Here is a 68,254-nt window from a genome sequence, read left to right as displayed (position 1 = left end):
AAACTCTTTGTACTTCAAATAGATGCCTTTATTCTTAGTTTTTTCTTATTGGTATTCTCAAGGTACTTAATACCCTGTCTACAGTTATTTATTTTGGCTTCTCTTTTTTATTTGTTACAGAGTTGATGTGACTGACTTCTTTTTGAAATGCAGCAGTGCTCTCAAGGATATTTCCCCCCCACTCCTGGGCTTGTGCAGGGCTGTTGAGTCCGTGTGTGCCACTGTTCTTGGCCCAGGGGGACCGAGTGACATTTGGAACCAAACCTGGGGACTTGAACTCTAGGAATGTTTCTGTGTCTTTGAATTTTAAATTGCACATGAAGCAGAAATATGTTTGTGTTTTCCAGGTTATATTGTCATGAAAATAGAAATGCATCATTGGATCTTACTCCTCTGAGGGCAAACCACCAGACTGATCATTTCTTAGTCCATCAGACCCAGTGCCAGGAACTCAGAGGGCTGTTTGTGTGCAAATGTGCTGAGTGGTGGTGGCCCCCGTGAGACTGTGACCAGCTGGAAATGTGTGTGTGTGTGTGCAGAGCTGGGCTGGATCCCTTGGGATTTGGCTCCCAGATCCCCCCCAGCCTTCAGGAAAACCAGAGGCCACCGAACCCTGAGGGAAGGGAGTCCCATTTGCAGAAGGGTTTGTAGATTGGGGAAAAGCTCTCCAGAACAAAGCCTGTGTTCCAAACCCCTTCAGGCCAAAGTCAAGGAGCACAAACCCTGGAGTCATCAAGTTATGAAGTTTGGTTCAAACCATTTCCTAATAAGTCAGTTTTAATGAAGTGTTAAAAGGAGAACTTAAATAAGGGTAATTTCTGATGGAGAATAATGGGAAGAAGTGGTTTAAGTTCCCTAAACATGTTTTATATCAGTCCATGGTTATTTAATTGAGCATTGTTTGGAATTTTTCTTTTTGCATTGTTCCTGGTGTACTTTTCTCTATCTAAGGGATGTTTGGAGGTCTTTTTGATTGCTTGAAGGTTTTTAATGTCAGTGCTGGATTGGGGTGGACAGTCATTGTAACATGATTTAGAGTTGGATGCATTTTATTCTGTGTGCCCTGTTTGATGTCTCGTGTTCAGCGAGTGACTGGTCAGAGTTTGGCCCAAGCCTTTGTTTTTCAGGTGAAAAACCCGAAGGGGGAATTGTAGTTGCAGCTTTGCCCTTGAGCTGCAGCTGGAGCCTGGCCAAAGAACAAGGCAAAGCTCCCTGGGGAAGGAAGGGGGAGCCATAGAAGAAAAGCAGCTGCAGCCAGAAAGGTGGGTTTGGGCGGGAGAAGAGGGGCTGTGACCCAGCAAGGGGCTCTGGAGGGCTCTGGGGTCCCTATAGGGGCTCTGGGGTCCCTATAGGGGCTCTGGGATCCCTATAGGGGCTCTGGGGTCCCTATAGGGGCTCTGGGGTCCCTATAGGGGCTCTGGGGTCTCTATAGGGGCTCTGGGGTCTCTATAGGGTCCCTGTAGGGGCTCTGGGGTCCCTGTAGGGGCTCTGGGGTCTCTATAGGGTCCCTGTAGGGGCTCTGGGGTCTCTATAATGGCTCTGGGGTCCCTATAATGGCTCTGGGGTCTCTGTAGGGGCTCTGGGGTCCCTCTCCTGGCTCGGGGTCCCTCTCCTGGCTCGGGGTCCCTCTCCCTGCCGGCACAGGAGCTGCTGCCGCCCCAGCAAGAGGCAGAGGAGTCGCTGCCCAGAAGCAAGAACTCACTGAGAGCTGAACTGGGGCCGTGTGGGCAGGGCCAGAGGGGAGCAAAGGAAGGGATTTGTTGCTAAGAAAAGAAATAAAGTTTGGGTCATTTGTTGGGGAGATTTGTGTCAGTTTCTGATCATTTTTGGGGGTTATTTTTAGTGAGTTTCTGGTCATTTTTGGGGGAGATTTGCCTGACGGATCATTTTTTAGGAGAGATTTGGGTCAGTTTTGGGTCATTTTTTGGGGTTGTTTTTGGTAAGTTTCTGGTCATTCTTTGGGGAGATTTGGGTGAGTTCGGGGCATTTTTGGGGGTGATTTGGGTCAGTTTCTGGTCATTTTTTGGGGAGATTTGGCTGACTTGTGGGTGATTTATTGGGGAGATTTGGGTGAGTTTCTGGCCATTTTTTTGGGGAGATTTGGGTGAGTTTCTGGCCATTTTTTTGGGGAGATTTGGGAGAGTTTCTGACCATTTTTTTGGGGAGATTTGGGTGAGTTTCTGGCCATTTTTAGGGGGAGATTTGGGTGAGTTTCTGACCATTTTTTTGGGGAGATTTGGGTGAGTTTCTGGCCATTTTTTGGGGAGATTTGGGTGAGTTTCTGACCATTTTTTTGGGGAGATTTGGGTGAGTTTCTGACCATTTTTGGGGGGAGATTTGGGTGAGTTTCTGGCCATTTTTGGGGGGAGATTTGGGTGAGTTTCTGGACATTTTTTGGGGAGATTTGGGTGAGTTTCTGGCCATGTTTTTGGGGAGATTTGGGTGAGTTTCTGGCCATTTTTGGGGGGAGATTTGGGTGAGTTTCTGGCCATGTTTTTGGGGGGATTTGGGTGAGTTTCTGGCCATTTTTGGGGGGAGATTTGGGTGAGTTTCTGGCTATATTTTTGGGGAGATTTGGGTGAGTTTCTGACCATTTTTGGGGGGGAGATTTGGGTGAGTTTCTGGCCATGTTTTTGGGGAGATTTGGGTGAGTTTCTGACCATTTTTTTGGCGAGATTTCAGTGAGTTTCTGACCATTTTTTTGGGGAGATTTCAGTGAGTTTCTGGCCATTTTTTGGGGAGATTTGGGTGAGTTTCTGGCCATGTTTTTGGGGAGATTTTGGTGAGTTTCTGGCCATTTTTTGGGGAGATTTGGGTGAGTTTCTGGCCATTTTTGGGGGGAGATTTGGGAGAGTTTCTGGCCATTTTTTTGGGGAGATTTGGGTGAGATTCTGGCCATGTTTTTGGGGAGATTTGGGTGAGTTTCTTTCCATGTTTTTGGGGAGATTTGGGTGAGTTTTGGGTCATTATTTTGGAGAGATTTGGGTGAGATTCTGGCCATGTTTTTGGGGAGATTTGGGTGAGTTTCTGGCCATTTTTTTGGGGGAGGTTTTGGTGAGTTTCTTTCCATGTTTTTGGGGAGATTTTGGTTAGTTTCTGGCCATGTTTTTGGGGAGATCTGGCTGAGTTTCTGACCATGTTTTTGGGGAGATTTGGGTGAGTTTCTGTCCATGTTTTTGGGGAGATTTGGGTGAGTTTCTGGCCATGTTTTTGGGGAGATTTGGGTGAGTTTCTGGCCATTTTTGGGGGGAGATTTGGGTGAGTTTCTGGCCATGTTTTTGGGAGATTTGGGTGAGTTTCTGGCCATTTTTTGGGGGAGATTTGGGTGAGATTCTGGCTATATTTTTGGGGAGATTTGGGTGAGTTTCTGACCATTTTTGGGGGGAGATTTGGGTGAGTTTCTGACCATTTTTTGGGGAGATTTGGGTGAGTTTCTGGCTTTATTTTTGGGGAGATTTGGGTGAGTTTCTGACCATATTTTTGGGGAGATTTGGGTGAGTTTCTGGCCATTTTTGGGGGGAGATTTGGGTGAGTTTCTGGTCATTTTTGGGGGGAGATTTGGGTGAGTTTCTGGCCATGTTTTTGGGGAGATTTGGGTGAGTTTCTGGCCATGTTTTTGGGGAGATTTGGGTCAGTTTCTGGCCATGTTTTTGGGGAGATTTGGGTGAGTTTCTGACCATGTTTTTGGGGAGATTTGGGTGAGTTTCTGGTCATTTTTGGGGGGAGATTTGGGTGAGTTTCTGGCCATGTTTTTGGGGAGATTTGGGTGAGTTTCTGGCCATTTTTGGGGGGAGATTTGGGTGAGTTTCTGGCTATATTTTTGGGGAGATTTGGGTGAGTTTCTGACCATTTTTGGGGGGAGATTTGGGTGAGTTTCTGACCATTTTTGGGGGGGAGATTTGGGTGAGTTTCTGACCATTTTTTTGGGGAGATTTTGTTGAGTTTCTGGCCATGTTTTTGGGGAGATTTGGGTGAGTTTCTGACCATTTTTTTGGGGAGATTTCAGTGAGTTTCTTGCCATTTTTTGGGGAGATTTGGGTGAGTTTCTGTCCATGTTTTTGGAGAGATTTTGGTGAGTTTCTGGCCATTTTTTTGGGGAGATTTGGGTGCGTTTCTGGCCATTTTTGGGGAGAGATTTTGGAGAGTTTCTTTCCTTTTTTGGGGGGGAGATTTGGGTGAGATTCTGTCCATGTTTTTGGGGAGATTTGGGTGAGTTTCTGACCATTTTTTTGGGGGAGGTTTTGGTGACTTTCTGTCCATGTTTTTGGGGAGATTTTGGTGAGTTTCTGGCCATTTTTGGGGGGGGATTTGGGTGAATTTCTGGCCATGTTTTTGGGGAGATTTGGGTGAGTTTCTGTCCATGTTTTTGGGGAGATTTGGGTGAGTTTCTGGCCATTTTTGGGGAGAGATTTGGGTGAGTTTCTGTCCATGTTTTTGGGGAGATTTGGGTGAGTTTCTGTCCATGTTTTTGGGAGATTTGGGTGAGTTTCTGAAAATTTTTTTGGGGAGATTTTGGTGAGTTTCTGACCATTTTTTTGGGGAGATTTTTGTGAGTTTCTGTCCATGTTTTTGGGGAGATTTGGGTGAGTTTCTGGCCATGTTTTTGGGGAGATTTGGGTGAGTTTCTGGCCATGTTTTTGGGGAGATTTGGGTGAGATTCTGGCCATGTTTTTGGGGAGATTTGGGTGAGTTTCTGGCCATTTTTGGGGGGAGATTTGGGTGAGTTTCTGACCATTTTTGGGGGGAGATTTGGGTGAGTTTCTGGCCATTTTTGGGGGGAGATTTGGGTGAGATTCTTGCTATATTTTTGGGGAGATTTGGGTGAGTTTCTGACCATTTTTTTGGGGAGATTTCAGTGAGTTTCTGGCCATTTTTTGGAGAGATTTGGGTGAGTTTCTGGCCATGTTTTTGGGGAGATTTGGGTGAGTTTCTGGCTATATTTTTGGGGAGATTTGGGTGACTTTCTGGCCATTTTTTGGGGAGATTTTGTTGAGTTTCTGACCATGTTTTTGGAGAGATTTTGGTGAGTTTCTGGCCATTTTTTTGGGGAGATTTGGGTGAGTTTCTGGCCATTTTTGGGGGGAGATTTTGGAGAGTTTCTGGCCATTTTTTTGGGGAGATTTGGGTGAGATTCTGTCCATGTTTTTGGGGAGATTTTGGAGATTTTCTGTCCATGTTTTTGGGGAGATTTGGGTGAGTTTCTGTCCATGTTTTTGGGGAGATTTGGGTGAGTTTCTGACCATGTTTTTGGGGAGATTTGGGTGAGTTTCTGGCCATTTTTTGGGGAGATTTTGGTGAGTTTCTGACCATGTTTTTGGGGAGATTTGGGTGAGTTTCTGGCTATATTTTTGGGGAGATTTGGGTGAGTTTCTGGCCATGTTTTTAGGGAGATTTGGGTGAGTTTCTGGTCATTTTTGGGGGGGGATTTGGGTGACTTTCTGGCCATGTTTTTGGGGAGATTTGGGTGAGTTTCTGGCCATGTTTTTGGGGAGATTTGGGTGAGTTTCTGGCCATGTTTTTGGGGAGATTTGGGTGAGTTTCTGGCCATTTTTGGGGGGAGATTTGGGTGAGTTTCTGACCATTTTTTTGGGGAGATTTCAGTGAGTTTCTTGCCATTTTTTGGGGAGATTTGGGTGAGTTTCTGGCCATGTTTTTGGAGAGATTTTGGTGAGTTTCTGACCATTTTTTTGGGGAGATTTGGGTGCGTTTCTGGCCATTTTTGGGGAGAGATTTTGGAGAGTTTCTTTCCTTTTTTGGGGAGATTTGGCTGAGATTCTGTCCATGTTTTTGGGGAGATTTGGGTGAGTTTCTGGCCATTTTTGGGGAGATTTGGGTGAGTTTCTGTCCATGTTTTTGGGGAGATTTGGGTGAGTTTCTGGCCATTTTTGGGGAGAGATTTGGGTGAGTTTCTGGCCATGTTTTTGGGGAGATTTGGGTGAGTTTCTGTCCATGTTTTTGGGAGATTTGGGTGAGTTTCTGAAAATTTTTTTGGGGAGATTTTGGTGAGTTTCTGACCATTTTTTTGGGGAGATTTTTGTGAGTTTCTGTCCATGTTTTTGGGGAGATTTGGGTGAGTTTCTGGCCATGTTTTTGGGGAGATTTGGGTGAGTTTCTGGCCATGTTTTTGGGGAGATTTGGGTGAGTTTCTGGCCATGTTTTTGGGGAGATTTGGGTGAGTTTCTGGCCATTTTTGGGGGGAGATTTGGGTGAGTTTCTGACCATTTTTGGGGGGAGATTTCGGTGAGTTTCTGGCCATTTTTTGGGGAGATTTGGGTGAGTTTCTGGCTATATTTTTGGGGGGAGATTTGGGTGAGATTCTTGCTATATTTTTGGGGAGATTTGGGTGAGTTTCTGACCATTTTTTTGGGGAGATTTCAGTGAGTTTCTGGCCATTTTTTGGAGATGTTTGGGTGAGTTTCTGGCCATATTTTGGGGAGATTTTGTTGAGTTTCTGACCATGTTTTTGGGGAGATTTGGGTGACTTTCTGGCCATTTTTTGGGGAGATTTTGTTGAGTTTCTGACCATGTTTTTGGAGAGATTTTGGTGAGTTTCTGGCCATTTTTTTGGGGAGATTTGGGTGAGTTTCTGGCCATTTTTTGGGGAGATTTGGGTGAGTTTCTGGCTATATTTTTGGGGAGATTTGGGTGAGTTTCTGGCCATGTTTTTAGGGAGATTTGGGTGAGTTTCTGGTCATTTTTGGGGGGGGATTTGGGTGACTTTCTGGCCATGTTTTTGGGGAGATTTGGGTGAGTTTCTGGCCATGTTTTTGGGGAGATTTGGGTGAGTTTCTGGCTATATTTTTGGGGAGATTTGGGTGAGTTTCTGGCCATGTTTTTAGGGAGATTTGGGTGAGTTTCTGGTCATTTTTGGGGGGGGATTTGGGTGAGTTTCTGGCCATGTTTTTGGGGAGATTTGGGTGAGTTTCTGGCCATGTTTTTGGGGAGATTTGGGTGAGTTTCTGGCCATTTTTGGGGGGAGATTTGGGTGAGTTTCTGGCCATTTTTGGGGTGAGATTTTGGTGAGTTTCTGGCCATGTTTTTGGGGAGATTTGGGTGAGTTTCTGGCCATTTTTTGGGGAGATTTGGGTGAGTTTCTGGCCATTTTTTTGGGGTGATTTGGGAGAGTTTCTGGCCATTTTTTGGGGAGATTTGGGTGAGTTTCTGGCCATTTTTGGGGGGAGATTTGGGTGAGTTTCTGACCATTTTTTTGGGGAGATTTTTGTGAGTTTCTGACCATTTTTTTGGGGAGATTTTGGAGATTTTCTGTCCATGTTTTTGGGGAGATTTGGGTGAGTTTCTGTCCTAGTTTTTGGGGAGATTTGGGTGAGTTTCTGACCATGTTTTTGGGGAGATTTGGGTGAGTTTCTGGCCATGTTTTTGGGGAGATTTGGGTGAGTTTCTGGCCATTTTTGGGGGGAGATTTGGGTGAGTTTCTGGCCATTTTTTGGGGAGATTTGGGTGAGTTTCTGGCCATGTTTTTGGGGAGATTTGGGTGAGTTTCTGGCCATTTTTGGGGGGAGATTTGGGTGAGTTTCTGGCCATGTTTTTGGGGAGATTTGGGTGAGTTTCTGGCCATTTTTGGGGGGAGATTTTGGAGAGTTTCTGGCCATGTTTTTGGGGAGATTTTGGTGAGTTTCTGACCATTTTTTTGGCGAGATTTTGGTGAGTTTCTGGCCATGTTTTTGAGAGATTTTGTTGAGTTTCTGTCCATGTTTTTGGTGAGATTTGGGTATGTTTTGGGTCATTATTTTGGAGAGATTTGGGTGAGTTTCTGGCCATGTTTTTGGGGAGATTTGGGCGAGTTTCTGGCCATTTTTGGGGGGAGATTTGGGTGAGTTTCTGGCCATTTTTTGGGGGAGGTTTTGGTGAGTTTCTTTCCATGTTTTTGGGGAGATTTGGGTGAGTTTCTGGCCATGTTTTTGGGGAGATCTGGCTGAGATTCTGTCCATGTTTTTGGGGAGATTTGGGTGAGTTTCTGTCCATGTTTTTGGGGAGATTTGGGTGAGTTTCTGGCCATTTTTGGGGGGAGATTTGGGTGAGTTTCTGACCATTTTTTTGGGGAGATTTGGGTGAGTTTCTGGCCATGTTTTTGGGGAGATTTGGGTGAGTTTCTGGCCATGTTTTTGGGGAGATTTGGGTGAGTTTCTGGCCATGTTTTTGGGGAGATTTGGGTGAGTTTTGGGTCATTATTTTGGAGAGATTTGGGTGAGTTTCTGGCCATGTTTTTGGGGAGATTTGGGCGAGTTTCTGGCCATTTTTGGGGGGAGATTTGGTTGAGTTTCTGGCCATTTTTTTGGGGGAGGTTTTGGTGAGTTTCTTTCCATGTTTTTGGGGAGATTTGGGTTAGTTTCTGGCCATGTTTTTGGGGAGATCTGGCTGAGATTCTGTCCATGTTTTTGGGGAGATTTGGGTGAGTTTCTGGCCATGTTTTTGGGGAGATTTGGGTGAGTTTCTAGCCATTTTTGGGGGGAGATTTGGGTGAGTTTCTGACCATTTTTGGGGGGAGATTTGGGTGAGTTTCTGGCTATATTTTTGGGGAGATTTGGGTGAGTTTCTGACCATTTTTGGGGGGAGATTTGGGTGAGTTTCTGGCCATGTTTTTGGGGAGATTTGGGTGAGTTTCTGACCATTTTTTTTGGGAGATTTGGGTGAGTTTCTGACCATTTTTTTAGGGAGATTTTGGTGAGTTTTGGGTCATTATTTTGGAGAGATTTGGGTGAGTTTCTGGCCATGTTTTTGGGGAGATTTTGTTGAGTTTCTGGCCATGTTTTTGGGGAGATTTTGTTGAGTTTCTGGGCATGTTTTTGGGGAGATTTGGGTGAGTTTCTGACCATTTTTTTGGGTAGATTTTAGTGAGTTTTGGGTCATTATTTTGGAGAGATTTGGGTGTGTTTCTGGCCATGTTTTTGGGGAGATTTGGGTGAGTTTCTGACCATGTTTTTGGGGAGATTTGGGTGAGTTTCTGACCAGGTTTTTGGGGAGATTTGGGTGAGTTTCTGGCCATGTTTTTGGGGAGATTTGGGTGAGTTTCTGGCTATTTTTTTGGGGAGATTTGGGTGAGTTTCTGGCCATGTTTTTGGGGAGATTTGGGTGAGTTTCTGACTATTTTTTGGGGGAGATTTGGGTGAGTTTCTGACTATTTTTTTGGGGAGATTTGGGTGAGTTTCTTGCCATTTTTGGGGGGAGATTTGGGTGAGTTTCTGGCCATTTTTTTGGGGAGATTTGGGTGAGTTTCTGACCATGTTTTTGGGGAGATTTGGGTGAGTTTCTGACTATTTTTTGGGGGAGATTTGGGTGAGTTTCTGGCCATTTTTGAGGGTATATTTGGATGAGTTTCTGACCATTTTTGGGGGGCGATTTGGGTGAGTTTCTGCTTATTTTTTTGGGGAGATTTTGGTGAGTTTCTGGCCATGGTTTTGGGGAGATTTTTTTGAGTTTCTGGCCATGTTTTTGGGGAGATTTGGGTGAGTTTCTGGCCATTTTTTTGGGGAGATTTGGGTGAGTTTCTGGCCATATTTTGGGGAGATTTCGGTGAGTTTCTGGCTATTTTTTTGGGGAGATTTGGGTGAGTTTCTGGCCATGTTTTTGGGGAGATTTGGGTGAGTTTCTGGCCATGTTTTTGGCGAAATTTGGGTGAGTTTCTGGCCATTTTTGGGGGGAGATTTGGGTGAGTTTCTGACCATTTTTTTGGGGGAGGTTTTGGTGAGTTTCTGTCCATGTTTTTGGGGAGATTTGGGTGAGTTTCTGACCATTTTTGGGGAGATTTGGGTGAGTTTCTGGCTATATTTTTGGGGAGATTTGGGTGAGTTTCTGGCCATTTTTGGGGGGAGATTTGGGTGAGTTTCTGGCCATTTTTGGGGGGAGATTTGGGTGAGTTTCTGGCCATTTTTGGGGGGAGATTTGGGTGAGTTTCTGGCCATATTTTGGGGAGATTTGGGTGAGTTTCTGACCATATTTTTGGGGAGATTTGGGTGAGTTTCTGGCCATTTTTTTGGGGACATTTAGGTGAGTTTCTGGCTGTTTTTTTGGGGAGATTTGGGTGAGTTTCTGACCATATTTTTGGGGAGATTTGGGTGAGTTTCTGGCCATTTTTGGGGGGAGATTTGAGTGAGTTTCTGGCCATTTTTTTGGGGAGATTTGGGTGAGTTTCTGACAATTTTTGGGGGGAGATTTGGGTGAGTTTCTGGCCATGTTTTTGGGGAGATTTGGGAGAGTTTCTGGCCATTTTTGGGGGGAGATTTGGGTGAGTTTCTGGCTTTATTTTTGGGGAGATTTGGGTGAGTTTCTGACCATATTTTTGGGGAGATTTGGGTGAGTTTCTGACCATTTTTTTGGGGAGGTTTTGGTGAGTTTCTCTCCATGTTTTTGGGGAGATTTGGGTGAGTTTCTGGCCATTTTTTTGGGGAGATTTGGGTGAGTTTCTGGCCATGTTTTTGGGGAGATTTGGGTGAGTTTCTGGCCATATTTTGGGGAGATTTCGGTGAGTTTCTGGCTATTTTTTTGGGGAGATTTGGGTGAGTTTCTGGCCATGTTTTTGGGGAGGTTTTGGTGAGTTTCTGTCCATGTTTTTGGCGAGATTTGGGTGAGTTTCTGGCCATTTTTGGGGGGAGATTTGGGTGAGTTTCTGACCATTTTTTTGGGGGAGGTTTTGGTGAGTTTCTGTCCATGTTTTTGGGGAGATTTGGGTGAGTTTCTGGCTATATTTTTGGGGAGATTTGGGTGAGTTTCTGTCCATTTTTGGGGGAGATTTGGGTGAGTTTCTGGCCATTTTTTTGGGAGATTTGGGTGAGTTTCTGGCCATTTTTGGGGGGAGATTTGGGTGAGTTTCTGGCCATTTTTTTGGGGAGATTTGGGTGAGTTTCTGGCCATTTTTGGGGGGAGATTTGGGTGAGTTTCTGCCTTTATTTTTGGGGAGATTTGGGTGAGTTTCTGGCCATGTTTTTGGGGAGATTTGGGTGAGTTTCTGGCCATTTTTGGGGGGAGATTTGGGTGAGTTTCTGACAATTTTTGGGGGGAGATTTGGGTGAGTTTCTGACTATGTTTTTGGGGAGATTTGGGTGAGTTTCTGGCCATGTTTTTGGGGAGATTTGGGTGAGTTTCTGGCCATGTTTTTGGGGAGATTTGGGTGAGTTTCTGGCCATGTTTTTGGGGAGATTTGGGTGAGTTTCTGGCCATGTTTTTGGGGAGATTTGGGAGAGTTTCTGGCCATTTTTTGGGGAGATTTGGGTGAGTTTCTGGCCATTTTTGGGGCGAGATTTGGGTGAGTTTCTGGCCATGTTTTTGGGGAGATTTGGGTGAGTTTCTGGCCATGTTTTTGGGGAGATTTGGGTGAGTTTCTGGCTATATTTTAGGGGAGATTTGGGTGAGTTTCTGACCATTTTTGGGGAGAGATTTGGGTGAGTTTCTGGCCATTTTTTTGGGAGATTTGGGTGAGTTTCTGGCCATTTTTGGGGGGAGATTTGGGTGAGTTTCTGACCATGTTTTTGGGGGATTTGGGTGAGTTTCTGTCCATGTTTTTGGGGAGATTTGGGAGAGTTTCTGGCCATTTTTGGGGGGAGATTTGGGTGAGATTCTGACCATGTTTTTGGGGAGATTTGGGTGAGTTTCTGGCCATGTTTTTGGGGAGATTTGGGTGAGTTTCTGGCTTTATTTTTGGGGAGATTTGGGTGAGTTTCTGACCATGTTTTTGGGGAGATTTGGATGCGTTTCTGACCATTTTTGGAGGGAGATTTGGGTGAGTTTCTGTCCATGTTTTTGGGGAGATTTGGGTGAGGTTCTGGCTATATTTTTGGGGGAGATTTGGGTGAGTTTCTGACCATTTTTGGGGGGAGATTTGGGTGAGTTTCTGACCAATTTTTGGGGAGATTTGGGTGAGTTTCTGGCCATTTTTGGGGGGAGATTTGGGTGAGTTTCTGGCTATATTTTTGGGGAGATTTGGGTGAGTTTCTGACCATTTTTTTGGGGAGATTTGGGTGACTTTCTGGCTATACTTTTGGGGCAATTTGGGTGACTTTCTGACCATTTTTGGGGGGAGATTTGGGTGAGTTTCTGGCTTTATTGTTGGGGAGATTTGGGTGAGTTTCTGACCATATATTTGGGGAGATTTGGGTGAGTTTCTGACCATTTTTTTGGGGAGGTTTTACTGAGTTTCTCTCCATGTTTTTGGGGAGATTTGGGTGAGTTTCTGGCCATTTTTTTGGGGAGATTTGGGTGAGTTTCTGGCCATGTTTTTGGGGAGATTTGGGTGAGTTTCTGGCCATGTTTTTGGGGAGGTTTTGGTGAGTTTCTGTCCATGTTTTTGGGGAGATTTGGGTGAGTTTCTGACCATTTTTGGGGGGAGATTTGGGTGAGTTTCTGACCATGTTTTTGGGGAGATTTGGGTGAGTTTCTGGCTATATTTTTGGGGAGATTTGGGTGAGTTTCTGGCCATTTTTGGGGGGAGATTTGGGTGAGTTTCTGGCCATTTTTTTGGGAGATTTGGGTGAGTTTCTGGCCATTTTTGGCGGGAGATTTGGGTGAGTTTCTGGCCATATTTTGGGGAGATTTGGGTGAGTTTCTGACCATATTTTTGGGGAGATTTGGGTGAGTTTCTGGCCATGTTTTTGGGGAGATTTGGGTGAGTTTCTGGCCATTTTTGGGGGGAGATTTGGGTGAGTTTCTGACCATATTTTTGGGGAGATTTGGGTGAGTTTCTGGCCATTTTTGGGGGGAGATTTGAGTGAGTTTCTGGCCATTTTTTTGGGGAGATTTGGGTGAGTTTCTGACAATTTTTGGGGGGAGATTTGGGTGAGTTTCTGGCCATGTTTTTGGGGAGATTTGGGAGAGTTTCTGGCCATTTTTGGGGGGAGATTTGGGTGAGTTTCTGGCTTTATTTTTGGGGAGATTTGGGTGAGTTTCTGACCATATTTTTGGGGAGATTTGGGTGAGTTTCTGGCCATTTTTGGGGGGAGATTTGGGTGAGTTTCTGACAATTTTTGGGGGGAGATTTGGGTGAGTTTCTGGCCATGTTTTTGGGGAGATTTGGGTGAGTTTCTGGCCATGTTTTTGGGGAGATTTGGGTGAGTTTCTGGCTATATTTTAGGGGAGATTTGGGTGAGTTTCTGACCATTTTTGGGGAGAGATTTGGGTGAGTTTCTGGCCATTTTTTTGGGAGATTTGGGTGAGTTTCTGGCCATTTTTGGGGGGAGATTTGGGTGAGTTTCTGACCATGTTTTTGGGGGATTTGGGTGAGTTTCTGGCCATGTTTTTGGGGAGATTTGGGAGAGTTTCTGGCCATTTTTGGGGGGAGATTTGGGTGAGATTCTGACCATGTTTTTGGGGAGATTTGGGTGAGTTTCTGGCCATGTTTTTGGGGAGATTTGGGTGAGTTTCTGGCTTTATTTTTGGGGAGATTTGGGTGAGTTTCTGACCATGTTTTTGGGGAGATTTGGATGCGTTTCTGACCATTTTTGGAGGGAGATTTGGGTGAGTTTCTGTCCATGGTTTTTGGGGAGATTTGGGTGAGTTTCTGGCTATATTTTTGGGGGAGATTTGGGTGAGTTTCTGACCATTTTTGGGGGGAGATTTGGGTGAGTTTCTGTCCATGTTTTTGGGGAGATTTGGGTGAGTTTCTGGCCATTTTTGGGGGGAGATTTGGGTGAGTTTCTGGCTATATTTTTGGGGAGATTTGGGTGAGTTTCTGACCATTTTTTTTGGGGAGATTTGGGTGACTTTCTGGCTATACTTTTGGGGCAATTTGGGTGACTTTCTGACCATTTTTGGGGGGAGATTTGGGTGAGTTTCTGACCATGTTTTTGGGGGATTTGGGTGAGTTTCTGGCCATTTTTGGGGGGAGATTTGGGTGAGTTTCTGGCTTTATTGTTGGGGAGATTTGGGTGAGTTTCTGACCATATTTTTGGGGAGATTTGGGTGAGTTTCTGACCATTTTTTTGGGGAGGTTTTACTGAGTTTCTCTCCATGATTTGGAGAGATTTGGGTGAGTTTCTGGCCATTTTTTTGGGGAGATTTGGGTGAGTTTCTGGCCATGTTTTTTGGGGAGATTTGGGTGAGTTTCTGGCCATATTTTTGGGGAGATTTTGGTGAGTTTTCTGGCTATTTTTTTGGGGAGATTTGGGTGAGTTTCTGGCCATGTTTTTGGGGAGATTTGGGTGAGTTTCTGGCCATGTTTTTGGGGAGGTTTTGGTGAGTTTCTGTCCATGTTTTTGGGGAGATTTGGGTGAGTTTCTGACCATTTTTGGGGGGAGATTTGGGTGAGTTTCTGACCATGTTTTTGGGGAGATTTGGGTGAGTTTCTGGCTATATTTTTGGGGAGATTTGGGTGAGTTTCTGGCCATTTTTGGGGGGAGATTTGGGTGAGTTTCTGGCCATTTTTTTGGGAGATTTGGGTGAGTTTCTGGCCATATTTTGGGGAGATTTGGGTGAGTTTCTGACCATATTTTTGGGGAGATTTGGGTGAGTTTCTGGCCATTTTTTTTGGGGACATTTAGGTGAGTTTCTGGCTGTTTTTTTTGGGGAGATTTGGGTGAGTTTCTGACCATATTTTTGGGGAGATTTGGGTGAGTTTCTGGCCATTTTTGGGGGGAGATTTGAGTGAGTTTCTGGCCATTTTTTTGGGGAGATTTGGGTGAGTTTCTGACAATTTTTGGGGGGAGATTTGGGTGAGTTTCTGGCCATGTTTTTGGGGAGATTTGGGAGAGTTTCTGGCCATTTTTGGGGGGAGATTTGGGTGAGTTTCTGGCTTTATTTTTGGGGAGATTTGGGTGAGTTTCTGACCATATTTTTGGGGAGATTTGGGTGAGTTTCTGGCCATTTTTGGGGGGAGATTTGGGTGAGTTTCTGACAATTTTTGGGGGGAGATTTGGGTGACTTTCTGGCCATGTTTTTGGGGAGATTTGGGTGAGTTTCTGACTATGTTTTTGGGGAGATTTGGGTGAGTTTCTGGCCATGTTTTTGGGGAGATTTGGGTGAGTTTCTGGCCATGTTTTTGGGGAGATTTGGGTGAGTTTCTGGCCATGTTTTTGGGGAGATTTGGGTGAGTTTCAGGCCATGTTTTTGGGGAGATTTGGGTGAGTTTCTGGCTTTATTTTTGGGGGAGATATGGATGATTTTCTGACCCATTTTGGGGGGCGATTTGGGTTAGTTTCTGACCATTTTTTTGGGGAGATTTGAGTGAGTTTCTGTCCATGTTTTTGGGGAGATTTGGGTGAGTTTCTGACCATGTTTTTGGGGAGATTTGGGTGAGTTTCTGACCAGGTTTTTGGGGAGATTTGGGTGAGTTTCTGACTATTTTTTGGGGGAGATTTGGGTGAGTTTCTGGCCATTTTTGGAGGTATATTTGGATGAGTTTCTGACCATTTTTGGGGGGCGATTTGGGTGAGTTTCTGCCCATTTTTTTGGGGAGATTTTGGTGAGTTTCTGGCCATGTTTTTGGGGAGATTTTGGTGAGTTTCTGGCCATGTTTTTGGGGAGATTTTTTTGAGTTTCTGGCCATTTTTGGGGGGAGATTTTGGAGAGTTTCTGGCCATTTTTTGGGGTAGATTTGGGTGAGTTTCTGGCCATTTTTTTTGGGGAGATTTGGGTGAGTTTCTGGCTATATTTTTGGGGAGATTTGGGTGAGTTTCTGACTATATTTGGGGAGAGATTTGGGTGAGTTTCTGACCATTTTTGGGGGGAGATTTGGGTGAGTTTCTGACCATTTTTGGAAAGATTTTGGTGAGTTTCTGGCTATTTTTTTGGGGAGATTTGGGTGAGTTTCTGGCCATGTTTTTGGGGAGATTTGGGTGAGTTTCTGGCCATGTTTTTGGGGAGATTTGGGTGAGTTACTGGCCATTTTTGGGGGGAGATTTGGGTGAGTTTCTGGCCATTTTTTTGGGGAGATTTGGGTGAGTTTCTGGCCATTTTTGGGGGGAGATTTGGGTGAGTTTCTGGCTGTTTTTTTGAGGAGATTTGGGTGAGTTTCTGACCATTTTTGGGGGGAGATTTGGGTGAGTTTCTGTCCATTTTTGGGGGGAGATTTGGTTGAGTTTCTGGCTATATTTTAGGGGAGATTTGGGTGAGTTTCTGACCATTTTTGGGGGAGATTTGGGAGAGTTTCTGGCCATTTTTTTGGGGAGATTTGGGTGAGTTTCTGACCATGTTTTTGGGGAGATTTGGGTGAGTTTCTGGCCATTTTTGGGGGGTGATTTGGGTGAGTTTCTGGCCATTTTTTTGGGGAGATTTGGGTGAGTTTCTGGCCACGTTTTTGGGGAGATTTTGGTGAGTTTCTGACCATGTTTTTGGGGAGATTTGGGTGAGTTTCTGGCCATTTTTGGGGGGAGATTTGGGTGAGTTTCTGGCCATTTTTGGGGGGAGATTTGGGTGAGTTTCTGACCATTTTTTTGGGGAGATTTGGATGAGTTTCTGAATATTTTTGGGGGGCGATTTGGGTTAGTTTCTGACCATTTTTTTGGGGAGATTTTGCTGAGTTTCTGACCATTTTTTTGGGGAGATTTTGGTGAGTTTCTGACCATGTTTTTGGGGAGATTTGGGTTAGTTTCTGCCCTATTTTTTGGGGAGATTTGGGTGAGTTTCTGACCATTTTTGGGGGGAGATTTGGGTGAGTTTCTGACCATTTTTGGGGAGATTTGGGTGAGTTTCTGGCCATTTTTGGGGGGAGATTTGGATGAGTTTCTGACCATTTTTTTGGGGAGATTTGGGTGAGTTTCTGACCAGGTTTTTGGGGAGATTTGGGTGAGTTTCTGGCAATTTTTTTGGGGAGGTTTGGGTGAGTTTCTGGCCATTTTTGGGGGATATTTGGAGGAGTTTCTGGCCATTTTTTTGGGGCGATTTGGGTGAGTTTCTGGCCATGTTTTTGGGGAGATTTGGGTGAGTTTCTGGCCATTTTTGGGGGGAGATTTGGGTGAGTTTCTGACCATTTTTTTGGGGAGATTTCAGTGAGTTTCTTGCCATTTTTTGGGGAGATTTGGGTGAGTTTCTGGCCATGTTTTTGGAGAGATTTTGATTAGTTTCTGACCATTTTTTTGGGGGAGGTTTTGGTGACTTTCTGTCCATGTTTTTGGGGAGATTTTGGTGAGTTTCTGGCCATTTTTGGGGGGGGATTTCGGTGACTTTCTGGCCATGTTTTTGGGGAGATTTGGGTGAGTTTCTGGCCATTTTTGGGGAGAGATTTGGGTGAGTTTCTGTCCATGTTTTTGGGGAGATTTGGGTGAGTTTCTGTCCATGTTTTTGGGAGATTTGGGTGAGTTTCTGAAAATTTTTTTGGGGAGATTTTTGTGAGTTTCTGTCCATGTTTTTGGGGAGATTTGGGTGAGTTTCTGGCCATGTTTTTGGGGAGATTTGGGTGAGTTTCTGGCCATGTTTTTGGGGAGATTTGGGTGAGTTTCTGGCCATGTTTTTGGGGAGATTTGGGTGAGTTTCTGGCCATTTTTGGGGGGAGATTTGGGTGAGTTTCTGACCATTTTTGGGGGGAGATTTGGGTGAGTTTCTGGCCATTTTTTGTGGAGATTTGGGTGAGTTTCTGGCCATTTTTGGGGGAAGATTTGGGTGAGTTTCTGGCTATATTTTTGGGGAGATTTGGGTGACTTTCTGGCCATTTTTTGGGGAGATTTTGTTGAGTTTCTGACCATGTTTTTGGAGAGATTTTGGTGAGTTTCTGGCCATTTTTTTGGGGAGATTTGGGTGAGTTTCTGGCCATTTTTGGGGGGAGATTTTGGAGAGTTTCTGGCCATTTTTTTGGGGAGATTTGGGTGAGATTCTGTCCATGTTTTTGGGGAGATTTGGGTGAGTTTCTGGCCATTTTTTGGGGAGATTTGGGTGAGTTTCTGGCCATTTTTGGGGGGAGATTTGGGTTAGTTTCTGACCATGTTTTTGGGGAGATTTGGATGAGTTTCTGACCATTTTTGGGGGGAGATTTGGGTGAGTTTCTGACCAATTTTTGGGGAGATTTGGGTGAGTTTCTGGCCATTTTTGGGGGGAGATTTGGGTGAGTTTCTGGCCATTTTTTGGGGAGATTTGGGTGAGTTTCTGACCATATTTTGGGGGATTTGGGTGAGTTTCTGGCCATGTTTTTGGGGAGATTTGGGAGAGTTTCTGGCCATTTTTGGGGGGAGATTTGGTTTAGTTTCTGGCTTTATTTTTGGGGAGATTTGGGTGAGTTTCTGACCATATTTTTGGGGAGATTTGGGTGAGTTTCTGACCATTTTTTTGGGGAGGTTTTGGTGAGTTTCTCTCCATGTTTTTGGGGAGATTTGGGTGAGTTTCTGGCCATTTTTTTGGGGAGATTTGGGTGAGTTTCTGGCCATGATTTTGGGGAGATTTGGGTGAGTTTCTGGCCATATTTTGGGGAGATTTGGGTGAGTTTCTGACCATGTTTTTGGGGAGATTTGGGTGAGTTTCTGGCCATGTTTTTGGGGAGATTTGGGTGAGTTTCTGGCCATTTTTTGGGGGAGGTTTTGGTGAGTTTCTGTCCATGTTTTTGGCGAGATTTGGGTGAGTTTCTGGCCATTTTTGGGGGGAGATTTGGGTGAGTTTCTTACCATTTTTTTGGGGGAGGTTTTGGTGAGTTTCTGTCCATGTTTTTGGGGAGATTTGGGTGAGTTTCTGACCATTTTTGGGGGGAGATTTGGGTGAGTTTCTGACCATGTTTTTGGGGAGATTTGGGTGAGTTTCTGGCTATATTTTTGGGGAGATTTGGGTGAGTTTCTGGCCATTTTTGGGGGGAGATTTGGGTGAGTTTCTGGCCATTTTTGGGGGGAGATTTGGGTGAGTTTCTGGCCATTTTTGGGGGGAGATTTGGGTGAGTTTCTGGCCATATTTTGGGGAGATTTGGGTGAGTTTCTGACCATATTTTTGGGGAGATTTGGGTGAGTTTCTGGCCATTTTTTTGGGGACATTTAGGTGAGTTTCTGGCTGTTTTTTTGGGGAGATTTGGGTGAGTTTCTGACCATATTTTTGGGGAGATTTGGGTGAGTTTCTGGCCATTTTTGGGGGGAGATTTGAGTGAGTTTCTGGCCATTTTTTTGGGGAGATTTGGGTGAGTTTCTCACCATTTTTTGATGAGATTTGTGTGAGTTTTTGACCAGGTTTTTGGGGAGATTTGGGTGAGTTTTGGGTCATTTTTTGGAGTGATTTGGGTGAGTTTCTGACCATTTTTTTGAGGAGATTTGGGTTAGTTTCTGACCATGTTTTTGGGGAGATTTGGATGAGTTTCTGACCATTTTTGGAGGGAGATTTGGGTGAGTTTCAGGCCATGTTTTTGGGGAGATTTGGGTGAGTTTCTGACCATTTTTGGGGGGAGATTTGGGTGAGTTTCTGACCAATTTTTGTGGAGATTTGGGTGAGTTTCTGGCCATGTTTTTGGGGAGATTTGGGTGAGTTTCTGGCTATATTTTTGGGGGAGATTTGGGTGAGTTTCTGACCATTTTTTTGGGGAGATTTGGGTGAGTTTCTGGCTATATTTTTGGGGAGATTTGGTTGTGTTTCTGGCCATTTTTGGGGGGAGATTTTGGAGAGTTTCTGGCCATGTTTTTGGGGAGATTTGGGTGAGTTTCTGACCATGTTTTTGGGGAGATTTGGGTGAGTTTCTGGCCATTTTTGGGGGGAGATTTGGGTGAGTTTCTGGCCATTTTTGGGGGGAGATTTGGGTGAGTTTCTGACAATTTTTGGGGGGAGATTTGGGTGAGTTTCTGGCCATTTTTGGGGGGAGATTTGGGTGAGTTTCTGACCATTTTTTTGGGAGATTTGGGATAGTTTCTGACTATTTTTTGGGGGAGATTTGGGTGAGTTTCTGACCATTTTTGGGGGGAGATTTGGGTGAGTTTCTGGCCATGTTTTTGGGGAGATTTGGGAGATTTTCTGGCCATTCTGGGCAGAGATTTGGGTGAGTTTCTGGCCATTTTTTGGGGGAGATTTGGGTGAGTTTCTGGCCTTTTTTGGGGGAGATTTGGGTGAGTTTCTGTCTGTATTTTTGGGGAGATTTGGGTGAGTTTCTGGCCATTTTTGGGGGGAGGTTTGGGTGAGTTTCTGACCATTTTTTGAGGGAGATTTGGGTGAGTTTCTGGCCATTTTTTGAGGGAGATTTGGGTGAGTTTCTGGCTATATTTTTGGGGAGATTTGGGTGAGTTTCTGGCCATTTTTGGGGGGAGATTTGGGTGAGTTTCTGTCCATGTTTTTAGGGAGATTTGGGTGAGTTTCTGACTATTTTTGGGGAGATTTCGGTGAGTTTCTTGCCATGTTTTTGGGCAGATTTGGGTGAGTTTCTGGCCATTTTTGGGGGGAGGTTTGGGTGAGTTTCTGACCATTTTTGGAGGGAGATTTGGGTGAGTTTCTGTCCATGTTTTTGGGGAGATTTGGGTGAGTTTCAGGCCATGTTTTTGGGGAGATTTGGGTGAGTTTCTGGCTTTATTTTTGGGGGAGATATGGATGATTTTCTGACCCATTTTGGGGGGCGATTTGGGTTAGTTTCTGACCATTTTTTTGGGGAGATTTGAGTGAGTTTCTGTCCATGTTTTTGGGGAGATTTGGGTGAGTTTCTGACCATGTTTTTGGGGAGATTTGGGTGAGTTTCTGACCAGGTTTTTGGGGAGATTTGGGTGAGTTTCTGACTATTTTTTGGGGGAGATTTGGGTGAGTTTCTGGCCATTTTTGGAGGTATATTTGGATGAGTTTCTGACCATTTTTGGGGGGCGATTTGGGTGAGTTTCTGCCCATTTTTTTGGGGAGATTTTGGTGAGTTTCTGGCCATGTTTTTGGGGAGATTTTGGTGAGTTTCTGGCCATGTTTTTGGGGAGATTTTTTTGAGTTTCTGGCCATTTTTGGGGGGAGATTTTGGAGAGTTTCTGGCCATTTTTTGGGGTAGATTTGGGTGAGTTTCTGGCCATTTTTTTTGGGGAGATTTGGGTGAGTTTCTGGCTATATTTTTGGGGAGATTTGGGTGAGTTTCTGACTATATTTGGGGAGAGATTTGGGTGAGTTTCTGACCATTTTTGGGGGGAGATTTGGGTGAGTTTCTGACCATTTTTGGAAAGATTTTGGTGAGTTTCTGGCTATTTTTTTGGGGAGATTTGGGTGAGTTTCTGGCCATGTTTTTGGGGAGATTTGGGTGAGTTTCTGGCCATGTTTTTGGGGAGATTTGGGTGAGTTTCTGGCCATTTTTGGGGGGAGATTTGGGTGAGTTTCTGGCCATTTTTTTGGGGAGATTTGGGTGAGTTTCTGGCCATTTTTGGGGGGAGATTTGGGTGAGTTTCTGGCTGTTTTTTTGAGGAGATTTGGGTGAGTTTCTGACCATTTTTGGGGGGAGATTTGGGTGAGTTTCTGTCCATTTTTGGGGGGAGATTTGGTTGAGTTTCTGGCTATATTTTAGGGGAGATTTGGGTGAGTTTCTGACCATTTTTGGGGGAGATTTGGGAGAGTTTCTGGCCATTTTTTTGGGGAGATTTGGGTGAGTTTCTGACCATGTTTTTGGGGAGATTTGGGTGAGTTTCTGGCCATTTTTGGGGGGTGATTTGGGTGAGTTTCTGGCCATTTTTTTGGGGAGATTTGGGTGAGTTTCTGGCCACGTTTTTGGGGAGATTTTGGTGAGTTTCTGACCATGTTTTTGGGGAGATTTGGGTGAGTTTCTGGCCATTTTTGGGGGGAGATTTGGGTGAGTTTCTGGCCATTTTTGGGGGGAGATTTGGGTGAGTTTCTGACCATTTTTTTGGGGAGATTTGGATGAGTTTCTGAATATTTTTGGGGGGCGATTTGGGTTAGTTTCTGACCATTTTTTTGGGGAGATTTTGCTGAGTTTCTGACCATTTTTTTGGGGAGATTTTGGTGAGTTTCTGACCATGTTTTTGGGGAGATTTGGGTTAGTTTCTGCCCTATTTTTTGGGGAGATTTGGGTGAGTTTCTGACCATTTTTGGGGGGAGATTTGGGTGAGTTTCTGACCATTTTTGGGGAGATTTGGGTGAGTTTCTGGCCATTTTTGGGGGGAGATTTGGATGAGTTTCTGACCATTTTTTTGGGGAGATTTGGGTGAGTTTCTGACCAGGTTTTTGGGGAGATTTGGGTGAGTTTCTGGCAATTTTTTTGGGGAGGTTTGGGTGAGTTTCTGGCCATTTTTGGGGGATATTTGGAGGAGTTTCTGGCCATTTTTTTGGGGCGATTTGGGTGAGTTTCTGGCCATGTTTTTGGGGAGATTTGGGTGAGTTTCTGGCCATTTTTGGGGGGAGATTTGGGTGAGTTTCTGACCATTTTTTTGGGGAGATTTCAGTGAGTTTCTTGCCATTTTTTGGGGAGATTTGGGTGAGTTTCTGGCCATGTTTTTGGAGAGATTTTGATTAGTTTCTGACCATTTTTTTGGGGGAGGTTTTGGTGACTTTCTGTCCATGTTTTTGGGGAGATTTTGGTGAGTTTCTGGCCATTTTTGGGGGGGGATTTCGGTGACTTTCTGGCCATGTTTTTGGGGAGATTTGGGTGAGTTTCTGGCCATTTTTGGGGAGAGATTTGGGTGAGTTTCTGTCCATGTTTTTGGGGAGATTTGGGTGAGTTTCTGTCCATGTTTTTGGGAGATTTGGGTGAGTTTCTGAAAATTTTTTTGGGGAGATTTTTGTGAGTTTCTGTCCATGTTTTTGGGGAGATTTGGGTGAGTTTCTGGCCATGTTTTTGGGGAGATTTGGGTGAGTTTCTGGCCATGTTTTTGGGGAGATTTGGGTGAGTTTCTGGCCATGTTTTTGGGGAGATTTGGGTGAGTTTCTGGCCATTTTTGGGGGGAGATTTGGGTGAGTTTCTGACCATTTTTGGGGGGAGATTTGGGTGAGTTTCTGGCCATTTTTTGTGGAGATTTGGGTGAGTTTCTGGCCATTTTTGGGGGAAGATTTGGGTGAGTTTCTGGCTATATTTTTGGGGAGATTTGGGTGACTTTCTGGCCATTTTTTGGGGAGATTTTGTTGAGTTTCTGACCATGTTTTTGGAGAGATTTTGGTGAGTTTCTGGCCATTTTTTTGGGGAGATTTGGGTGAGTTTCTGGCCATTTTTGGGGGGAGATTTTGGAGAGTTTCTGGCCATTTTTTTGGGGAGATTTGGGTGAGATTCTGTCCATGTTTTTGGGGAGATTTGGGTGAGTTTCTGGCCATTTTTTGGGGAGATTTGGGTGAGTTTCTGGCCATTTTTGGGGGGAGATTTGGGTGAGTTTCTGGCCATGTTTTTGGGAGATTTGGGTGAGTTTCTGGCCATTTTTTGGGGGAGATTTGGGTGAGATTCTGGCTATATTTTTGGGGAGATTTGGGTGAGTTTCTGACCATTTTTGGGGGGAGATTTGGGTGAGTTTCTGGCCATGTTTTTGGGGAGATTTGGGTGAGTTTCTGACCATTTTTTTTGGGAGATTTGGGTGAGTTTCTGACCATTTTTTTAGGGAGATTTTGGTGAGTTTTGGGTCATTATTTTGGAGAGATTTGGGTGAGTTTCTGGCCATGTTTTTGGGGAGATTTGGGTGAGTTTCTGGCCATGTTTTTGGGGAGATTTTGTTGAGTTTCTGGGCATGTTTTTGGGGAGATTTGGGTGACTTTCTGACCATTTTTTTGGGTAGATTTTAGTGAGTTTTGGGTCATTATTTTGGAGAGATTTGGGTGTGTTTCTGGCCATGTTTTTGGGGAGATTTGGGTGAGTTTCTGACCATGTTTTTGGGGAGATTTGGGTGAGTTTCTGACCAGGTTTTTGGGGAGATTTGGGTGAGTTTCTGGCCATGTTTTTGGGGAGATTTGGGTGAGTTTCTGGCTATTTTTTTGGGGAGATTTGGGTGAGTTTCTGGCCATGTTTTTGGGGAGATTTGGGTGAGTTTCTGACTATTTTTTGGGGGAGATTTGGGTGAGTTTCTGACTATTTTTGAGGGTATATTTGGATGAGTTTCTGACCATTTTTGGGGGGCGATTTGGGTGAGTTTCTGCTTATTTTTTTGGGGAGATTTGGGTGAGTTTCTGTCCATGTTTTTGGGGAGATTTTTTTGAGTTTCTGACCATTTTTGGGGGAGATTTGGGTGAGTTTGTGACCAGGTTTTTGGAGAGATTTTGGTGAGTTTCTGTCCATGATTTTGGGGAGATTTGGGTGAGTTTCTGGACATTTTTGGGTGGAGATTTTGGAGAGTTTCTGGCCATTTTTGGGGGGAGATTTGGGTGAGTTTCTGGCCATTTTTTTGGGGAGATTTGGGTGAGTTTCTGACCATTTTTGGGGGGAGATTTGGATGAGTTTCTGAATATTTTTGGGGGGCGATTTGGGTTAGTTTCTGACCATTTTTTTGGGGAGATTTTGGTGAGTTTCTGACCATTTTTTTGGGGAGATTTTGGTGAGTTTCTGACCATGTTTTTGGGGAGATTTGGGTGGGTTTCTGACCTATTTTTTGGGGAGATTTGGGTGAGTTTCTGGCCATTTTTGGGGGGAGATTTGGGTGAGTTTCTGACCATTTTTGGGGAAAGATTTGGGTGAGTTTCTGACCATTTTTGGGGGGAGATTTGGGTGAGTTTCTGGCCATTTTTTTGGGGAGGTTTGGGTGAGTTTCTGGCCATTTTTGGGGGAGATTTGGATGAGTTTCTGGCCATTTTTTTGGGGACATTTGGGTGAGTTTCTGACCATTTTTGGGGGGAGATTTGTGTGAGTTTCTGGCCATTTTTTGGGGTAGATTTGGGTGAGTTTCTGGCCATTTTTTGGGGTAGATTTGGGTGAGTTTCTAACCATTTTTGGAAAGATTTGGGTGAGTTTCTGACCATTTTTGGAAAGATTTGGGTGAGTTTCTGACCATTTTTGGAAAGATTTGGGTGAGTTTCTGACCATTTTTGGAAAGATTTGGGTGAGTTTCTGACCATTTTTGGAAAGATTTGGGTGAGTTTCTGACCATTTTTGGAAAGATTTGGGTGAGTTTCTGACCATTTTTTTGGGGAGATTTGGGTGAGTTTCTGGCCATGTTTTTGGGGAGATTTGGGTGAGTTTCTGGCCATTTTTGGGGGGAGATTTGGGTGAGTTTCTGGCTGTTTTTTTGAGGAGATTTGGGTGAGTTTCTGACCATTTTTGGGGGGAGATTTGGGTGAGTTTCTGACCATTTTTGGGGGGAGATTTGGGTGAGTTTCTGGCTATATTTTAGGGGAGATTTGGGTGAGTTTCTGACCATTTTTGGGGGGAGATTTGGGTGAGTTTCTGGCTTTATTTTTGGGGAGATTTGGGTGAGTTTCTGACCATATTTTTGGGGAGATTTGGGTGAGTTTCTGGCCATTTTTGGGGGGAGATTTGGGTGAGTTTCTGACAATTTTTGGGGGGAGATTTGGGTGAGTTTCTGACAATTTTTGGGGGGAGATTTGGGTGAGTTTCTGGCCATGTTTTTGGGGAGATTTGGGTGAGTTTCTGGCCATGTTTTTGGGGAGATTTGGGTGAGTTTCTGGCCATTTTTGGGGGGAGATTTGGGTGAGATTCTGACCATTTTTTTGGGGAGATTTTGGTGAGTTTCTGGCCATGTTTTTGGGGAGATTTGGGTGAGTTTCTGGCCATGTTTTTGGGGAGATTTGGGTGAGTTTCTGGCCATGTTTTTGGGGAGATTTGGGTGAGTTTCTGGCCATGTTTTTGGGGAGATTTGGGTGAGTTTCTGGCCATGTTTTTGGGGAGGTTTGGGTGAGTTTCTGTCCATGGTTTTGGCGAGATTTGGGTGAGTTTCTGGCCATTTTTGGGGGGAGATTTGGATGAGTTTCTGACCATGTTTTTGGGGAGATTTGGGTGAGTTTCTGGCTATATTTTAGGGGAGATTTGGGTGAGTTTCTGACCAGGTTTTTGGGGAGATTTGGGTGAGTTTCTGGCAATTTTTTTGGGGAGGTTTGGGTGAGTTTCTTGCCATTTTTGGGGGAGATTTGGAGGAGTTTCTGGCCATTTTTTTGGGGCGATTTGGGTGAGTTTCTGGCTATATTTTTGGGGAGATTTGGGTGAGTTTCTGACCATGTTTTTAGGGAGATTTGGGTGAGTTTCTGGTCATTTTTGGGGGGGGATTTGGGTGACTTTCTGGCCATGTTTTTGGGGAGATTTGGGTGAGTTTCTGACCATGTTTTTGGGGAGGTTTTGGTGAGTTTCTGTCCATGTTTTTGGGGAGTTTTTGGTGAGTTTCTGACCATGTTTTTGGGGAGATTTGGGTGAGTTTCTGGCTATTTTTTGGGGAGATTTTGGTGAGTTTCTGGCCATGTTTTTGGGGAGATTTGGGTGAGTTTCTGACCATTTTTGGGGGGAGATTTTGGTGAGTTTCTGTCCATGTTTTTGGGGAGATTTTGGTGAGTTTCTGTCCAGGTTTTTGGGGAGATTTTGGTGAGTTTCTGACTATGTTTTTGGGGAGATTTGGGTGAGTTTCTGGCCATATTTGGGGGGAGATTTTGGTGAGTTTCTGGCCATTTTTTTGGGGAGATTTGGGTGAGTTTCTGTCCATGTTTTTGGGGGAGATTTGGGTGAGTTTCTGGCTATATTTTTTGGGGAGATTTGGGTGAGTTTCTGACCATTTTTGGGGAGATTTGGGTGAGTTTCTGACCATTTTTTTGGAGATTTGGGTGAGTTTCTGGCTATTTTTTTGGGGAGATTTGGATGAGTTTCTGACCATTTTTTTGGGGAGATTTGGGTGAGTTTCTGGCCATGTTTTTGGGGAGATTTCGGTTAGTTTCTGGCCATTTTTTTGGAGATTTGGATGAGTTTCTGACCATTTTTTTGGGGAGATTTGGGTGAGTTTCTGGCCATTTTTTTGGGGAGATTTGGGTGAGTTTCTGGCCATTTTTGGGGGAGATTTGGGTGAGTTTCTGGCCATTTTTTTGGGGAGATTTGGGTGAGTTTCTGACCATTTTTGGGGGGAGATTTGGGTGAATTTCTGACCATTTTTTTGGGGAGATTTGGGTGAGTTTCTGACCATTTTTTTGGAGATTTGGGTGAGTTTCTGTCCATGTTTTTGGGGAGATTTGGGTGAGTTTCTGACCATTTTTTTGGAGATTTGGGTGAGTTTCTGGCTATTTTTTTGGGGAGATTTGGGTGAGTTTCTGGCCATTTTTTTGGAGATTTGGATGAGTTTCTGACCATTTTTTTGGGGAGATTTGGGTGAGTTTCTGGCCATTTTTTTGGGGAGATTTGGGTGAGTTTCTTACCATGTTTTTGGGGATATTTGGGTGAGTTTCTGGTCATGTTTTTGGGGAAATTTGGGTGAGTTTCTGGTCATGTTTTTGGGGAGGTTTTGGTGAGTTTCTGTCCATATTTTTGGGGAGATCTGGGAGAGTTTCTGGTCATGTTTTTGGGGAGATTTGGGTGAGTTTCTGGCCACGTTTTTGGAGAGATTTGGGTGAGTTTCTGGCCATGTTTTTGGGGAGATTTGGGTGAGTTTCTGGCTATTTTTTGGGGAGATTTTGGTGAGTTTCTGACCATGATTTTGGGGAGATTTGGGTGAGTTTCTGACCATTTTTGGGGGGAGATTTGGGTGAGTTTCTGGCCATGTTTTTGGGGAGATTTTGGTGAGTTTCTGTCCATGTTTTTGGGGAGATTTTGGTGAGTTTCTGACCATGATTTTGGGGAGATTTGGGTGAGTTTCTGGCCATTTTTGGGGGGAGATTTTGGTGAGTTTCTGACCATGTTTTTGGGGAGATTTGGGTGAGTTTCTGACCATTTTTGGGGGAAGATTTGGGTGAGTTTCTGGCCATTTTTTAGGGGAGATTTTGGTGAGATTCTGTCCATGTTTTTGGGGAGATTTGGGTGAGTTTCTGGCCATGTTTTTGGGGAGATTTGGGTGAGTTTCTGGCCATTTTTTGGGGAGATTTGGGTGAGTTTCTGGCTATATTTTTGGGGGGAGATTTGGGTGAGTTTCTGGCTATATTTTTGGGGAGATTTGGGTGAGTTTCTGACCATTTTTGGGGGGAGCTTTGGGTGAATTTCTGACCATTTTTTTAGGGAGATTTGGGTGAGTTTCTGACCACGTTTTTGGTGAGATTTGGGTGAGTTTGTGGCCATGTTTTTGGGGAGATTTGGGTGAGTTTCTGACCATTTTTGGGGGAAGATTTGGGTGAGTTTCTGGCCATTTTTTTGGGGAGATTTGGGTGAGTTTCTGACCATGTTTTTGGGGAGATTTGGGTGAGTTTCTGGCTATGTTTTTGGGGAGATTTGAGTGAGTTTCTGGCCATGTTTTTGGGGCGATTTGGGTGAGTTTCTGACCATTTTTTTGGGGAGATTTGGGTGAGTTTCTGGCCATTTTTGGGGGGAGATTTGGGTGAGTTTCTGTCCATGTTTTTGGGGAGATTTGGGTGAGTTTCTGACCATTTTTGGGGGGAGATTTGGGTGAGTTTCTGGCCATTTTTTTGGGGAGATTTGGGTCAGTTTCTGGCCATGTTTTTGGGGAGATTTGGGTGAGTTTCTGTCCATGTTTTTGGGGAGATTTGGGAGAGTTTCTGGCTATATTTTTGGGGAGATTTGGGTGAGTTTCTGACCATTTTGGGGGGAGATTTGGGTGAGTTTCTGGCCATTTTTTTGGAGAGGTTTTGGTGAGTTTCTGTCCATGTTTTTGGGTAGAATTTAGTGAGTTTCTGACCATGTTTTTCGGGAGATTTGGGTGAGTTTCTGGCCATGTTTTTGGGGAGATTTGGGAGAGTTTCTGACCATTTTTTGGGGGAGATTTGGGTGAGTTTCTGGCCATTTTTGGGGGGAGATTTGGGTGAGTTTCTGGCTATATTTTTGGGGGAGATTTGGGTGAGTTTCTGACCATTTTTTAGGGGAGATTTGGGTGAGTTTCTGGCCATTTTTGGGGGGAGATTTGGGTGAGTTTCTGGCTATTTTTTTGGGGAGATTTTGGTGAGTTTCTGACCATTTTTGGGGGGAGATTTGGGTGAGTTTCTGTCCATGTTTTTGGGGAGATTTGGGTGAGTTTCTGGCCATGTTTTTGGGGAGATTTGGGTGAGTTTCTGACCATTTTTTTGGGGAGATTTGGGTGAGTTTCTGGCCATGTTTTTGGGGAGATTTGGGTGAGTTTCTGGCCATTTTTGGGGGGAGATTTGGGTGAGTTTCTGGCCATGTTTTTGGGGAGATTTGGGTGAGTTTCTGTCCATGTTTTCTGGGAGATTTGGGAGAGTTTCTGTCCATGTTTTTGGGGAGGTTTGGGTGAGTTTTGGGTCATTTTTTGGGGAGATTTGGGTGAGTTTCTGGCCATGTTTTTGGGGAGATTTTGGTGAGATTCTGGCCATATTTGCGGGGTGATTTGGGTGAGTTTCTGGCCATGTTTTTGGGGAGATTTGGGTGAGTTTCTGACCTTCTTTTGGGGGAGATTTGGGTGAATTTCTGGCTATTTTATTGGGGAGATTTTGGTGAGTTTCTGACCATTTTTTTGGGGAGATTTTGGTGAGATTATGTCCAATTTTTTTGGGCAGATTTTTGTGAGTTTCTGACCATGTTTTTGGGGAGATTTAGGTGAGTTTCTGACCATTTTTTGGGGGGAGATTTGGGTGAGTTTCTGACCATTTTTTTGGGGAGATTTGGGTGAGTTTCTGGCCATGTTTTTGGGGAGATTTTGGTGAGTTTCTGACTATGTTTTTGGGGAGATTTGGGTGAGTTTCTGGCCATTTTTTTGGAGATTTGGATGAGTTTCTGACCATTTTTTTGGGGAGATTTGGGTGAGTTTCTGGCCATTTTTTGGGGAGATTTGGGTGAGTTTCTGGCCATTTTTTTAGGGAGATTTGAGTGAGTTTCTGACCATTTTTGGGGGGAGATTTGGGTGAGTTTCTGTCCAGGTTTTTGGGGAGATTTTGGTGAGTTTCTGACCATGTTTTTGAGGCGATTTTGGTGAGTTTCTGTCCATGTTTTTGGGGAGATTTTTGTGAGTTTCTGACCATGTTTTTCGGGAGATTTTGGTGAGTTTCTGGCAATATTTGGGAGGAAATTTGGTTGAGTTTCTGACCATTTTTGGGGGGAGATTTGGGTGAGTTTCTGGCTATTTTTTTGGGGAGATTTGGGTGAGTTTCTGGCCATTTTTTTGGAGATTTGGATGAGTTTCTGACCATTTTTTTGGGGAGATTTGGGTGAGTTTCTGGCCATTTTTTTGGGGAGATTTGGGTGAGTTTCTGACCATTTTTTTGGGGAGATTTGGGTGAGTTTCTGGCTATTTTTTTGGGGAGATTTGGATGAGTTTCTCACCATTTTTTTGGGGAGATTTGGGTGAGTTTCTGGCTATTTTTTTGGGGAGATTTGGGTGAGTTTCTGTCCATGTTTTTGGGGAGATTTTGGTGAGTTTCTGTCCATGTTTTTGGGGAGATTTTTGTGAGTTTCTGACCATGTTTTTCGGGAGATTTTGGTGAGTTTCTGGCAATATTTGGGAGGAAATTTGGTTGAGTTTCTGACCATGTTTTTGGGGAGATTTGGGTGAGATTCTGGCTATATTTTTGGTGAGATTTGGGTGAGTTTCAGACCATTTTTGGGGGGAGATTTGGGTGAATTTCTGACCATTTTTGGGGGGAGATTTGGGTGAGTTTCTGACCATTTTTTTGGAGATTTGGGGGAGTTTCTGTCCATGTTTTTGGGGAGATTTGGGTGAGTTTCTGACCATTTTTTTGGAGATTTGGGTGAGTTTCTGGCTATTTTTTTGGGGAGATTTGGGTGAGTTTCTGGCCATTTTTTTGGAGATTTGGATGAGTTTCTGACCATTTTTTTGGGGAGATTTGGGTGAGTTTCTGGCCATTTTTTGGGGAGATTTGGGTGAGTTTCTGTCCATGTTTTTGGGGAGATTTGGGTGAGTTTCTGTCCATGTTTTTGGGGAGATTTGGGTGAGTTTCTGACCATTTTTGGGGGGAGATTTGGGTGAGTTTCTGTCCAGGTTTTTGGGGAGATTTTGGTGAGTTTCTGACCATGTTTTTGAGGCGATTTGGGTGAGTTTCTGGCCATGTTTTTGGGGAGATTTGGGTGAGTTTCTGACCTTTTTTTGGGGGAGATTTGGGTGAGTTTCTGGCTATGTTTTTGGGGAGATTTGGGTGAGTTTCTGACCATTTTTTTGGGGAGCTTTGGGTGAGTTTCTCACCATTTTTTTCAGGAGATTTTGGTGAGTTTCTGACCATGTTTTTGGGGAGATTTGGGTGAGTTTCTGACCATTTTTGGGGGGAGATTTGGGTGAGTTTCTGACCATTTTTGGGGGGAGATTTGGGTGAGTTTCTGACCATTTTTGGGGGAGATTTGGGTGAGTTTCTGGCCATGTTTTTGGGGAGATTTGGGTGAGTTTCTGGCCATTTATTTGGGGAGATTTGGGTGAGTTTCTGACCATTTTTTTGGGGAGATTTTGGTGAGTTTCTTCCTATTTTTTTGGGCAGATTTGGGTGAGTTTTGGGTCATTTTTTGGAGTGATTTGGGTGAGTTTCTGACCATGTTTTTGGGGAGATTTGGGTGAGTTTCTGGCCATGTTTTTGGGGAGATTTGGGTGAGTTTCTGACCATTTTTGGGGGAGATTTGGGTGAGTTTCTGGCCATGTTTTTGGGGAGATTTGGGTGAGTTTCTGGCCATTTTTGGGGGGACATTTGGGTGAGTTTCTGACCAATTTTGGGGGGAGATTTGGGTGAGTTTCTGGCCATGTTTTTGGGGAGATTTGGGTTAGTTTCTGACCATTTTTGGGGGGAGATTTGGGTGAGTTTCTGACCATTTTTTTGGGGAGGTTTTGGTGAGTTTCTGTCCATGTTTTTGGGGAGATTTGGGTGAGTTTCTGGCCATGTTTTTGGGGAGATTTGGGTGAGTTTCTGGCCATTTTTGGGGGGAGATTTGGGTGAGTTTCTGGCCATGTTTTTGGGGAGATTTGGGTGAGTTTCTGGCCATTTTTTTGGGGAGATTTGGGTGAGTTTCTGGCCATTTTTGGGGGGAGATTTGGGTGAGTTTCTGACCTTTTTTTTGGGGAGATTTGGGTGAGTTTCTGGCCATGTTTTTGGGGAGATTTGGGTGAGTTTCTGGCCATTTATTTGGGGAGATTTGGGTGAGTTTCTGGCCATGTTTTTGGGGAGATTTGGGTGAGTTTCTGGCCATTTTTGGGGTGAGATTTTGGTGAGTTTCTGGCCATGTTTTTGGGGAGATTTGGGTGAGTTTCAGGCCATGTTTTTGGGGAGATTTTGGTGAGTTTCTGTCCATGTTTTTGGGGAGATTTGGGTGAGTTTTGGGTCATTATTTTGGAGAGATTTGGGTGAGTTTCTGGCCATGTTTTTGGGGAGATTTGGGTGAGTTTCTGACCATTTTTGGGGGGAGATTTGGGTGAGTTTCTGGCTATTTTTTGGGGCAGATTTTGGTGAGTTTCTGTCCATGTTTTTGGGGAGATATTGGTGAGTTTCTGACCATGTTTTTGGGGAGATTTTGGTGAGTTTCTGTCCATGTTTTTGGGGAGATTTTGGTGAGTTTCTGGCCATGTTTTTGGGGAGATTTGGGTGAGTTTCTGGCCATGTTTTTGGGGAGATTTTGGTGAGTTTCTGACCATGGTTTTGGGGAGATTTGGGTGAGTTTCTGGCCATGTTTTTGGGGAGATTTGGGTGAGTTTCTGGCCATGTTTTTGGGGAGATTTGGGTGAGTTTCTGGCCATGTTTCTGGGGAGATTTGGGTGAGTTTCTGACTATGTTTTTGGGGAGATTTTGGTGAGTTTTTGACCATTTTTGGGGAGAGATTTGGGTGAGTTTCTGACTATGTTTTTTTGGGAGATTTTCGTGAGTTTCTGGCCATGTTTTTGGGGAGATTTTGGTGAGTTTCTGTCCATGTTTTTGGGGAGATTTGGGTGAGTTTCTGGCCATTTTTTTGGGGAGATTTGGGTGAGTTTCTGGCCATATTTTGGGGAGAGATTTGGGTGAGTTTCTGACCATTTTTGGGGGGAGATTTGGGTGAGTTTCTGGCCATGTTTTTGGGGAGATTTGGGTGAGTTTCTGGCTATTTTTTTGGGGAGATTTTGGTGAGTTTCTGTCCATGTTTTTGGGGAGATTTGGGTGAGTTTCTGACTGTGTTTTTGGGGAGATTTGGGTGAGTTTCTCACCATTTTTGGAGAGAGATTTGTGTGAGTTTCTGGCCATGTTTTTGGGGAGATTTGGGTGAGTTTCTGGCCATGTTTTTGGGGAGATTTGGGTGAGTTTCTGGCCATGTTTTTGGGGAGATTTTGGTGAGTTTCTGACCATTTTTGGGGAGAGATTTGGGTGAGTTTCTGACTATTTTTTTTGGGAGACTTTGGTGAGTTTCTGGCTATTTTTTGGGGAGATTTTGGTGAGTTTCTGGTCATGTTTTTGGGGAGATTTGGGTGAGTTTCTGACCATTTTTGGGGGGAGATTTGGGTGAGTTTCTGGCCATGTTTTTGGGGAGATTTGGGTGAGTTTCTGGCCATGTTTTTGGGGAGATTTTGGTGAATTTCTGACCATTTTTGGGGGGAGATTTGGGTGAGTTTCTGGCCATGTTTTTGGGGAGATTTGGGTGAGTTTCTGGCCATGTTTTTGGGGAGATTTTGGTGAATTTCTGACCATTTTTGGGGGGAGATTTGGGTGAGTTTCTGACCATGTTTTTGGGGAGATTTGGGTGAGTTTTGGGTCATTATTTTGGAGAGATTTGGGTGAGTTTCTGGCCATGTTTTTGGGGAGATTTGGGTGAGTTTCTGACCATTTTTGGGGGGAGATTTGGGTGAGTTTCTGGCCATGTTTTTGGGGAGATTTGGGTGAGTTTCTGTCCATGTTTTTGGGGAGATTTGGGTGAGTTTCTGGCCATGTTTTTGGGGAGATTTGGGTGAGTTTCTGGCCATTTTTGGGGGGAGATTTGGGTGAGTTTCTGGCCATGTTTTTGGGGAGATTTGGGTGAGTTTCAGGCCATGTTTTTGGGGAGATTTTGGTGAGTTTCTGTCCATGTTTTTGGGGAGATTTGGGTGAGTTTTGGGTCATTATTTTGGAGAGATTCGGGTGAGTTTCTGGCCATGTTTTTGGGGAGATTTGGGTGAGTTTCTGACCATTTTGGGGGGAGATTTGGGTGAGTTTCTGGCTATTTTTTGGGGCAGATTTTGGTGAGTTTCTGTCCATGTTTTTGGGGAGATTTTGGTGAGTTTCTGACTATGTTTTTGGGGAGATTTTGGTGAGTTTCTGTCCATGTTTTTGGGGAGATTTGGGTGAGTTTCTGGCCATGTTTTTGGGGAGATTTTGGTGAGTTTCTGACCATGTTTTTGGGGAGATTTGGGTGAGTTTCTGGCCATGTTTTTGGGGAGATTTGGGTGAGTTTCTGGCCATGTTTTTGGGGAGATTTGGGTGAGTTTCTGTCCATGTTTTTGGGGCGATTTGGGTGAGTTTCTGGCCATGTTTTTGGGGAGATTTGGGTGAGTTTCTGGCCATGTTTCCGGGGAGATTTTGGTGAGTTTCTGGCCATGTTTTTGGGGAGATTTGGGTGAGTTTCTGGCTATTTTTTGGGGAGATTTTGGTGAGTTTCTGGCCATGTTTTTGGGGAGATTTGGGTGAGTTTCTGGCCATGTTTTTGGGGAGATTTGGGTGAGTTTCTGACCATTTTTGGGGGGATATTTGGGTGAGTTTCTGATGAATTTTTGGGGGAGATTTGGGTGAGTTTCTCACCATTTTTTTGAGGAGATTTGGGGGAGTTTCTGACCATGTTTTTGGGGAGATTTGGGTGAGTTTTGGGTCATTATTTTGGAGAGATTTGGGTGAGTTTCTGTCCATGTTTTTGGGGAGATTTGGGTGAGTTTCTGACCATTTTTGGGGGGAGATTTGGGTGAGTTTCTGGCTATTTTTTGGGGCAGATTTTGGTGAGTTTCTGTCCATGTTTTTGGGGAGATTTTGGTGAGTTTCTGACTATGTTTTTGGGGAGATTTTGGTGAGTTTCTGTCCATGTTTTTGGGGAGATTTGGGTGAGTTTCTGGCCATGTTTTTGGGGAGATTTTGGTGAGTTTCTGACCATGTTTTTGGGGAGATTTGGGTGAGTTTCTGGCCATGTTTTTGGGGAGATTTGGGTGAGTTTCTGGCCATGTTTTTGGGGAGATTTGGGTGAGTTTCTGGCCATGTTTTTGGGGCGATTTGGGTGAGTTTCTGGCCATGTTTTTGGGGAGATTTGGGTGAGTTTCTGGCCATGTTTCTGGGGAGATTTTGGTGAGTTTCTGGCCATGTTTTTGGGGAGATTTGGGTGAGTTTCTGGCTATTTTTTGGGGAGATTTTGGTGAGTTTCTGGCCCTGTTTTTGGGGAGATTTGGGTGAGTTTCTGGCCATGTTTTTGGGGAGATTTGGGTGAGTTTCTGTCCATGTTTTTGGGGAGATTTGGGTGAGTTTCTGTCCATGTTTTTGGGGAGATTTGGGTGAGTTTCTGGCCATGTTTTTGGGGAGATTTGGGTGAGTTTCTGACCATTTTTGGGGGGATATTTGGGTGAGTTTCTGATGATTTTTTGGGGGAGATTTGGGTGAGTTTCTCACCATTTTTTTGAGGAGATTTGGGTGAGTTTCTGACCATGTTTTTGGGGAGATTTGGGTGAGTTTTGGGTCATTATTTTGGACAGATTTTGGTGAGTTTCTGACCATGTTTTTGGGGAGATTTGGGTGAGTTTCTGACCATTTTTGGGGGGAGATTTGGGTGAGTTTCTGTCCATGTTTTTGGGGAGATTTGGGTGAGTTTCTGACCATTTTTTTGGAGATTTGGGTGAGTTTCTGGCTATTTTTTTGGGGAGATTTGGGTGAGTTTCTGGCCATGTTTTTGGGGAGATTTGGGTGAGTTTTGGGTCATTATTTTGGAGAGATTTGGGTGAGTTTCTGGCCATGTTTTTGGGGAGATTTGGGTGAGTTTCTGACCATTTTTGGGGGGAGATTTGGGTGAGTTTCTGGCTATTTTTTGGGGCAGATTTTGGTGAGTTTCTGTGCATGTTTTTGGGGAGATTTTGGTGAGTTTCTGACCATGTTTTTGGGGAGATTTGGGTGAGTTTCTGTCCATGTTTTTGGGGAGATTTGGGTGAGTTTCTGGCCATGTTTTTGGGGAGATTTGGGTGAGTTTCTGTCCATGTTTTTGGGGCGATTTGGGTGAGTTTCTGGCCATGTTTTTGGGGAGATTTGGGTGAGTTTCTGGCCATGTTTCTGGGGAGATTTTGGTGAGTTTCTGTCCATGTTTTTGGGGAGATTTTTGTGAGTTTCTGACCATGTTTTTCGGGAGATTTTGGTGAGTTTCTGGCAATATTTGGGAGGAAATTTGGTTGAGTTTCTGACCATGTTTTTGGGGAGATTTGGGTGAGATTCTGGCTATATTTTTGGTGAGATTTGGGTGAGTTTCAGACCATTTTTGGGGGGAGATTTGGGTGAATTTCTGACCATTTTTTTGGGGAGATTTGGGTGAGTTTCTGACCATTTTTTTGGAGATTTGGGTGAGTTTCTGTCCATGTTTTTGGGGAGATTTGGGTGAGTTTCTGACCATTTTTTTGGAGATTTGGGGGAGTTTCTGGCTATTTTTTTGGGGAGATTTGGGTGAGTTTCTGGCCATTTTTTTGGAGATTTGGATGAGTTTCTGACCATTTTTTTGGGGAGATTTGGGTGAGTTTCTGGCCATTTTTTGGGGAGATTTGGGTGAGTTTCTGGCCATTTTTTGGGGAGATTTGGGTGAGTTTCTGTCCATGTTTTTGGGGAGATTTGGGTGAGTTTCTGACCATTTTTGGGGGGAGATTTGGGTGAGTTTCTGTCCAGGTTTTTGGGGAGATTTTGGTGAGTTTCTGACCATGTTTTTGAGGCGATTTGGGTGAGTTTCTGACCATTTTTTTGGGGAGCTTTGGGTGAGTTTCTCACCATTTTTTTCTGGAGATTTTGGTGAGTTTCTGACCATGTTTTTGGGGAGATTTGGGTGAGTTTCTGACCATTTTTGGGGGGAGATTTGGGTTAGTTTCTGACCATTTTTGGGGGGAGATTTGGGTGAGTTTCTGACCATTTTTGGGGGAGATTTGGGTGAGTTTCTGGCCATGTTTTTGGGGAGATTTGGGTGAGTTTCTGACCATTTTTTTGGGGAGATTTTGGTGAGTTTCTTCCTATTTTTTTGGGCAGATTTGGGTGAGTTTTGGGTCATTTTTTGGAGTGATTTGGGTGAGTTTCTGACCATGTTTTTGGGGAGATTTGGGTGAGTTTCTGGCCATGTTTTTGGGGAGATTTGGGTGAGTTTCTGACCATTTTTGGGGGGAGATTTGGGTGAGTTTCTGACCATTTTTTTGGGGAGGTTTTGGTGAGTTTCTGTCCATGTTTTTGGGGAGATTTGGGTGAGTTTCTGGCCATGTTTTTGGGGAGATTTGGGTGAGTTTCTGGCCATTTTTGGGGGGAGATTTGGGTGAGTTTCTGGCCATGTTTTTGGGGAGATTTGGGTGAGTTTCTGGCCATTTTTTTGGGGAGATTTGGGTGAGTTTCTGACCATTTTTGGGGAGATTTGGGTGAGTTTCTGACCTTTTTTTTGGGGAGATTTGGGTGAGTTTCTGACCTTCTTTTTGGGGAGATTTGGGTGAGTTTCTGGCCATGTTTTTGGGGAGATTTGGGTGAGATTTTGGCCATATTTGCGGGGTGATTTGGGTGAGTTTCTGGCCATGTTTTTGGGGAGATTTGGGTGAGTTTCTTGCCATGTTTTTGGGGAGATTTGGGTGAGTTTCTGGCTATATTTTTGGGGGGACATTTGGGTGACTTTCTGACCAATTTTGGGGGGAGATTTGGGTGAGTTTCTGGCCATGTTTTTGGGGAGATTTGGGTGAGTTTCTGACCATTTTTGGGGGGAGATTTGGGTGAGTTTCTGACCATTTTTTTGGGGAGGTTTTGGTGAGTTTCTGTCCATGTTTTTGGGGAGATTTGGGTGAGTTTCTGGCCATGTTTTTGGGGAGATTTGGGTGAGTTTCTGGCCATTTTTGGGGGGAGATTTGGGTGAGTTTCTGGCCATGTTTTTGGGGAGATTTGGGTGAGTTTCTGGCCATTTTTTTGGGGAGATTTGGGTGAGTTTCTGGCCATTTTTGGGGGGAGATTTGGGTGAGTTTCTGACCTTTTTTTTGGGGAGATTTGGGTGAGTTTCTGGCCATGTTTTTGGGGAGATTTTGGTGAGATTCTGGCCATATTTGCGGGGTGATTTGGGTGAGTTTCTGGCCATGTTTTTGGGGAGATTTGGGTGAGTTTCTGACCTTTTTTTGGGGGAGATTTGGGTGAGTTTCTGGCTATATATTTTGGGGGAGATTTGGGTGAATTTCTGGCTATTTTATTGGGGAGATTTTGGTGAGTTTCTGACCATTTTTTTGGGGAGATTTTGGTGAGATTATGTCCAATTTTTTTGGGCAGATTTTTGTGAGTTTCTGACCATGTTTTTGGGGAGATTTAGGTGAGTTTCTGGCCATTTTTTGGGGGGAGATTTGGGTGAGTTTCTGACCATTTTTTTGGGGAGATTTGGGTGAGTTTCTGGCCATGTTTTTGGGGAGATTTTGGTGAGTTTCTGACTATGTTTTTGGGGAGATTTGGGTGAGTTTCTGGCCATTTTTTTGGAGATTTGGATGAGTTTCTGACCATTTTTTTGGGGAGATTTGGGTGAGTTTCTGTCCATTTTTTTGGGGAGATTTGGGTGAGTTTCTGGCCATTTTTTTGGGGAGATTTGGGTGAGTTTCTGACCATTTTTGGGGGGAGATTTGGGTGAGTTTCTGTCCATGTTTTTGGGGAGATTTTGGTGAGTTTCTGACCATGTTTTTGAGGCGATTTTGGTGAGTTTCTGTCCATGTTTTTGGGGAGATTTTTGTGAGTTTCTGACCATGTTTTTCGGGAGATTTTGGTGAATTTCTGGCAATATTTGGGAGGAAATTTGGTTGAGTTTCTGACCATGTTTTTGGGGAGATTTGGGTGAGTTTCTGGCTATATTTTTGGTGAGATTTGGGTGAGTTTCTGGCCATTTTTGGGGAGAGATTTGGGTGAGTTTCTGGCTATTTTTGGGGAGAGATTTGGGTGAGTTTCTGGCTATTTTTTGGGGAGATTTTGGTGAGTTTCTGTCCATGTTTTTGGGGTGATTTGGGTGAGTTTCTGACCATTTTTGGGGGGAGATTTGGGTGAGTTTCTGATTATGTTTTTTGGGAGATTTGGGTGAGTTTCTGGCCATTTTTTTGGGGAGATTTTGGAGCGTTTCTGGCCATGTTTTTGGGGAGATTTGGGAGAGTTTCTGACCATTTTTGGGGGGGAGATTTGGGTGAGTTTCTGGGGAGATTTGGGAGAATTTCTGGCCATTTTTTGGGTTGATTTGGGTGAGTTTCTGGCCATTTTTTTGGGGAGATTTGGGTGAGTTTCTGGCCATTTTTTTGGGGAGATTTGGGTGAGTTTCTGGCCATTTTTTTGGGGAGATTTGGGTGAGTTTCTGACCATGTTTTTGGGGATATTTGGGTGAGTTTCTGGTCATGTTTTTGGGGATATTTGGGTGAGTTTCTGACCATTCTTTTGGGGAGATTTGGGTGAGTTTCTGTCCATGTTTTTTGTGGAGATCTGGGAGAATTTCTGACCATGTTTTTGGGGAGATTTGGGTGAGTTTCTGGCCACGTTTTTGGAGAGATTTGGGTGAGTTTCTGGCTATTTTTTTGGGGAGATTTGGGTGAGTTTCTGTCCATGTTTTTGGGGAGATTTGGGTGAGTTTCTGGCCATGTTTTTGGGGAGATTTGGGTGAGTTTCTGGCCATGTTTTTGGGGAGATTTGGGTGAGTTTCTGGCCATGTTTTTGGGGAGATTTGGGTGAGTTTCTGGCCATGTTTTTGGGGAGATTTGGGTGAGTTTCTGACCATGTTTTTGGGGAGATTTGGGTGAGTTTTGGGTCATTATTTTGGAGAGATTTGGGTGAGTTTCTGGCCATGTTTTTGGGGAGATTTGGGTGAGTTTCTGACCATTTTTGGGGGGAGATTTGGGTGAGTTTCTGGCCATGTTTTTGGGGAGATTTGGGTGAGTTTCTGGCTATATTTTTGGGGAGATTTGGGTGAGTTTCTGACCATTTTTGGGGGGAGATTTGGGTGAGTTTCTGACCATGTTTTTGGGGAGGTTTTGGTGAGTTTCTGTCCATGTTTTTGGGGAGATTTTGGTGAGTTTCTGACCATGTTTTTGGGGAGATTTGGGTGAGTTTCTGGCTATTTTTTGGGGAGATTTGGGTGAGTTTCTGGCCATGTTTTTGGGGAGATTTGGGTGAGTTTCTGGCCATGTTTCTGGGGAGATTTGGGTGAGTTTCTGGCCATGTTTCTGGGGAGATTTGGGTGAGTTTCTGTCCATGTTTTTGGGGAGATTTGGGTGAGTTTCTGGCCATGTTTTTGGGGAGATTTGGGTGAGTTTCTGACCATTTTTGGGGTGTATTTGGGTGAGTTTCTGATGATTTTTTGGGGGAGATTTGGGTGAGTTTCTCACCATTTTTTTGAGGAGATTTGGTTGAGTTTCTGACCATGTTTTTGGGGAGATTTGGGTGAGTTTTGGGTCATTATTTTGGAGAGATTTGGGTGAGTTTCTGGCCATGTTTTTGGGGAGATTTGGGTGAGTTTCTGGCTATTTTTTGGGGCAGATTTTGGTGAGTTTCTGTCCATGTTTTTGGGGAGATTTTGGTGAGTTTCTGACCATTTTTGGGGAGAGATTTGTGTGAGTTTCTGACCATTTTTGGGGGGAGATTTGGGTGAGTTTCTCGCTATTTTTTTGGGGAGATTTGGGTGAGTTTCTGGCCATGTTTTTGGGGAGATTTGGGTGAGTTTCTGACCATTTTTGGGGGGAGATTTGGGTGAGTTTCTGGCCATGTTTTCGGGGAGATTTGGGTGAGTTTCTGTCCATGTTTTTGGGGAGATTTGGGTGAGTTTCTGGCCATGTTTTTGGGGAGATTTGGGTGAGTTTCTGGCCATTTTTGGGGGGAGATTTTGGTGAGTTTCTGGCCATGTTTTTGGGGAGATTTGGGTGAGTTTCAGGCCATGTTTTTGGGGAGATTTTGGTGAGTTTCTGTCCATGTTTTTGGGGAGATTTGGGTGAGTTTTGGGTCATTATTTTGGAGAGATTTGGGTGAGTTTCTGGCCATGTTTTTGGGGAGATTTGGGTGAGTTTCTGACCATGTTTTTGGGGAGATTTGGGTGAGTTTCTGGCTATTTTTTGGGGCAGATTTTGGTGAGTTTCTGTCCATGTTTTTGGGGAGATTTTGGTGAGTTTCTGACCATGTTTTTGGGGAGATTTTGGTGAGTTTCTGTCCATGTTTTTGGGGAGATTTGGGTGAGTTTCTGGCCATGTTTTTGGGGAGATTTGGGTGAGTTTCTGGCCATGTTTTTGGGGAGATTTGGGTGAGTTTCTGACCATGTTTTTGGGGAGATTTGGGTGAGTTTCTGGCCATGTTTTTGGGGAGATTTGGGTGAGTTTCTGGCCATGTTTCTGGGGAGATTTTGGTGAGTTTCTGACTATGTTTTTAGGGAGATTTGGGTGAGTTTCTGTCCATGTTTTTGGGGAGATTTTGGTGAGTTTCTGACTATGTTTTTGGGGAGATTTTGGTGAGTTTTTGACCATTTTTGGGGAGAGATTTGGGTGAGTTTCTGACTATGTTTTTTTGGGAGATTTTCGTGAGTTTCTGGCCATGTTTTTGGGGAGATTTGGGTGCGTTTCTGGCCATTTTTGGGGGGAGATTTTGGTGAGTTTTTGACCATTTTTGGGGGGAGATTTGGGTGAGTTTCTGGCCATGTTTTTGGGGAGATTTGGGTGAGTTTCTGGCTATTTTTTTGGGGAGATTTTGGTGAGTTTCTGGCCATGTTTTTGGGGAGATTTGGGTGAGTTTCTGGCCATGTTTTTGGGGAGATTTGGGTGAGTTTCTGACCATGTTTTTGGGGAGATTTGGGTGAGTTTTGGGTCATTATTTTGGAGAGATTTGGGTGAGTTTCTGGCCATGTTTTTGGGGAGATTTGGGTGAGTTTCTGACCATTTTTGGGGGGAGATTTGGGTGAGTTTCTGGCTATTTTTTGGGGCAGATTTTGGTGAGTTTCTGTCCATGTTTTTGGGGAGATTTTGGTGAGTTTCTGACCATTTTTGGGGAGAGATTTGTGTGAGTTTCTGACCATTTTTGGGGGGAGATTTGGGTGAGTTTCTCGCTATTTTTTTGGGGAGATTTGGGTGAGTTTCTGGCCATGTTTTTGAGGAGATTTGGGTGAGTTTCTGACCATTTTTGGGGGGAGATTTGGGTGAGTTTCTGGCCATGTTTTTGGGGAGATTTGGGTGAGTTTCTGTCCATGTTTTTGGGGAGATTTGGGTGAGTTTCTGGCCATGTTTTTGGGGAGATTTGGGTGAGTTTCTGGCCATTTTTGGGGGGAGATTTTGGTGAGTTTCTGGCCATGTTTTTGGGGAGATTTGGGTGAGTTTCAGGCCATGTTTTTGGGGAGATTTTGGTGAGTTTCTGTCCATGTTTTTGGGGAGATTTGGGTGAGTTTTGGGTCATTATTTTGGAGAGATTTGGGTGAGTTTCTGGCCATGTTTTTGGGGAGATTTGGGTGAGTTTCTGACCATTTTTGGGGGGAGATTTGGGTGAGTTTCTGGCTATTTTTTGGGGCAGATTTTGGTGAGTTTCTGTCCATGTTTTTGGGGAGATTTGGGTGAGTTTCTGACCATGTTTTTGGGGAGATTTTGGTGAGTTTCTGTCCATGTTTTTGGGGAGATTTGGGTGAGTTTCTGGCCATGTTTTTGGGGAGATTTTGGTGAGTTTCTGACCATGTTTTTGGGGAGATTTGGGTGAGTTTCTGGCCATGTTTTTGGGGAGATTTGGGTGAGTTTCTGGCCATGTTTTTGGGGAGATTTTGGTGAGTTTCTGACTATGTTTTTGGGGAGATTTGGGTGAGTTTCTGGCTATTTTTTTGGGGAGATTTGGATGAGTTTCTGACCATTTTTTTGGGGAGATTTGGGTGAGTTTCTGGCTATTTTTTTGGGGAGATTTGGGTGAGTTTCTGTCCATGTTTTTGGGGAGATTTTGGTGAGTTTCTGTCCATGTTTTTGGGGAGATTTTTGTGAGTTTCTGACCATGTTTTTCGGGAGATTTTGGTGAGTTTCTGGCAATATTTGGGAGGAAATTTGGTTGAGTTTCTGACCATGTTTTTGGGGAGATTTGGGTGAGATTCTGGCTATATTTTTGGTGAGATTTGGGTGAGTTTCAGACCATTTTTGGGGGGAGATTTGGGTGAATTTCTGACCATTTTTTTGGGGAGATTTGGGTGAGTTTCTGACCATTTTTTTGGAGATTTGGGTGAGTTTCTGTCCATGTTTTTGGGGAGATTTGGGTGAGTTTCTGACCATTTTTTTGGAGATTTGGGTGAGTTTCTGGCTATTTTTTTGGGGAGATTTGGGTGAGTTTCTGGCCATTTTTTTGGAGATTTGGATGAGTTTCTGACCATTTTTTTGGGGAGATTTGGGTGAGTTTCTGGCCATTTTTTGGGGAGATTTGGGTGAGTTTCTGGCCATTTTTTGGGGAGATTTGGGTGAGTTTCTGTCCATGTTTTTGGGGAGATTTGGGTGAGTTTCTGACCATTTTTGGGGGGAGATTTGGGTGAGTTTCTGTCCAGGTTTTTGGGGAGATTTTGGTGAGTTTCTGACCATGTTTTTGAGGCGATTTGGGTGAGTTTCTGGCCATGTTTTTGGGGAGATTTGGGTGAGTTTCTGACCTTTTTTTGGGGGAGATTTGGGTGAGTTTCTGGCTATGTTTTTGGGGAGATTTGGGTGAGTTTCTGACCATTTTTTTGGGGAGCTTTGGGTGAGTTTCTCACCATTTTTTTCAGGAGATTTGGGTGAGTTTCTGACCATGTTTTTGGGGAGATTTGGGTGAGTTTCTGACCATTTTTGGGGGGAGATTTGGGTGAGTTTCTGACCATTTTTGGGGGGAGATTTGGGTGAGTTTCTGACCATTTTTGGGGGAGATTTGGGTGAGTTTCTGTCCATGTTTTTGGGGAGATTTCGGTGAGTTTCTGGCCATGTTTTTGGGGAGATTTGGGTGAGTTTCTGGCCATGTTTTTGGGGAGATTTGGGTGAGTTTCTGGCCATTTATTTGGGGAGATTTGGGTGAGTTTCTGACCATTTTTTTGGGGAGATTTTGGTGAGTTTCTTCCTATTTTTTTGGGCAGATTTGGGTGAGTTTTGGGTCATTTTTTGGAGTGATTTGGGTGAGTTTCTGACCATGTTTTTGGGGAGATTTGGGTGAGTTTCTGGCCATGTTTTTGGGGAGATTTGGGTGAGTTTCTGACCATTTTTGGGGGAGATTTGGGTCAGTTTCTGGCCATGTTTTTGGGGAGATTTGGGTGAGTTTCTGGCCATTTTTGGGGGGACATTTGGGTGAGTTTCTGACCAATTTTGGGGGGAGATTTGGGTGAGTGTCTGGCCATGTTTTTGGGGAGATTTGGGTGAGTTTCTGACCATTTTTGGGGGGAGATTTGGGTGAGTTTCTGACCATTTTTTTGGGGAGGTTTTGGTGAGTTTCTGTCCATGTTTTTGGGGAGATTTGGGTGAGTTTCTGGCCATTTTTGGGGGGAGATTTGGGTGAGTTTCTGGCCATGTTTTTGGGGAGATTTGGGTGAGTTTCTGGCTATTTTTTTGGGGAGATTTGGGTGAGTTTCTGACCATTTTTGGGGGGAGATTTGGGTGAGTTTCTGACCTTTTTTTTGGGGAGATTTGGGTGAGTTTCTGGCCATGTTTTTGGGGAGATTTTGGTGAGTTTCTGGCCATGTTTTTGGGGAGATTTGGGTGAGTTTCTGGCCATTTTTGGGGGGACATTTGGGTGAGTTTCTGACCAATTTTGGGGGGAGATTTGGGTGAGTTTCTGGCCATGTTTTTGGGGAGATTTGGGTGAGTTTCTGACCATTTTTGGGGGGAGATTTGGGTGAGTTTCTGACCATTTTTTTGGGGAGGTTTTGGTGAGTTTCTGTCCATGTTTTTGGGGAGATTTGGGTGAGTTTCTGGCCATGTTTTTGGGGAGATTTGGGTGAGTTTCTGGCCATTTTTGGGGGGAGATTCGGGTGAGTTTCTGGCCATGTTTTTGGGGAGATTTGGGTGAGTTTCTGGCCATTTTTTTGGGGAGATTTGGGTGAGTTTCTGGCCATTTTTGGGGGGAGATTTGGGTGAGTTTCTGACCTTTTTTTTGGGGAGATTTGGGTGAGTTTCTGGCCATGTTTTTGGGGAGATTTGGGTGAGTTTCTGACCTTTTTTTGGGGGAGATTTGGGTGAGTTTCTGGCTATATATTTTGGGGGAGATTTGGGTGAATTTCTGGCTATTTTATTGGGGTGATTTTGGTGAGTTTCTGACCATTTTTTTGGGGAGATTTTGGGTGAGATTATGTCCAATTTTTTTGGGCAGATTTTTGTGAGTTTCTGACCATGTTTTTGGGGAGATTTAGGTGAGTTTCTGGCCATTTTTTGGGGGGAGATTTGGGTGAGTTTCTGACCATTTTTTTGGGGAGATTTTGGTGAGTTTCTGTCCAGGTTTTTGGGGAGATTTTGGTGAGTTTCTGACTATGTTTTTGGGGAGATTTGGGTGAGTTTCTGGCCATTTTTTTTGAGATTTGGATGAGTTTCTGACCATTTTTTTGGGGAGATTTGGGTGAGTTTCTGGCCATTTTTTTGGGGAGATTTGGGTGAGTTTCTGACCATTTTTTTGGGGAGATTTGGGTGAGTTTCTGGCCATGTTTTTGGGGAGATTTGGGTGAGTTTCTGGCTATTTTTTTGGGGAGATTTGGATTAGTTTCTGACCATTTTTTTGGGGAGATTTGGGTGAGTTTCTGGCTATTTTTTGGGGGAGATTTGGGTGAGTTTCTGTCCATGTTTTTGGGGAGATTTTGGTGAGTTTCTGTCCATGTTTTTGGGGAGATTTTTGTGAGTTTCTGACCATGTTTTTCGGGAGATTTTGGTGAGTTTCTGGCAATATTTGGGAGGAAATTTGGTTGAGTTTCTGACCATGTTTTTGGGGAGATTTGGGTGAGATTCTGGCTATATTTTTGGTGAGATTTGGGTGAGTTTCAGACCATTTTTGGGGGGAGATTTGGGTGAATTTCTGACCATTTTTTTGGAGATTTGGGTGAGTTTCTGTCCATGTTTTTGGGGAGATTTGGGTGAGTTTCTGACCATTTTTTTGGAGATTTGGGTGAGTTTCTGGCTATTTTTTTGGGGAGATTTGGGTGAGTTTCTGGCCATTTTTTGGGGAGATTTGGGTGAGTTTCTGTCCAGGTTTTTGGGGAGATTTTGGTGAGTTTCTGACCATGTTTTTGAGGCGATTTGGGTGAGTTTCTGACCATTTTTTTGGGGAGATTTTGGTGAGTTTCTTTCTATTTTTTTGGGCAGATTTGGGTGAGTTTTGGGTCATTTTTTGGAGTGATTTGGGTGAGTTTCTGACCATGTTTTTGGGGAGATTTGGGTGAGTTTCTGGCCATGTTTTTGGGGAGATTTGGGTGAGTTTCTGACCATTTTTGGGGGAGATTTGGGTGAGTTTCTGGCCATGTTTTTGGGGAGATTTGGGTGAGTTTCTGGCCATTTTTGGGGGGACATTTGGGTGAGTTTCTGACCATTTTTGGGGGGAGATTTGGGTGAGTTTCTGGCCATGTTTTTGGGGAGATTTGGGTGAGTTTCTGACCATTTTTGGGGGGAGATTTGGGTGAGTTTCTGACCATTTTTTTGGGGAGGTTTTGGTGAGTTTCTGTCCATGTTTTTGGGGAGATTTGGGTGAGTTTCTGGCCATGTTTTTGGGGAGATTTGGGTGAGTTTCTGGCCATTTTTGGGGGGAGATTTGGGTGAGTTTCTGGCCATTTTTGGGGGGAGATTTGGGTGAGTTTCTGACCTTTTTTTTGGGGAGATTTGGGTGAGTTTCTGGCCATGTTTTTGGGGAGATTTGGGTGAGTTTCTGGCCATTTATTTGGGGAGATTTGGGTGAGTTTCTGGCCTTGTTTTTGGGGAGATTTGGGTGAGTTTCTGGCCATGTTTTTGAGGAGATTTGGGTGAGTTTCTCACCATTTTTGGGGCGAGATTTGGGTGAGTTCCTGACCATGTTTTGGGGAGATTTGGTTGAGTTTCTGGCCATGTTTTTGGGGAGATTTGGGTGAGTTTCTGGCCATGTTTTTGGGGAGATTGGGGGGAGTTTCTGGCCATTTTTGGGGGAGATTTGGGTGAGTTTCTGGACATTTTTTTGGGGAGATTTGGGTGAGTTTCTGGCCATTTTTGGGGAGAGATTTGGGTGAGTTTCTGGCTATTTTTGGGGAGAGATTTGGGTGAGTTTCTGGCTATTTTTTGGGGAGATTTTGGTGAGTTTCTGTCCATGTTTTTGGGGTGATTTGGGTGAGTTTCTGACCATTTTTGGGGGGAGATTTGGGTGAGTTTCTGATTATGTTTTTTGGGAGATTTGGGTGAGTTTCTGGCCATTTTTGGGGGGAGATTTTGGAGCGTTTCTGGCCATGTTTTTGGGGAGATTTGGGTGAGTTTCTGGCCATTTTTTTGGGGAGATTTGGGTGAGTTTCTGACCATGTTTTTGGGGATATTTGGGTGAGTTTCTGGTCATGTTTTTGGGGATATTTGGGTGAGTTTCTGACCATTCTTTTGGGGAGATTTGGGTGAGTTTCTGTCCATGTTTTTGGGGAGATCTGGGAGAGTTTCTGACCATGTTTTTGGGGAGATTTGGGTGAGTTTCTGGCCACGTTTTTGGAGAGATTTGGGTGAGTTTCTGGCTATTTTTTTGGGGAGATTTGGGTGAGTTTCTGTCCATGTTTTTGGGGAGATTTGGGTGAGTTTCTGGCCATGTTTTTGGGGAGATTTGGGTGAGTTTCTGGCCATGTTTTTGGGGAGATTTGGGTGAGTTTCTGGCCATGTTTTTGGGGAGATTTGGGTGAGTTTCTGGCCATGTTTTTGGGGAGATTTGGGTGAGTTTCTGACCATGTTTTTGGGGAGATTTGGGTGAGTTTTGGGTCATTATTTTGGAGAGATTTGGGTGAGTTTCTGGCCATGTTTTTGGGGAGATTTGGGTGAGTTTCTGACCATTTTTGGGGGGAGATTTGGGTGAGTTTCTGACCATGTTTTTGGGGAGGTTTTGGTGAGTTTCTGTCCATGTTTTTGGGGAGATTTTGGTGAGTTTCTGACCATGTTTTTGGGGAGATTTGGGTGAGTTTCTGGCTATTTTTTGGGGAGATTTGGGTGAGTTTCTGTCCATGTTTTTGGGGAGATTTGGGTGAGTTTCTGGCCATGTTTTTGGGGAGATTTGGGTGAGTTTCTGTCCATGTTTTTGGGGAGATTTGGGTGAGTTTTGGGTCATTATTTTGGAGAGATTTTGGTGAGTTTCTGGCCATGTTTTTGGGGAGATTTTGGTGAGTTTCTGACTATGTTTTTGGGGAGATTTTGGTGAGTTTCTGTCCAGGTTTTTGGGGAGATTTTGGTGAGTTTCTTACTATGTTTTTGGGGAGATTTTGGTGAGTTTCTGGCCATGTTTTTGGGGAGATTTGGGTGAGTTTCTGGCCATGTTTTTGGGGAGATTTGGGTGAGTTTCTGGCTATTTTTTGGGGAGATTTTGGTGAGTTTCTGGCCATGTTTTTGGGGAGATTTGGGTGAGTTTCTGGCCATTTTTTTGGGGAGATTTGGGTGAGTTTCTGTCCATGTTTTTGGGGAGATTTGGGTGAGTTTCTGTCCATGTTTTTGGGGAGATTTGGGTGAGTTTCTGGCCATGTTTTTGGGGAGATTTGGGTGAGTTTCTGACCATTTTTGGGGGGATATTTGGGTGAGTTTCTGATGATTTTTTGGGGGAGATTTGGGTGAGTTTCTCACCATTTTTTTGAGGAGATTTGGGTGAGTTTCTGACCATGTTTTTGGGGAGATTTGGGTGAGTTTTGGGTCATTATTTTGGAGAGATTTGGGTGAGTTTCTGGCCATGTTTTTGGGGAGATTTGGGTGAGTTTCTGACCATTTTTGGGGGGAGATTTGGGTGAGTTTCTGGCTATTTTTTGGGGCAGATTTTGGTGAGTTTCTGTCCATGTTTTTGGGGAGATTTTGGTGAGTTTCTGACCATTTTTGGGGAGAGATTTGTGTGAGTTTCTGACCATTTTTGGGGGGAGATTTGGGTGAGTTTCTCGCTATTTTTTTGGGGTGATTTGGGTGAGTTTCTGGCCATGTTTTTGGGGAGATTTGGGTGAGTTTCTGACCATTTTTGGGGGGAGATTTGGGTGAGTTTCTGGCCATGTTTTTGGGGAGATTTGGGTGAGTTTCTGTCCATGTTTTTGGGGAGATTTGGGTGAGTTTCTGGCCATGTTTTTGGGGAGATTTGGGTGAGTTTCAGGCCATGTTTTTGGGGAGATTTTGGTGAGTTTCTGTCCATGTTTTTGGGGAGATTTGGGTGAGTTTTGGGTCATTATTTTGGAGAGATTTGGGTGAGTTTCTGGCCATGTTTTTGGGGAGATTTGGGTGAGTTTCTGACCATTTTTGGGGGGAGATTTGGGTGAGTTTCTGGCTATTTTTTGGGGCAGATTTTGGTGAGTTTCTGTCCATGTTTTTGGGGAGATTTTGGTGAGTTTCTGACTATGTTTTTGGGGAGATTTTGGTGAGTTTCTGTCCATGTTTTTGGGGAGATTTGGGTGAGTTTCTGGCCATGTTTTTGGGGAGATTTTGGTGAGTTTCTGACCATGTTTTTGGGGAGATTTGGGTGAGTTTCTGGCCATGTTTTTGGGGAGATTTGGGTGAGTTTCTGGCCATGTTTTTGGGGAGATTTGGGTGAGTTTCTGTCCATGTTTTTGGGGCGATTTGGGTGAGTTTCTGGCCATGTTTTTGGGGAGATTTGGGTGAGTTTCTGGCCATGTTTCTGGGGAGATTTTGGTGAGTTTCTGACTATGTTTTTAGGGAGATTTGGGTGAGTTTCTGTCCATGTTTTTGGGGAGATTTTGGTGAGTTTCTGACTATGTTTTTGGGGAGATTTTGGTGAGTTTTTGACCATTTTTGGGGAGAGATTTGGGTGAGTTTCTGACTATGTTTTTTTGGGAGATTTTCGTGAGTTTCTGGCCATGTTTTTGGGGAGATTTGGGTGCGTTTCTGGCCATTTTTGGGGGGAGATTTTGGTGAGTTTTTGACCATTTTTGGGGGGAGATTTGGGTGAGTTTCTGGCCATGTTTTTGGGGAGATTTGGGTGAGTTTCTGGCTATTTTTTTGGGGAGATTTTGGTGAGTTTCTGGTCATGTTTTTGGGGAGATTTGGGTGAGTTTCTGACCATGTTTTTGGGGAGATTTGGGTGAGTTTTGGGTCATTATTTTGGAGAGATTTGGGTGAGTTTCTGGCCATGTTTTTGGGGAGATTTGGGTGAGTTTCTGGCCATTTTTGGGGGGAGATTTGGGTGAGTTTCTGGCCATGTTTTTGGGGAGATTTGGGTGAGTTTCTGGCTATATTTTTGGGGAGATTTGGGTGAGTTTCTGACCATTTTTGGGGTGAGATTTGGGTGAGTTTCTGACCATGTTTTTGGGGAGGTTTTGGTGAGTTTCTGTCCATGTTTTTGGGGAGATTTTGGTGAGTTTCTGACCATGTTTTTGGGGAGATTTGGGTGAGTTTCTGGCTATTTTTTGGTGAGATTTTGGTGAGTTTCTGGCCATGTTTTTGGGGAGATTTGGGTGAGTTTCTGGCCATGTTTTTGGGGAGATTTGGGTGAGTTTCTGGCCATGTTTTTGGGGAGATTTGGGTGAGTTTCTGGCCATGTTTTTGGGGAGATTTGGGTGAGTTTCTGTCCATGTTTTTGGGGAGATTTGGGTGAGTTTCTGGCCATGTTTTTGGGGAGATTTGGGTGAGTTTCTGACCATTTTTGGGGGGATATTTGGGTGAGTTTCTGATGATTTTTTGGGGGAGATTTGGGTGAGTTTCTCACCATTTTTTTGAGGAGATTTGGTTGAGTTTCTGACCATGTTTTTGGGGAGATTTGGGTGAGTTTTGGGTCATTATTTTGGAGAGATTTGGGTGAGTTTCTGGCCATGTTTTTGGGGAGATTTGGGTGAGTTTCTGACCATTTTTGGGGGGAGATTTGGGTGAGTTTCTGGCTATTTTTTGGGGCAGATTTTGGTGAGTTTCTGTCCATGTTTTTGGGGAGATTTTGGTGAGTTTCTGACCATTTTTGGGGAGAGATTTGTGTGAGTTTCTGACCATTTTTGGGGGGAGATTTGGGTGAGTTTCTCGCTATTTTTTTGGGGAGATTTGGGTGAGTTTCTGGCCATGTTTTTGGGGAGATTTGGGTGAGTTTCTGACCATTTTTGGGGGGAGATTTGGGTGAGTTTCTGGCCATGTTTTTGGGGAGATTTGGGTGAGTTTCTGTCCATGTTTTTGGGGAGATTTGGGTGAGTTTTGGGTCATTATTTTGGAGAGATTTGGGTGAGTTTCTGGCCATGTTTTTGGGGAGATTTGGGTGAGTTTCTGACCTTTTTTGGGGGGAGATTTGGGTGAGTTTCTGGCTATTTTTTGGGGCAGATTTTGGTGAGTTTCTGTCCTTGTTTTTGGGGAGATTTTGGTGAGTTTCTGACTATGTTTTTGGGGAGATTTTGGTGAGTTTCTGTCCATGTTTTTGGGGAGATTTGGGTGAGTTTCTGGCCATGTTTTTGGGGAGATTTTGGTGAGTTTCTGACCATGTTTTTGGGGAGATTTGGGTGAGTTTCTGGCCATGTTTTTGGGGAGATTTGGGTGAGTTTCTGGCCATGTTTTTGGGGAGATTTGGGTGAGTTTCTGTCCATGTTTTTGGGGCGATTTGGGTGAGTTTCTGGCCATGTTTTTTGGGAGATTTGGGTGAGTTTCTGGCCATGTTTCTGGGGAGATTTTGGTGAGTTTCTGGCCATGTTTTTGGGGAGATTTGGGTGAGTTTCTGGCTATTTTTTGGGGAGATTTTGGTGAGTTTCTGGCCCTGTTTTTGGGGAGATTTGGGTGAGTTTCTGGCCATGTTTTTGGGGAGATTTGGGTGAGTTTCTGTCCATGTTTTTGGGGAGATTTGGGTGAGTTTCTGGCCATGTTTTTGGGGAGATTTGGGTGAGTTTCTGGCCATGTTTTTGGGGAGATTTGGGTGAGTTTCTGGCCATTTTTTGGGGGAGATTTGGGTGAGTTTCTGGCCATTTTTTTTGGGAGATTTGGGTGAGTTTCTGGCTATATTTGGGGAGAGATTTGGGTGAGTTTCTGACCATTTTTGGGGGGAGATTTGGGTGAGTTTCTGACCATTTTTGGAAAGATTTGGGTGAGTTTCTGACCATTTTTTTGGGGAGATTTGGGTGAGTTTCTGGCCATTTTTTTGGGGAGATTTGGGTGAGTTTCTGGCTATATTTTTGGGGAGATTTGGGTGAGTTTCTGGCCATTTTTTGGGGAGATTTGGGTGAGTTTCTGGCCATTTTTTTGGGGAGATTTGGGTGAGTTTCTGACCATTTTTGGGGGGAGATTTGGGTGAGTTTCTGGCTGTTTTTTTGAGGAGATTTGGGTGAGTTTCTGACCATTTTTGGGGGGAGATTTGGGTGAGTTTCTGACCATTTTTTTGGGGAGATTTGGGTGAGTTTCTGGCTATATTTTAGGGGAGATTTGGGTGAGTTTCTGACCATTTTTGGGGGGAGATTTGGGAGAGTTTCTGACCATTATTGGGGGGAGATTTGGGAGAGTTTCTGGCCATTTTTTTGGGGAGATTTGGGAGAGTTTCTGACCATGTTTTTGGGGAGATTTGGGTGAGTTTCTGGCCATGTTTTTGGGGAGATTTGGGTGAGTTTCTGGCTATATTTTTGGGGAGATTTGGGTGAGTTTCTGACCATTTTTTTGGGGAGATTTGGGTGAGTTTCTGGCCATGTTTTTGGGGAGATTTTGGTGAGTTTCTGACCATGTTTTTGGGGAGATTTTGGTGAGTTTCTGTCCATGTTTTTGGGGAGATTTGGATGAGTTTCTGACCATTTTTTGAGGGAGATTTGGGTGAGTTTCTGACCATTTTTGGGGGGAGATTTGGATGAGTTTGTGAATATTTTTGGGGGGCGATTTGGGTTAGTTTCTGACCATGTTTTTGGGGAGATTTTGGTGAGTTTCTGGCCATGTTTTTGGGGAGATTTGGGTGAGTTTCTGGCTATTTTTTTGGGGAGATTTGGGTGAGTTTCTGGCCATGTTTTTGGGGAGATTTGGGTGAGTTTCTGGCCATGTTTTTGGGGAGATTTGGGTGAGTTTCTGGCTATTTTTTTGGGGAGATTTGGGTGAGTTTCTGGCCATGTTTTTGGGGAGATTTGGGTGAGTTTCTGGCCATGTTTTTGGGGAGATTTGGGTGAGTTTCTGGCTATTTTTTTGGGGAGATTTGGGTGAGTTTCTGGCCATTTTTGGGGGAGATTTGGATGAGTTTCTGGCCATTTTTTTGGGGACATTTGGGTGAGTTTCTGGCCATTTTTGGGGGGAGATTTGTGTGAGTTTCTGGCCATTTTTTGGGGTAGATTTGGGTGAGTTTCTGGCCATTTTTTTGGGGAGATTTGGGTGAGTCTCTGACCATTTTTGGAAAGATTTGGGTGAGTTTCTGACCATTTTTTTGGGGAGATTTGGGTGAGTTTCTGGCCATTTTTTTGGGGAGATTTGGGTGAGTTTCTGGCCATGTTTTTGGGGAGATTTGGGTGAGTTTCTGGCCATTTTTTGGGGAGATTTGTGTGAGTTTCTGGCCATTTTTTTTGGGAGATTTGGGTGAGTTTCTGGCCATTTTTGGGGGGAGATTTGGGTGAGTTTCTGGCTGTTTTTTTGAGGAGATTTGGGTGAGTTTCTGACCATTTTTGGGGGGAGATTTGGGTGAGTTTCTGACCATTTTTGGGGGGAGATTTGGGTGAGTTTCTGGCTATATTTTAGGGGAGATTTGGGTGAGTTTCTGACCATTTTTGGGGGGAGATTTGGGAGAGTTTCTGACCATTATTGGGGGGAGATTTGGGAGAGTTTCTGGCCATTTTTTTGGGGAGATTTGGGTGAGTTTCTGGCCGTTTTTTGGGGGAGATTTGGGTGAGTTTCTGGCCATTTTTTGGGGGAGATTTGGGTGAGTTTCTGGCCATTTTTTTGGGGAGATTTGGGTGAGTTTCTGGCCACGGTTTTGGGGACATTTTGGTGAGTTTCTGACCATGTTTTTGGGGAGATTTGGGTGAGTTTCTGGCCATTTTTGGGGGGAGATTTGGGTGAGTTTCTGGCTATATTTTTGGGGAGATTTGGGTGAGTTTCTGGCCATGTTTTTGGGGAGATTTGGGTGAGTTTCTGGCCATGTTTTTGGGGAGATTTGGGTGAGTTTCTGGCCTTTTTTTGGGGAGATTTGGGTGAGTTTCTGACCATGTTTTTGGGGAGATTTGGGTGAGTTTCTGGCTATATTTTAGGGGAGATTTGGGTGAGTTTCTGACCATTTTTGGGGGGAGATTTGGGAGAGTTTCTGACCATTATTGGGGGGAGATTTGGGTGAGTTTCTGGCCATGTTTTTGGGGAGATTTGGGAGATTTTCTGGCCATTCTGGGCAGAGATTTGGGTGAGTTTCTGGCCATTTTTTTGGGGAGATTTGTGTGAGTTTCTGACCATGTTTTTGGGGAGATTTGGGTGAGTTTCTGGCTATACTTTTGGGGCAATTTGGGTGAGTTTTTGACCATTTTTGGGGGGAGATTTGGGTGAGTTTCTGGCCATTTTTTTGGGGAGATTTGGGTGAGTTTCTGGCCATGTTTTTGGGAGATTTGGGTGAGTTTCTGGCCATTTTTGGGGGGAGATTTGGGTGAGTTTCTGACCATTTTTGGGGGGAGATTTGGGTGAGTTTCTGACCATTTTTGGGGGGAGATTTGGGTGAGTTTCTGGCCACGTTTTTGGGGAGATTTTGGTGAGTTTCTGACCATGTTTTTGGGGAGATTTGGGTGAGTTTCTGGCCATTTTTGGGGGGAGATTTGGGTGAGTTTCTGGCTATATTTTTGGGGAGATATGGGTGAGTTTCTGGCCATTTTTTTGGGGAGATTTGGGTGAGTTTCTGACCAGGTTTTTGGGGAGATTTGGGTGAGTTTCTGGCCATGTTTTTGGGGAGATTTGGGTGAGTTTCTGGCTATTTTTTTGGGGAGATTTGGGTGAGTTTCTGGCCATGTTTTTGGGGAGATTTGGGTGAGTTTCTGACCATTTTTGGGGGGAGATTTGGATGAGTTTCTGATCATTTTTGGGGGAGATTTGGGTGAGTTTGTGACCAGGTTTTTGGAGAGATTTTGGTGAGTTTCTGGCCATGTTTTTGGGGAGATTTGGGTGAGTTTCTGGCCATTTTTGGGGGGAGATTTGGGTGAGTTTCTGAATATTTCTGGGGGGCGATTTGGGTTAGTTTCTGACCATTTTTTTGGGGAGATTTTGGTGAGTTTCTGGCCATGTTTTTGGGGACATTTTGGTGAGTTTCTGACCATGTTTTTGGGGAGATTTGGGTGAGTTTCTGGCCATTTTTGGGGGGAGATTTGGGTGAGTTTCTGGCTATATTTTTGGGGAGATTTGGGTGAGTTTCTGGCCATGTTTTTGGGGAGATTTGGGTGAGTTTCTGGCCATGTTTTTGGGGAGATTTGGGTGAGTTTCTGGCCTTTTTTTGGGGAGATTTGGGTGAGTTTCTGACCATGTTTTTGGGGAGATTTGGGTGAGTTTCTGGCTATATTTTAGGGGAGATTTGGGTGAGTTTCTGACCATTTTTGGGGGGAGATTTGGGAGAGTTTCTGACCATTATTGGGGGGAGATTTGGGTGAGTTTCTGGCCATGTTTTTGGGGAGATTTGGGAGATTTTCTGGCCATTCTGGGCAGAGATTTGGGTGAGTTTCTGACCATTTTTGGGGGGAGATTTGGGTGAGTTTCTGGCCATTTTTTTGGGGAGATTTGGGTGAGTTTCTGGCCATGTTTTTGGGGAGATTTGGGTGAGTTTTTGGCCATATTTTGGGGAGATTTCGGTGAGTTTCTGGCTTTTTTTTTGGGGAGATTTGGGTGAGTTTCTGTCCATGTTTTCGGGGAGATTTTGGTGAGTTTCTGACCATGTTTTTGGGGAGATTTGGGTGAGTTTCTGGCCACGTTTTTGGGGAGATTTTGGTGAGTTTCTGACCATGTTTTTGGGGAGATTTGGGTGAGTTTCTGGCCATTTTTGGGGGGAGATTTGGGTGAGTTTCTGGCTATATTTTTGGGGAGATTTGGGTGAGTTTCTGGCCATTTTTTTGGGGAGATTTGGGTGAGTTTCTGACCATGTTTTTGGGGCGATTTGGGTGAGTTTCTGGCCATTTTTGGGGGGAGATTTGGGTGAGTTTCTGGCTATATTTTTGGGGAGATTTGGGTGAGTTTCTGACTATTTTTTGAGGGAGATTTGGGTGAGTTTCTGGCCATTTTTTGAGGGAGATTTGGGTGAGTTTCTGGCTATATTTTTGGGGAGATTTGGGTGAGTTTCTGGCCATTTTTGGGGGGAGGTTTGGGTGAGTTTCTGACCATTTTTTGGGGGGAGATTTGGGTGAGTTTCTGACCATTTTTTGAGGGAGATTTGGGTGAGTATCTGACCATTTTTTGGGGAGATTTGGATGAGTTTCTGTCCATTATTTGGGGAGATTTGGGTGAGTTTCTGACCATTTTTGGGGGGAGATTTGGGTGAGTTTCTGACCAATTTTTGGGGAGATTTGGGTGAGTTTCTGGCCATGTTTTTTGGGAGATTTGGGTGAGTTTCTGGCTATGTTTTTGGGGAGATTTGGGATAGTTTCTGAATATTTTTGGGGGGAGATTTGGGTGAGTTTCTGACCATGTTTTTGGGGAGATTTGGGTGAGTTTCTGGCTATACTTTTGGGGTAATTTGGGTGAGTTTCTGACCATTTTTGGGGGGAGATTTGGGTGAGTTTCTGGCCATTTTTTTGGGGAGATTTGGGTGAGTTTCTGGCCATGTTTTTGGGGAGATTTGGGTGAGTTTCTGGCCATATTTTGGGGAGATTTCGGTGAGTTTCTGGCTATTTTTTTGGGGAGATTTCGGTGAGTTTCTGTCCATGTTTTCGGGGAGATTTTGGTGAGTTTCTGACCATGTTTTTGGGGAGATTTGGGTGAGTTTCTGGCCACGTTTTTGGGGAGATTTTGGCTGAGTTTCTGGCCATGTTTTTGGGGAGATTTGGGTGAGTTTCTGGCCATGTTTTTGGGGAGATTTGGGTGAGTTTCTGGCTATTTTTTTGGGGAGATTTGGGTGAGTTTCTGGCCATGTTTTTGGGGAGATTTGGGTGAGTTTCTGACCATGTTTTTGGGGAGATTTGGGTGAGTTTCTGGCTATTTTTTTGGGGAGATTTGGGTGAGTTTCTGGCCATGTTTTTGGGGAGATTTGGGTGAGTTTCTGGCCATGTTTTTGGGGAGATTTGGGTGAGTTTCTGGCTATTTTTTTGGGGAGATTTGGGTGAGTTTCTGGCCATGTTTTTGGGGAGATTTTGGTGAGTTTCTGACCATGTTTTTGGGGAGATTTGGGTGAGTTTCTGGCTATATTTTTGGGGGAGATTTGGGTGAGTTTCTGACCAGGTTTTTGGAGAGATTTTGGTGAGTTTCTGGCCATGTTTTTGGGGAGATTTGGGTGAGTTTCTGGCCATGTTATTGGGGAGATTTGGGTGAGTTTCTGTCCATTTTTGGGGGGAGATTTGGGTGAGTTTCTGGCCATGTTTTTGGGGAGATTTGGGTGAGTTTTTGACCATTTTTGGGGGGAGATTTGGATGAGTTTCTGACCATTTTTGGGGGAGATTTGGGTGAGTTTGTGACCAGGTTTTTGGAGAGATTTTGGTGAGTTTCTGGCCATGTTTTTGGGGAGATTTAGGTGAGTTTCTGGCCATTTTTGGGGCGAGATTTGGGTGAGTTTCTGGCCATTTTTTTAGGGAGATTTGGGTGAGTTTCTGGCCATTTTTGGGGGGAGATTTGTGTGAGTTTCTGACCATTTTTGGGGGGGGATTTGGATGAGTTTCTGAATATTTCTGGGGGGCGATTTGGGTTAGTTTCTGACCATTATTTTGAGGAGATTTTGGTGAGTTTCTGGCCATGTTTTTGGGGAGATTTGGGTGGGATTCTGACCTATTTTTTGGGGAGATTTGGGTGAGTTTCTGGCCATTTTTGGGGGGGGATTTGGGTGAGTTTCTGACCATTTTTGGGGAAAGATTTGGGTGAGTTTCTGGCCATTTTTGGGGGGGAGATTTTGGTGAGTTTCTGACCAGGTTTTTGGGGAGATTTGGGTGAGTTTCTGACCATTTTTGGGGGGAGATTTGGATGAGTTTCTGACCATTTTTTTGGGGAGATTTGGGTGAGTTTCTGACCAGGTTTTTGGGGAGATTTGGATGAGTTTCTGGCAATTTTTTTGGGGAGGTTTGGGTGAGTTTCTGGCCATTTTTGGGGGAGATTTGGATGAGTTTCTGGCCATTTTTTTGGGGACATTTGGGTGAGTTTCTGGCCATTTTTGGGGGGAGATTTGTGTGAGTTTCTGGCCATTTTTTGGGGTAGATTTGGGTGAGTTTCTGGCCATTTTTTGGGGTAGATTTGGGTGACTTTCTGGCCATTTTTTTGGCGAGATTTGGGTGAGTTTCTGGCTATATTTTTGGGGAGATTTGGGTGAGTTTCTGATTATATTTGGGGAGAGATTTGGGTGAGTTTCTGACCATTTTTGGGGGGAGATTTGGGTGAGTTTCTGACCATTTTTGGAAAGATTTGGGTGAGTTTCTGACCATTTTTTTGGGGAGATTTGGGTGAGTTTCTGGCCATTTTTTTGGGGAGATTTGGAGGAGTTTCTGGCCATGTTTTTGGGGAGATTTGGGTGAGTTTCTGGCCATTTTTTGGGGAGATTTGGGTGAGTTTCTGGCCATTTTTTTGGGGAGATTTGGGTGAGTTTCTGGCCATTTTTGGGGGGAGATTTGGGTGAGTTTCTGGCCATTTTTTTGGGGAGATTTGGGTGAGTTTCTGGCCATTTTTGGGGGGAGATTTGGGTGAGTTTCTGGCCATTTTTTTAGGGAGATTTTGGTGAGTTTCTGGCCATTTTTGGGGGTATATTTGGGTGAGTTTCTGGCCATGTTTTTGGGGAGATTTGGGTGAGTTTCTGACCATGTTTTTGGTGAGATTTGGGTGAGTTTCTGACCATGCTTTGGGGAGATTTGGGTGAGTTTCTGACCATTTTTGGGGGGCGATTTGGGTGAGTTTCTGACCATTTTTGGGGAAAGATTTGGGTGAGTTTCTGGCCATTTTTGGGGGGAGATTTTGGTGAGTTTCTGACCAGGTTTTTGGGGAGATTTGGGTGAGTTTCTGACCATTTTTTTGGGGAGATTTGGGTGAGTTTCTGACCAGGTTTTTGGGGAGATTTGGGTGAGTTTCTGTCCATGTTTTTGGGGAGGTTTGGGTGAGTTTCTGGCCATTTTTGGGGGAGATTTGGAGGAGTTTCTGGCCATTTTTTTGGGGACAATTGGGTGAGTTTTCTGGCCATTTTTGGGGGGAGATTTGGGTGAGTTTCTGGCCATTTTTTGGGGTAGATTTGGGTGAGTTTCTGGCCATTTTTTTGGGGAGATTTGGGTGAGTTTCTGACCATTTTTGGAAAGATTTGGGTGAGTTTCTGACCATTTTTTTGGGGAGATTTGGGTGAGTTTCTGGCCATTTTTTTGGGGAGATTTTGGTGAGTTTCTGGCCATGTGTTTGGGGAGATTTGGGTGAGTTTCTGGCCATTTTTTGGGGAGATTTGTGTGAGTTTCTGGCCATTTTTTTTGGGAGATTTGGGTGAGTTTCTGGCCATTTTTGGGGGGAGATTTGGGTGAGTTTCTGGCTATATTTTTGGGGGAGATTTGGGTGAGTTTCTGGCTATTTTTTGGGGAGGTTTTGGTGAGTTTCTGGCCATGTTTTTGGGGAGATTTGGGTGAGTTTCTGGCCATGTTTTTGGGGAGATTTGGGTGAGTTTCTGACCATTTTTGGGGGGAGATTTGGGTGAGTTTCTGACCATTTTTGGGGGGAGATTTGGGTGAGTTTCTGGCCATGTTTTTGGGGAGATTTGGGTGAGTTTCTGACCATTTTTGGGGGGAGATTTGGGTGAGTTTCTGACCATTTTTTTGGGGAGATTTGGGTGAGTTTCTGGCTATTTTTTTGGGGAGATTTGGGTGAGTTTCTGACCATGTTTTTGGGGAGATTTGGGTGAGTTTCTGGCCATGTTTTTGGGGAGATTTGGGGTGAGTTTCTGTCCATGTTTTTGGGGAGATTTGGGTGAGTTTCTGACAATTTTTGGGGGGAGATTTGGGTGAGTTTCTGTCCATGTTTTTGGGGAGATTTGGGTGAGTTTCTGGCCATTTTTGGGGGGAGATTTGGGTGAGTTTCTGACCATGTTTTTGGGGGAGATTTGGGTGAGTTTCTGACCATTTTTGGGGGGAGATTTGGGTGAGTTTCTGGCTATATTTTTGGGGGAGATTTGGGTGAGTTTCTGACCATTTTTGGGGGGAGATTTGGGTGAGTTTCTGACCATTTTTTTGGGGAGATTTTGGTGAGTTTCTGACCATGTTTTTGGGGAGATTTGGGTGAGTTTCTGGCCATTTTTGGGGGGAGATTTGGGTGAGTTTCTGACCATGTTTTTGGGGAGATTTTGGTGAGTTTCTGACCATGTTTTTGGGGAGATTTGGGTGGGTTTCTGACCATTTCTGGGGGGAGATTTGGGTGAGTTTCTGACCATTTTTTGGGGGAGATTTGGGTGAGTTTCTGACTATATTTTTGGGGGAGATTTGGGTGAGTTTCTGTCCATTTTTTTGGGGAGATTTGGGTGAGTTTCTGACCATGTTTTTGGGGAGATTTGGGTGAGTTTCTGTCCATGTTTTTGGGGAGATTTGGGTGAGTTTCTGACCATTTTTGGGGGGCGATTTGGGTGAGTTTCTGACCATTTTTTTGGGGAGATTTGGATGAGTTTCTGGCTATTTTTTTGGGGAGATTTGGGTGAGTTTCTGGCCAGTTTTTTGGGGAGATTTGGGTGAGTTTCTGACCATTTTTTTGGGGAGATTTGGGTGAGTTTCTGGTTATTTTTTTGGGGAGATTTTGGTGAGTTAATGGCCATGTTTTTGGGGAGATTTGGGTGAGTTTCTGACCATGTTTTTGGGGAGATTTGGGTGAGTTTCTGGCCATTTTTGGGGGGAGATTTGGGTGAGTTTCTGGCCATGTTTTTGGGGAGATTTGGGTGAGTTTCTGACCATGTTTTTGGGGAGATTTGGGTGAGTTTCTGGCCATTTTTGGGGAGAGATTTGGGTGAGTTTCTGTCCATGTTTTTGGGGAGATTTTGGTGAGTATCTGACCATGTTTTTGGGGAGATTTGGGTGAGTTTCTGGCCATTTTTGGGGGGAGATTTGGGTGAGTTTCTGACTGTTTTTTTGGAGAGATTTTGATGAGTTTCTGGCCATGTTTTTGGGGAGATTTGGGTGAGTTTCTGGCCATGTTTTTGGGGAGATTTGGGTGAGTTTCTGGCCATTTTTGGGGGGAGATTTGGGAGAGTTTCTGGCCATGTTTTTGGGGAGATTTGGGTGAGTTTCTGACCATTTTTGGGGGGAGATTTGGGTGAGTTTCTGTCCATGTTTTTGGGGAGATTTGGGTGAGTTTCTGGCCATGTTTTTGGGGAGATTTTGGTGAGTTTCTGACCATGTTTTTGGGGAGATTTTTGTGAGTTTCTGACCATTTTTTTGGGGAGATTTGGGTGAGTTTCTGACCATTTTTTTGGGGAGGTTTTGGTGAGTTTCTGACCATGTTTTTGGGGAGATTTGGGTGAGTTTCTGACCATTTTTTTGGGGAGATTTCGGTGAGTTTCTGGCTATTTTTTTGGGGAGATTTCGATGAGTTTCTGTCCATGTTTTTGGGGAGATTTTGGTGAGTTTCTGACCATTTTTTTGGGGAGATTTGGGTGAGTTTCTGACCAGGTTTTTGGGGAGATTTGGGTGAGTTTCTGGCCATGTTTTTCGGGAGATTTGGGTGAGTTTCTGGCCATGTTTTTGGGGAGATTTGGGTGAGTTTCTGACCATTTTTTTGGGGAGATTTTCGTGAGTTTCTGACCATTTTTTGGGGGAGGTTTTTGAGAGTTTCTGTCCATGTTTTTGGGGAGATTTGGGTGAGTTTCTGACCATTTTTGGGGAGAGATTTGGATGAGTTTCTGGCCATTTTTTGGGGGAGATTTGGGTGAGTTTCTGGCCATTTTTTTGGGGAGATTTGGGTGAGTTTCTGGCCATTTTTGGGGGGAGATTTGGGTGAGATTCTGACCATTTTTTGGGGGAGATTTTGGTGAGTTTCTGGCCATGTTTTTGGGGAGATTTGGGTGAGTTTCTGACCATTTTTGGGGGGAGATTTGGGTGAGTTTCTGACCATTTTTGGGGGGAGATTTGGGTGAGTTTCTGACCATTTTTTTGGGGAGATTTGGGTGAGTTTCTGACTATATTTTTGGGGGAGATTTGGGTGAGTTTCTGACCATTTTTGGGGGGAGATTTGGGTGAGTTTCTGACCATTTTTTTGGGGAGATTTGGATGAGTTTCTGGCCATTTTTTTGGGGAGATTTGGGTGAGTTTCTGACCATTTTTTTGGGGAGATTTGGGTGAGTTTCTGGCTATTTTTTTGGGGAGATTTGGGTGAGTTTCTGACCATGTTTTTGGGGAGATTTGGGTGAGTTTCTGGCCATGTTTTTGGGGAGATTTGGGTGAGTTTCTGTCCATTTTTTTGGGGAGATTTGGGTGAGTTTCTGACCATGTTTTTGGGGAGATTTGGGTGAGTTTCTGTCCATGTTTTTGGGGAGATTTGGGTGAGTTTCTGACCATTTTTGGGGGGCGATTTGGGTGAGTTTCTGACCATTTTTTTGGGGAGATTTGGATGAGTTTCTGGCTATTTTTTTGGGGAGATTTGGGTGAGTTTCTGGCCATTTTTTTGGGGAGATTTGGGTGAGTTTCTGACCATTTTTTTGGGGAGATTTGGGTGAGTTTCTGGTTATTTTTTTGGGGAGATTTTGGTGAGTTAATGGCCATGTTTTTGGGGAGATTTGGGTGAGTTTCTGACCATGTTTTTGGGGAGATTTGGGTGAGTTTCTGGCCATTTTTGGGGGGAGATTTGGGTGAGTTTCTGGCCATGTTTTTGGGGAGATTTGGGTGAGTTTCTGACCATGTTTTTGGGGAGATTTGGGTGAGTTTCTGGCCATTTTTGGGGAGAGATTTGGGTGAGTTTCTGTCCATGTTTTTGGGGAGATTTTGGTGAGTATCTGACCATGTTTTTGGGGAGATTTGGGTGAGTTTCTGGCCATTTTTGGGGGGAGATTTGGGTGAGTTTCTGACTGTTTTTTTGGAGAGATTTTGATGAGTTTCTGGCCATGTTTTTGGGGAGATTTGGGTGAGTTTCTGGCCATGTTTTTGGGGAGATTTGGGTGAGTTTCTGGCCATTTTTGGGGGGAGATTTGGGAGAGTTTCTGGCCATGTTTTTGGGGAGATTTGGGTGAGTTTCTGACCATTTTTGGGGGGAGATTTGGGTGAGTTTCTGTCCATGTTTTTGGGGAGATTTGGGTGAGTTTCTGGCCATGTTTTTGGGGAGATTTTGGTGAGTTTCTGACCATGTTTTTGGGGAGATTTTTGTGAGTTTCTGACCATTTTTTTGGGGAGATTTGGGTGAGTTTCTGACCATTTTTTTGGGGAGGTTTTGGTGAGTTTCTGACCATGTTTTTGGGGAGATTTGGGTGAGTTTCTGACCATTTTTTTGGGGAGATTTCGGTGAGTTTCTGGCTATTTTTTTGGGGAGATTTCGATGAGTTTCTGTCCATGTTTTTGGGGAGATTTGGGTGAGTTTCTGACCATTTTTGGGGAGAGATTTGGATGAGTTTCTGGCCATTTTTTGGGGGAGATTTGGGTGAGTTTCTGGCCATTTTTTGGGGGAGATTTGGGTGAGTTTCTGGCCATTTTTGGGGGGAGATTTGTGTGAGTTTCTGGCCATTTTTTGGGGTAGATTTGGGTGAGTTTCTGGCCATGTTTTTGGGGAGATTTGGGTGAGTTTCTGACCATTTTTTTGGGGAGATTTGGGTGAGTTTCTGGCCATTTTTGGGGGGAGATTTGGGTGAGTTTCTGACCATTTTTGGGGGGAGATTTGGGTGAGTTTCTGTCTATATTTTAGGGGAGATTTGGGTGAGTTTCTGACCATTTTTGGGGGGAGATTTGGGAGAGTTTCTGGCCATGTTTTTGGGGAGATTTGGGTGAGTTTCTGGCCATGTTTTTGGGGAGATTTGGGTGAGTTTCTGGCCATTTTTGGGGGGAGATTTGGGTGAGATTCTGACCATTTTTTGGGGGAGATTTTGGTGAGTTTCTGGCCATGTTTTTGGGGAGATTTGGGTGAGTTTCTGACCATTTTTGGGGGGAGATTTGGGTGAGTTTCTGACCATTTTTGGGGGGAGATTTGGGTGAGTTTCTGACCATTTTTTTGGGGAGATTTGGATGAGTTTCTGGCCATTTTTTTGGGGAGATTTGGGTGAGTTTCTGACCATTTTTTTGGGGAGATTTGGGTGAGTTTCTGGCTATTTTTTTGGGGAGATTTGGGTGAGTTTCTGACCATGTTTTTGGGGAGATTTGGGTGAGTTTCTGGCCATGTTTTTGGGGAGATTTGGGTGAGTTTCTGACCATATTTTTGGGGAGATTTGGGTGAGTTTCTGACCATTTTTTTGGGGAGATTTGGGTGAGTTTCTGGCCATTTTTTTGGGGAGATTTGGATGAGTTTCTGGCCATTTTTGGGGGGAGATTTGGGTGAGTTTCTGGCCATGTTTTTGTGGAGATTTGGGTGAGTTTCTGGCCATGTTTTTGGGGAGATTTGGGTGAGATTCTGACCATTTTTGGGGGGAGATTTGGGTGAGTTTCTGTCCATGTTTTTGGGGAGGTTTTGGTGAGTTTCTGTCAATGTTTTTGGGGAGATTTGGGTGAGTTTCTGGCCATGTTTTTGGGGAGATTTTGGAGAGTTTCTGGCCATTTTTGGGGGGAGATTTGGGTGAGTTTCTGGCCCTTTTTTTGGGGAGATTTGGGTGAGTTTCTGACCATTTTTGGGGGGAGATTTGGGTGAGTTTCTGGCTATATTTTAGGGGAGATTTGGGTGAGTTTCTGACCATTTTTGGGGGGAGATTTGGGAGAGTTTCTGACCATTATTGGGGGGAGATTTGGGAGAGTTTCTGGCCATTTTTTTGGGGAGATTTGGGTGAGTGTCTGGCCATTTTTTGGGGGAGATTTGAGTGAGTTTCTGGCCATTTTTGGGGAGATTTGGGTGAGTTTCTGGCCATGTTTTTGGGGAGATTTGGATGAGTTTCTGACCATTTTTTGAGGGAGATTTGGGTGAGTTTGTGACCAGGTTTTTGGAGAGATTTTGGTGAGTTTCTGGCCATTTTTTTGGGGAGATTTTGGAGAGTTTCTGGCCATTTTTGGGGGGAGATTTGGGTGAGTTTCTGGCCATGTTTTTCGGGAGATTTGGGTGAGTTTCTGACCATTTTTGGGGGGAGATTTGGATGAGTTTCTGAATATTTTTGGGGGGCGATTTGGGTGAGTTTCTGGCCATTTTTGGGGGGAGATTTTGGTGAGTTTCTGACCAGGTTTTTGGGGAGATTTGGGTGAGTTTCTGACCATTTTTGGGGAGAGATTTGGATGAGTTTCTGACCTTTTTTTTGGGGAGATTTGGGTGAGTTTCTGACCAGGTTTTTGGGGAGATTTGGGTGAGTTTCTGGCCATTTTTGGGGGGAGATTTGGGTGAGTTTTTGGCTGTTTTTTTGAGGAGATTTGGGTGAGTTTCTGACCATTTTTGGGGGGAGATTTGGGTGAGTTTCTGACCATTTTTGGGGGGAGATTTGGGTGAGTTTCTGTCTATATTTTAGGGGAGATTTGGGTGAGTTTCTGACCATTTTTGGGGGGAGATTTGGGAGAGTTTCTGACCATTTTTTTGGGGAGATTTGGGTGAGTTTCTGGCCATGTTTTTGGGGAGGTTTTGGTGAGTTTCTGACCATGTTTTTGGGGAGATTTGGGTGAGTTTCTGGCCATTTTTGGGGGGAGATTTGGGTGTGTTTCTGGCTTTTTTTTGGGGAGATTTGGGTGAGTTTCTGACCATGTTTTTGGGGAGATTTGGGTGACTTTCTGGCCATTTTTGGGGGGAGATTTGGATGAGTTTCTGACCATTTTTGGGGGGCGATTTGGGTGAGTTTCTGGCCATGTTTTTGGGGAGATTTGGGTGAGTTTCTGACCATTTTTTTGGGGAGATTTGGGTGAGTTTCTGACCATGTTTCTGGGGAGATTTGGGTGAGTTTCTGACCATGTTTCTGGGGAGATTTGGGTGAGTTTCTGGCCATGTGTGGTGGTTTGGGCTAGGCCTTCCTTGGTGACTAGTTTGTAACAAAGGAAGGGTCCAGATTTACCCAATATTCTCTACGATTTTTACGTAAACTGGGCTATAAGAAGAAAGGAGGAGAGGCCTTCGCTCTCTTTCCTTCCGGCGGCTTGGAGGTGCAGGTTCCCTGCTGTTGATCTGCCGTGTTGGGGAGCGAGGCCTGGTTGGGCCTTGTCGACCTTGGGACACAGAGGTTGCCGGCGATCGTTCCGGAGCGACCCTCGGTTGTCCCAGGAGAGTAGTGAGTTATTTCTTTGCTAACTCTTTTAGTGGATAGATATTGGCTGCCAATTGGGATATTTATATATATATATAATATTTTGGTTTTGTTCTTTTTCCCTTCCCCCTTCCCTTTCCCTTATTTTTAATTGTATATAAGTGCAAATATATTTATATATCTCACATTAGTTGTCTCTCTCTCGTTTCGGGTTTTCTTTCGTATTTTTTTCCCCCTCTTCTCCCTGAGGTTTGAGGGGGGGGGGAACTCTGGTGGTAAGGTTTGGAGACTTGGCAGGGAGCCAGCTTCAAACCGTATCACCATGTTTTTGGGGAGATTTGGGTGTTTCTGGCCATTTTTTTGGGGAGATTTGGGTGAGTTTCTTGCTATATTTTTGGGGGGAGATTTGGGTGAGTTTCTGACCATTTTTTTGGGGAGATTTGGGTGAGTTTCTGGCTATATTTTTGGGAAGATTTGAGTGAGTTTCTGACCATTTTTAGGGGGAGATTTGGGTGATGTTCTGGCCATTTTTGGGGGGAGATCTGGGTGAGTTTTTGGCCATTTTTGGGGGGAGATTTGGGTGAGTTTCTTGCCATTTTTAGGGGGAGATTTGGGTGAGTTTCTGGCCATTTTTTTGGGGCGATTTGGGTGAGTTTCTGACCATGTTTTTGGGGAGATTTGGGTGAGTTTCTGGCCATTTTTGGGGGGAGATTTGGGTGAGTTTCTGACCATTTTTGGGGGGAGATTTGGGAGAATTTCTGGCCATTTTTGGGGGGAGATTTGGGTGAGTTTCTGGCCATTTTTTTGGGAGATTTGGGAGAGATTCTGCCTGGTTTTTTGGTGAGATTTGGGTGAGTTTCTGACCATGTTTTTGGGGAGATTTGGGTGAGATTCTGACCCTGTTTTTGGGGAGATTTGGGAGAGTTTCTGGCCATGTTTTTGGGGAGATTTGCGTGAGTTTCTGACCATTTTTTGGGGGGAGATTTGGGTGAGTTTCTGGCCATGTTTTTGGGGAGATTTTGGTGAGTTTCTGACCATTTTTGGGGGGAGATTTGGGTGAGTTTCTGGCTATTTTTTTGGGGAGATTTGGGTGAGTTTCTGACCATTTTTGGGGGGAGATTTGGGTGAGTTTCTGGCCATTTTTGGGAGGAGATTTGGGTGAGTTTCTGGCCAATTTTTTGGGGAGATTTGGGTGAGTTTCTGGCCATGTTTTTGGGGAGATTTGGGTGAGTTTCTGGCTATTTTTTGGGGAGATTTGGGTGAGTTTCTGACCATGTTTTTGGGGAGATTTGCGTGAGTTTCTGGCCATTTTTTTGGGGAGATTTTGGTGAGTTTCTGACCATTTTTGGGGGGAGATTTGGGTGAGTTTCTGACCATGTTTTTGGGGAGATTTTGGTGAGTTTCTGACCATGTTTTTGGGGAGATTTGGGTGAGTTTCTGACCATTTTTGGGGGGAGATTTGGGTGAGTTTCTGGCCATTTTTTTGGGAGATTTGGGAGAGATTCTGCCTGGTTTTTTGGGGAGATTTGGGTGAGTTTCTGACCATGTTTTTGGGGAGATTTGGGTGAGATTCTGACCCTGTTTTTGGGGAGATTTGGGAGAGTTTCTGGCCATTTTTTTGGGGCGATTTGGGTGAGTTTCTGGCCATGTTTTTGGGGAGATTTGGATGAGTTTCTGACCATTTTTGGGGAGATTTGGGTGAGTTTCTGACCATTTTTGGGGGGGAGATTTGGGTGAGTTTCTGACCATTTTTGGGGGGGGAGATTTGGGTGAGTTTCTGACC

At 44.3% G+C, this 68,254-nt stretch overlaps 1 protein-coding gene across 5 annotated transcripts; it reads right to left on the bottom strand.

Moving 5' to 3' along the window:
* Positions 1-36,937: 36,937 nt before the first annotated feature.
* LOC127464397 (proteoglycan 4-like) lies at positions 36,938-64,570 on the bottom strand. 5 transcript variants are annotated; one of them, XM_051774686.1, is made up of 4 exons: positions 45,984-46,091; positions 43,334-43,603; positions 39,737-39,905; positions 36,938-37,432 (listed from the first exon to the last, which is right to left on the bottom strand). In XM_051774686.1, exons 1-4 carry the CDS (start codon positions 46,050-46,052, stop codon positions 36,993-36,995), a joined length of 948 nt encoding a protein of 315 aa, XP_051630646.1. In that variant the 5' UTR covers positions 46,053-46,091; the 3' UTR covers positions 36,938-36,992. The 5 variants fall into 5 exon arrangements, with proteins under 5 accessions (XP_051630646.1, XP_051630647.1, XP_051630645.1 ...); XM_051774687.1 differs by lacking the exons at positions 39,737-39,905; positions 43,334-43,603; positions 45,984-46,091 and adding exons at positions 47,844-48,080; positions 64,279-64,570; XM_051774685.1 differs by lacking the exons at positions 43,334-43,603; positions 45,984-46,091 and adding an exon at positions 64,279-64,570 and having other exon boundaries at positions 39,737-40,075.
* Between the last annotated feature and the right edge of the window lie 3,684 nt (positions 64,571-68,254).

This window comes from Manacus candei, unplaced genomic scaffold (assembly GCF_025592945.1).
Source record: "Manacus candei isolate 608988 ecotype Guabito, Panama unplaced genomic scaffold, ASM2559294v1 h1tg000218l, whole genome shotgun sequence".
Lineage (NCBI taxonomy): Eukaryota > Metazoa > Chordata > Aves > Passeriformes > Pipridae > Manacus > Manacus candei.
Note: the sequence above shows the minus strand (reverse complement) of the source record. Positions and strands in the feature narration are given on the sequence as shown.

Excerpts from the sequence above, each read along its gene's own strand:
- LOC127464397 (XM_051774683.1), bottom strand. The coding sequence starts at position 62,717 with ATGGTCAGAAACTCACCCAAATCGCCCCCCAAAAATGGTCAGAAACTC. Across the intron at positions 40,076-62,340 it reads CAAATCTCCCCCCAAAAATG|CCAGAAACTCACCCAAATCT; the intron begins GTCAGAAACTCA and ends CCCAAAAAATAG. Across the intron at positions 37,433-39,736 it reads CAAATCTCCCCAAAAACATG|GTCAGAAACTCACCCAAATC; the intron begins GTCAGAAACTCA and ends CCCAAAAAGAAG.